This window comes from Gopherus flavomarginatus, chromosome 2 (genome assembly GCF_025201925.1).
Source record: "Gopherus flavomarginatus isolate rGopFla2 chromosome 2, rGopFla2.mat.asm, whole genome shotgun sequence".
NCBI classification, from domain to species: Eukaryota; Metazoa; Chordata; order Testudines; family Testudinidae; genus Gopherus; species Gopherus flavomarginatus.
In genome coordinates, this window is record NC_066618.1 from 128,832,363 (window position 1) to 128,904,451 (window position 72,089).

The following is a 72,089-nucleotide window of genomic DNA, read 5'->3' on the forward strand; positions in this document are numbered from 1 at the left end:
CCCAAAGTTTCGAAATATACTTTACCACATTCTTCGTCCTAGAAGATTGTTCCTCCCACATCTCTTGGACCAGGTCAAGAATTTCCTGGCATTGTCTCTCATGTAAGAGTTTAAATGGGGAGAATCCAGTAGATTACTGGGGAATTTCTCAAATAACAGAAGAGGGATCAGCTGATCCCAATGTCAGGGATCCTGAGCAATAATTTTTTTTTAACATTCTTTTCAGGGTCTGGTTGAATTGTCCAGCCAGACCATCCATTTGTGGGTGATAGACAGACAGACGTAAAGACTTTATTGTTAATAGATTGTATACTTTTTTCAGCCCCTAAGATGTAAGGATGGTGCTGTAGCCCATAAGGCCAGTTTACTAGCTTGCTATATTGCACAATGTTTTCTTTTGGTTTGATTCATATTATTTTGTTATCGTATCTTATTATTAGTGAATCGTAGTATTTTCTTGGGTTTTGTTTATGTTGATCTTATGTTGTTCATAAGATTTATCCATAATAGTTGGCTGTAATGCAAGTAGCCTACAGGCCTGTATCCTGTATGATTAGCTAGAGGAAGTTAGTCTAAGTCAGGGGTTGGCAACCTTTCAGAAGTGGTGTGCCAAGTCTTCATTTATTCACTCTAATTTAAGGTTTTGCGTGCTAGTAATACATTTTAACCTTTTTTGAAAGTCTCTTTCTTTAAGTCTATAATATATAACTAATCTATTGTTGTATGTAAAGTAAATAAGGTTTCAAAATGTTTAAGAAGCTTCATTTAAAATTAAAATAAAATGCAAAACCCCATGGACCTGTGGCCAGGACCTGTGCCGCCTTCGGCACCCATGCCATAGGTTGCCTACCCCTGGACTAAGTGTTTGCAAACTTTGGCATAGATAAATGGTCTACCAGACACCCCCCTTTACTTTGGGGAACTGAATGGGGAACTGAACAAAGAACTGAATCTGTTTACCTTAGGTCTGGAGCAGACTGGTAACCGCAGGGCACACCGCAGGACATGGAAGTCATGAGTTAGGCCACGGGTAATGGTTTTGGGAATGAGATGATCGATACTGATATGTATGAGTATATGTCATAATATTCTAACCTATAGAGTAAGTGTACCCAAAGATTTATGTGGGTGAGGAAATAAGATTTGAGTATGGTAGGTTGGGCCTCGATTCTGGCAGTGGGCAGCACTGGGACCCTATAAGAGGGCAAACAACTATGCAGAGTGGTCGCTTTTTCCTATCTTCTATCAAGCTATCAGCTCAGCTTCACAACACAGCCTAGCTACTCAACACTCGAACCTAATCCCTACCAATTTGGGAAGCCTGGACCATCAGTTCCTCAGGCATGCCAGAGATGACGCTAGTCCTCTGTATCCTACTACCAGGTCTTCAGGTATGCTAGATTAAATAAATAGATATTTACCACCAGAGGTCATAGAATTGTAATACTTCTTTGTGATTCTGTGTTTTGTAACATTTATTCTTATTTCATTCATTTTAAGAAAGACCTTAACAAGTTGGTATTGTCTTCAGTATAAGTGTCCTTGCCATACATCCCGAGAGACCTCTCACGATATTGAACTCTCTGTGTTCTCTATCCCTGTAGTCTGAATTGGGACAAGAACCTTAAATATCTTCTGATCAGATCAGTGGTGAGCCATAATAAATTAGTCCATAAATTCAGGTCAACAGTACCTTGATTAGTGAGGATCTTCTTAGGTACTCCTACTTTGAGAAAGCCTTTTAGCAGTTCCACTACAATAGTCTTTTAATGGGGTTTGCACAGTGGGATTGCCTCAGGATAGCGGTTAGTGAAAAATCAACTATAACAAATATGTGCTTTTACCTAGCTGCACTTTTTTCTAAATGCCCAATAATGTCCATCCTGACCCTTTCAAATGGAATGCTGACAAAGAGAGTGGGACAAGAGTGACTTTTCTCACTCCGTTAGGTCCTATTGGTTGGCATTGGGGTAGGATTTGCAGAAGTCTTTAATTTTTTGTGGAATCCTGGGCCAAAAGAAGTAATTCAGAATCCTGGCCAGGGTTCTATCTGTTTTCCCAGACCCACTTCCGACCCCCTCTGTGGGACCATTTAACACAAATATGGAAGGGGCAGGTCTACCATCACTCACCAGACCCAATGGGATACTGGATCCCCAGGAGCAGGTCATGCAACATCAAACTGAGAACTATCTGCTGCAGTCCCAAGTGGTGCAGCTCCTAGTGGAAAATCAGACACTCCATGAGCAACTACTATGGTCCCAGGAGGAACTTTCTGTATATCAGGACTGGGCTAAGCCACTTCCCTCTGAACTGAACCCTATGGTATTGAATATTTTGATGGGGACCTCCATGATTTCAGGGAGTTCCTGAACCAATGCTGTCTCCTTTGCCAGTTCTGCCCTCGAATGTATCCCAGGGTAGGATTAGTGATCAGTTTGCTTACTGGAGAAGCTCTGGATTGGGCCTCCTGTTGGAATAAGGCAGTCTAAATAGCTTATTTTGGCCTGAGTGCACCAGAAAGTTAAAAAGTTTTGCAGTTCCTGCCCTGAATGCCAACTAGTAGGACCAATGCAGGGGATTGGAAGGGAGGAGGGAAGAACCCCTCTCATCCCCTTCCCTATAGTCAACATCCCCTTTGAAAGGATTGGAATAGACATCATTGGCCCCTTGGAAAGAAGTGCAAAGGGGTACAAACACATATTTGTAATAGTCGATTATGCTGCCTTCTATCCTGAAGCAATCCCACTGTGCAACACCAATATAAAGACGATTTCTGAAGAATTGCTGAAAGTCTTTGCTTGAGTAGAGGTACCAAAGGAGATCCTCATGGATCAAGGCTGCTGAAACAGGTCTGTGATCTTCTAAAAATAAAGAATGTATGCACATTGGTCTATCACCCATAGACTGATGGTCTGGTTGAATCATTCAACTAGACCCTGAAGGAGATGTTAAAAACAGTTTACGTCTTTGGACCTCTGTCATTGAAATCAGCTAATCCCTTCCTCTCTGTTTGGGAAGTCCTCCAATTGTCTATTAGGTTCACCCCATTTGAACTCTTGTATGGGAGACAACCCCAGGGAATTCTTGATCTGGTCTGAGAGATACATGAAGGGCAGGCTCCTTGGACTGAGAATGTTCCACAGTATGTGCTGAAGTTCTGGGAAAGGCTTGAAACCCTCGGAGCCTTTGCCAAAGAAAAACTTCTCGATGCTCAGCAGACCCAGGAGTGAGCCCACAACAAAGGGGCATGTGTGCATGTATTTAAACCAAGTGATTTGGTACTCCTTATGCTCCCAAGTTTGGAGTGCAAGTTACTTGAGAAATGGCAACAACCCTATGAAGTGGTTTACCAAGTTGTGCCAGTTAACTATGAGATTAGGCAGCCCGACAAGAGGAAACTCCCACAGATATATCAGGCTCACCTTCTAAAAATCATTGAAAGAGCAAGAAGGCTTATTTCTTGCCCCTTTACCCACTAAGCCAGAACTGGGGTCTCACGAGCCCATCTCAATGGCCTCAGACTCTGTACAGATGGAGGAACACTTCTGCACAGAACAGAGGGCCCAGATGAGAAACTTCGTAAAAGCCTTCTCAACAGTGTTCTCCTCCCGGCTGTGGCAGACCCATCTAATTCACCATCACATTCAAATGGAACCCAGGCAGTTTGTCCATGAGAATCCCCCAGCCACTCTCCAAAAAAATGTGAGAGGCAATGAAGCAAGAAGTCCAGGCAATATTGGAGCTGGGCATCCCTGAAGAGTCTCACATTGATAAAGCCTGGTCGTATTATTCCCAAAGCTGGATGACACCATCTAGTTTTGCATAGACTTCACAAATATCAATGTGCTCTCCAAATTTGATGCCTACCCCATGCCCTGAGTAGACAAGCTATTAGATTGGTTGGGTGAGACCTGGTATATCACCACATTAGACCTAACAAAGGGGTACTGGCAGATCACACTCACACCAAAATCACATGAAAAAACTGCCTTTTCCACACCATTTGCCCTCTATCAGTTTCTGACTATGCCCTTTGGCCTCCACGGTGCCCCAGCAACATTTCACCAGCTCATAGATCGAGTTCTGCAACCACATGGCTTGACTCTCTTGATTTCCTGTGCTCTTTTACAATTTTTGTGAATTATATGCTTTTTGTTTGTTTGTTTTTGGAGTTTGGGTGTTTTTAGCGTTCAAGTGACATATACACACTGTTCAAATTTTGTTCTTATGACATAAGTATCCCAAGGCTACCTAAATTATGCCCAGGGCATAACTGAGTCCCTGCAACTGTCCATCATTGGCAGGGCACGAAGTTAGTACATCCCAACAAAGTTAGTGCATCCCAACCCTTGGACTGTACCTTCTGTGTTGTGCCATGTAGAAGCATAGCACAGGATCTTAGCCTCGAGGGTATGTCTACTCTACAAGGTAGGGTTGTGATTCCCCTACTTCTCATGTACATGTTCTTGCACCAGCTCTCATTGAGCTAGCACAAGTATAAAGAGCTGTGTAGCCATAGTAGCACTGGTCACGGCAGTGTAGGCACAGCTGAGCCATGCTGCATACATACCGGTTTCAGGCAGGTTTGTACTTGACATGGCTCAGCTGTGCCTACACTGCTGCTACCAGCGCTACCATGGCTGCACTGCTAATTGTATTCATGCTAATTTGAGCTAGTAGGAGTATGTATACATGAAAGCAGGGGAATCACACCCCTAGCTCATAGCCCTAGAGTATGTCTGCACTGTAATCTGAGGTATGAATGCAGCATGTCCTAGCTTTATCTGCTCTAGCACAGCTTAAAATAGCAGTGTAGATACCGTAGCATGGACTTCAGTGCAGGCTGTAGAAGCCCACTGAGGACTCTGAATAGTACATACAGGTCTGTTGCATCTTATGCGGATTTAACATGCAGTAAGATGAGACAGACCTGTACTCACATAAATAGCCTGTGCTGAAACTTGTGATGTTATGTCGATACTGCTGTTCTTAGTCATGCTAGCACAGATAAAGCTAGTGTGAATATATTTACCTGTCCTTTAATCACACCTCATATTTTAGTGTACACATACCCTTAGTGTATACTGTGCAGAAAAAGTAGTATGGGAGGAACAACCCTGGAGGGGCTTGAAGAAGCAGATAAGAATCAAATCAAGACCAGCTTGGATCTGTGAAACCAAGGGTCCAGATCTATTTCCTTCCAGAAAAGAGTGGATTTACGACCTGATCCTGTAAGGTGCTAATCAGCTCCTCAGAAGTAGTTAATGCCTTCCATTACTATTAACTTCAATGGGCACTTTTAGGGCACTCTGCACCTCCAGGATTTGATCACATCTTTTAAGATTGAGCCTTTAAAGTCAGCTTTATATGTCTCTAGACAGTTTGTGTATGATTGTGTGTGTGAGAGAGAGCGATAAGGTCCTTAAGCCTCTTATATGCTACTCTTGTTGATGGAGAGGTCATGTGAGTGCAGGTTGTGTAAGCTGAGTATCAAAGAAGGGCTAATTAAGTGCAGGCGATGGGCAGGTTGCATGGTGGTTTGTGACAAAGTGGGTTGATGAAAGGGAGGTTTGTGACTGTACATGTTAGTTTTAAAGTGTTTTGTAAAATAAAATACAATTTGCTGTACCCCAGTGGTATGCACTGGGAATTTCCACATATATGTGGCACAAACCAGTGTTTAAAATGAAATAATTAACATGCTGGCATGTTCTCCTTTCTCCTCAGGGCTCCAAACTGCCTGAAGATTTTCTAGCCACTTGCTCAGCTCTGAAGTCAGGATTGGTTATTTCCTCCCTTCCAGCTCTCCTTTTCTGCCTGAGATACCCAATACAGTGGAGGAACCTAAATGAGTTAAATAAAACTTTAAAAAATGTATTTATTATTTTTGCTTTTGAAATATATGTATTACTTTTGCTGCTCCACCCCATCTTTTTCCATTTCTTTCTTTCTTTTCCTCTTTCAGGAACTTGCAGAGGGGAAGTCATGCCCTGATTGGCCACAAGGGGGCACTACCTAAACAATTCATTTACAAATTTGCTGGTGAATGCAGGCATCAGCCTAGCCCCTGTGGAAGGGAGCAGGTCAGGACTTTAAAAAAGTATCGCCTCCCCAGCAGTATGGACATGGAGCAACTGTCGAAATGGATGATGCAGCAGAAGGTTCAACTCAGCAGCAGCAGCTACAGCAACTCCTCCAGCAGATGGTCACCCAGCACCAGCAGTTGATCCAAGATTTAGTTGTTCAGCAGCAACAGCAACAACAGCTGGTGCAGCAGGTGGTGACCATATTGCAGCCTCCCAGAATAGTCGGTCTTCCGGCACAGATCTGACAGAGGCCCCAGTACCAGTCAGACTAACAAAAATGTGACCTGAAGATGATCCAGAGGCCTTTCTCAGAAGGTCTGAATGAGTGGCAGTGGCAACATGGTGGCCACATGAGCAATGAGCAATCTTACTATCCCCATGCTTGACTGGAATTGCACAAAAGGCCTGTTGTGGGTTAGACTCAGTAATATCACAGGATTATGCATGAGTCAAACTAGCCATTTTAGATTAGTTGGTTATCTCAGAGGAAACATTCAGACAGTAATTTTGGGAGGAGCAATATCCTTTGAGTGCCCAGCCCCACATGATGGCATTGAAACTGGAAGACTGGTGTTGGCAGTGGCACAGACCCAAGACAATGGTAGGGGTTCAAGTAGTGGAAATGATTCTGCTCAAACAGTTTATACAGGTATTCCCTGCCAGGGAAGGAGGCTGGGTGTTACACCACTAGCTTGAGACAATAACTGAAGCAATCCAGCTAATGGAGATGTCTATGGTGGCTAGGACAGCAATACCCAGAAAGGGACCCTCTTGGGCCAAGGGATAAGCTCTGGTGAACAAGAATCCTGGCCAAGGGGATCTGTGTCCTGAAGGACTCTACCTACCCAAGGCCTCCCTAGCCAGGATTTAGGAAGCCAAGGAAGTTGCGCAAGTCATGAACAACTCAAACTAAGGAACTGGAATAGTCTAGCTGAGGGTCAGCTCAAGAATCCGCCAACTCTCCCCAGTCTCAAAAAAGGGAAATCCTGGGGTCAGGCACAGGGAAGGCCCATGCAAAAGAGATTACTGAGAAATGAGTGGGAGGCCTCCATACCAGCAACAAGGTCCAGGATGTTTATTTTATGTGTGGCCTCCCCTGGCACTGGTACCAAGGCTGCCTGTTTATGGAATGCAGTTTTGGCAAGTCTGGACTGCATAGGGCCAAACAGGTTGGCTAGGGCCAGCTAAACTAACCATCCTGGTTAAACAGATAGAAGTAATGGGCCTTGTGGTCTCAGGGACACAGAGGGGCCAGACCCTCATGAAGAAATCATCAGTACCAGCTCCAGGATTGCCCCACAGCACCATCTACTTACAGTGTTTCCATGAGAATGTAAAGCCATATCCCCACACTCAATTTCTGCTATCCACGGGGGAGCATACAAGACCCCTAATGGCCAGCCTCATGACATCACTCAGTTACCCAGTCATTATTGACAGAGACTGGGAAATTTGGGGGACCTCCTGATGGCATTCTTGGGATCACCCCAGAACACAGAAGCCTCACTGCTGGCATCCCCTCAGTTGACTTGGGGCCCAATAGGCCTCATTCATATAGCATATAGCTCAGGCCAGAGGGCAAGAGTTCCAAGCAGCTAGTTGCTTCCTTAGGATCCCTGTCATTCCTGCAGCTTATGGTTACCCTCTTATCCAAATCTGAGATCCCCTGATTAGGTTCTACAAAGTTATTGAAGAACAAAGAGGAGATGAGACTTTAAGCTGATCCTATGTACTAGTGGTCATTTTTAATGGGGAGATAGTGGACCCCCTGCTATCTGAAGTATTCTTCCATTTTGAAATTCAGGGTGAGTGGTTGTACCACCTAGAGAGAGATCACCCGAGGAAGTTCAAACCCAGTTCCTGGTGCCCCAGATGCCCCAGTTTTTCTGGCCCAGGATATATAAGAATGTTCCAGACTTCTGCACCTCTTGCCTAGAATGTCAACTAACTGCACCCCAGAGAATGACAAAGGCTATACTAGTCCATCTCCCCTTGGTTGACATACCATTTGTGAGGACTAGGATGGACATGATTGGGCCACTCAAGAAAAATGTGGGCTGGGTATTGCTAAATCTCGGTAATCATGGATTACACTACCCAATATCCTGAGGCCTTACCATTGTGCTCCACAAACACCAAAGCCACTGCAGCTGAATTGATGAAGATCTTTGCCCAAGTAGGGGTACCTCAGGAGATTCTCACACACTAGGGAACTAAATTTACATCTCATGTATGAAAAAAACAAAGCTGACTACTGAAGATCAAGTACCTCCTAACCTTCAACTACCATCCCCAAATGACAGATGGTAGAAAGTTTTAATTAGACACTAAAAAAAATAATTTGCCACAGATACTTGTCGCTGGGACCTGCTGCTTCCCCACCATCACAATCCTGTTTGTGGTACGCCAGGTACCACAATCATGCACAGTATTCTCCCCATTTGAACTGTTGTATGGGAGGCAACCGTGGGGGATTCTGGATTTAGTACAAGAAATGTGAGAGGAACTGAGTTCCCAAGGTGACAATGTTGTATAAAACATCCTTACCGTTTGCATAAGCCTAAGAGGCGTTAGGAACCACCACACAGGATAATCTCCTAAATTCATAGAGCACCCAAGAAACAACCTATAATAAAGGGGCCCACCTCTGAGTGTTCCAACAGGGAGGAGCTTGTTGCTTCCTAAATCTGATTCTCTAGTTCTGAGTCAAAACTACTGGCCTGCTGGCAGGGTCCTAACAAAATTATTTGCCAGGTAGGGCCAGTGAATTTTGAAATCAGGCAGTCAGTCAAGAGGAGGATCAAACAAATTTACCATGTCAATATCCTAAAGCTGGGAGAAGCCAGGGAGGGCATATGTATAGCTTGCTACCCTCTGGAATTAGAGTTAGGGCTGCAGACAGACAGCATCTCAGACTTCCGAAGAGTCCATACTGGGGACAATCTCACTAGAGCAGAAGGTTCAAGCCCAACAGCTGATTGCTGCCTTCTCAATGAACTCACCTCACCACCCATCACATAGCCTGGACACTGTATCAGGGAAAACTCGCAGCCTTTTCCCCAGAAGTTGAGAGAGATCATAGAACAAGAACTCCAATCTGTGTTGGACCTTGAGGTAACTGAGGAATCTTGTAGTGACTGGGGGAGTCCAATAATATTGGTCCCTAAGCTGGCTGTAACCAACCAATTTTGCATTGACTTTAGAAAAGCCAATGCCATATCAAAGATACCCCCTGCCATGTGTTGAAAAGCTATTACATCAGCTGGGTGAAGCCAAATATATCACCACCTTGGATCTTAACCCAAAAGATACTCACAAATTCCATTCATACCAGAATCTCAAAAAAAACCCACAACGTCCTTTGCCTCCTCCTTCAGCCTGTATCAGTTCTAGACCATGCTGTGGGCCTTACACAGCGCACCAGCAACATTCCAACAGCTAATGGACCACATCCTGCGGTTCATAACCATTATGCCACTGCTTACCTCAACAACGTTGTAATGCATAGCCAGAACTGGGAAGGCCACCTAAAGCAAGTAGCTTCTGTACTTTGGTCCATTGAAGAAGATGGACTGATGGCAAACCCTGCACAATACTGCATAGGCAAAGACAAGGTGGCTTACTCGTGTATACTTTGGGGAAAGGTCAGGTGCAATCTCTTGTGGACAAGGTCCAGGCCTTAAGGGCCTGCCCCACTCTGACTACAAAGAAGCAGATGTTCAGGTTTCTGGGTTTCGTAGGTTACCACCACCAGTTTGTACTGGGGTTCTCATCTATTGTGGCCCTCTCACAATTAAGCTTAAAGAGAGTAGCCCAAAAAAAGATCCACTGGACAGAAGTCTATGAGGCAGTCTTTCAGACCCTAAAAATCTCACCTTTGCAGAATCTTATACACCCTAGATTTCACCAAGAAATTTCTCCTACAAACTGATGCCTCTGAAATTTGAGGTATTGTTGTCTATGGTGGTTGATGGTGAGGAACACCCCATCCTGTACCTAAGATGAAAATTGTTCCCAAGAGAAAAGGCACACTCCATGACAGAAGAAGAGGGCTTATTTGTGAAATGGGCCATGGAGGCACTCAGATGTTACCTCCTTGACAATAAGTTCACTCTAGTCATGAATCATGCCCTGTTATAATGGCTTCATGCCATGGAAGACACCAGCCCCTGAAGCGTGTGGTAAGACCTATCCCTCTTAGTTCTGGATACAGCAGTGGCCTGCAAGTGCTCACCAAAATACAGACTTTTTTTCTCTCAGGATGGAGGGAAGCTGGTTGGGGAGAGCCATAACTTAAGCAATATCCTGAAGGAGAGGGAATGTGATGAGGTAGATAGGCCCCATACTAGCAATGAGGGGGTTAAAGATCCCTTATTCTGCTAAACCTGCAGCCAATATCAGATGTGGAGAGGGAAGTTAAAAGGAGAAGACATAGCCCAGTTCAGATCGACCAGGAAGGAGAGTAGAGCTCTGCTACTTCCTTGACCAGGGAAGCCTGGTTCCAGCCAATAGCCTAAGACAACTTGCTACTTAGATGAGGCATTTGGTATATTTGGGTGGGATGGTTAGGCCCAGGAAAAAGGAAAAGAAGGGACTAGTGCAAAGAGAAAAGCATGAAGCGGAATAGCGCAGTCCCTCCAACACATCCTTGGATGCCCTTGCTTTATTGTTTTTCTTTTTGTTTGGACTCTAACACCCCAGAAGGGATAGACTTCCTAGTGTGCCTTGGTTGGAGGGCTAAGACACTACAACACTGGATCTGTGAGGGGCAACACCCAACCATCAGGGACCCACAGTGGAGAAGTCAGGGCTTTGCAGGCCACAAGGGGGTGCCACCCAGACAACCCAGTTACGAGGAATATTTTGATCTGTCAGTAAACATATCATAAAAAATTGAAGCATATTGCATAAAAGATAAAGCAGTCACCTTTGTCCAGCTTGTCCTCCTCCATCTCTCCATGAACGGAAGTTGATGCCACATCATTCCATTTCGTTGTGAGCATGTTCTTTCCATTTCTGGCCAAAAAGTTTTGTCATGGGATCAGCCCAGCACATTTTTGGTCTGCCCAATAGTTGCTTGTGGTCTACGGGGCTCCAGTCACTGATGCAGGTGGTCCACCTATCGTCTTGCCTGTGGTCTACATGACCCGCCCATCTCCTCTTTGTGTTGTGAATTACCTGCTCTACATCGGTCACCTCTGTATGCCTTCTGATCTCATTCGGTATGTGATCATGGAGTGATATCTTACACATTTGCTTTTCCATTGCTCTCTGGGTGACCGTTAATTTTTCTTCCTCCATTTTTGTTGTTGACCAGCTTTCCACTCCGTATATCATTGCTGGCAGAATAGTGCAATTAAACAGTTCTTTCCTTTTCTTTATGGGCAGTTCACCATCCACTAGAGACGTCTTTATTTTGTTGAAACTTGCCTACCCTGCTTTTTTCCTCCTACTGCTTTCCCCTTTGAATGAGGTGTGTCTGTTCAGCTGCTGACCCGGATAAATATATTTGTCGACCTCCTCGATTAATTTCCTATTTATAGTGATGATTCCTGCTGCACAATGCTCATTCTGCATCCACTTCATCTTTGACACGTTCACTTCCAATCCGATATCATGCAAAAGTGTTTGTAGTTATTGCAATTTGTTCTCCAGTTCTGCTGTGCCCTTTGCCAATATTACACAGTCATCAGTGAAGAGAAGATATGTTAACTGTTCTCCATCAATTCTGATTCCTTTTCTCCATCCAATCTCTTGAACAGTGATTCCAGTATTGCTGCAAACAGATTCGGTGAGATTGTGTCGACTTGTCTTACTCCTCTATGTATAATAATAATGCAGAGGACATTGATAATGTTATCTCTGTCAAACAATTGCAGTTCATTTCTTTCAGCAGGTCAATTTACCTTGGGTCGATTCAGATTTCGTTGAGTGACTTGAGTACAGCATTAGTCTCCACTGAGTCAAATGCCTTTTGGTAGTCGACAAATGCAATATACAATGGTACTTTGTAATCCTTGCATTTTTCGAAGAGCTGCCGAACTGAGTGAATGTGATCAATTGTTGAATACCCTGAGCGGAAACCAGCTTGTTCTCTGCTTTCATGAATTTCAAGATCCTTCTTAATCTGATTGAGTATGACATGGGTGACCTTATACACTGGTGAGAGGAGTGTGATCAGATGGTAGTTGCTCAGTTCTTCTGAATTGCCTTTCTTCATCAACAGTATTGTTTTCAATTTCTTCCATGCATCTAGAACATGCTTGTTATTGATGGAGATGGTGAACCATTGCACCAACGCTTTGAAGAGAGTATCTTCCCCTGCTTTGAGATATTCTGGCCAAATATCATCCACACCCGGGTTCTTTCCTCTCTTTATGTTATAAACTGCATATTCAATTTCTTCCCACATAACGTCGGGAACTTCTTCTGTTGCCTGCTGCAGCGGTGTATGCTGGACATTGACATACAAGGAATAGAGATCATTGTAGAATTTCGTACATATTCCCTTCATTTTGCTCTTTTCTGATGTCCTTTCACCATTTTAATCTTTCAGCACTGTGGGATAACCTGTTTCAGCCTAACATCTCTTTTGACCTTCTTCAGACACTTGTTCTTTTCAGCCGCCTTTCTCAATTTCTTCTTTCTAAAGTCTTTGAGATCTTCTTTGATCTTCACGTGAATTTATTTGCACAGTGTTCTGTATTCTTCACCCATTTTTCCTTCTAATTTCATGCGCACCCTCCTTGCCATCAGATTCAGTTTTCTCACTGATCCTCTGCTTGCATCCCAGCATTTTCAATGCCTTTGCCTTCTTAGCTGGTGAGATTATCTGAGAGATAAACTCTTCATAGTCCTCATTAATGTGCTTGTTGACCTTATACTCAAGGTCCATTTCACTCACTTCCTGTGCAAATGCCTCTTTGTTGAAGTGCCACTTTTGTTTTGGTTTCTGGTTTCTCTTGACTCGGTTTTTGTAGGCATTGTTAATGCATAGTTCTGAGTGCAACATATGATGATCTGAGCCTGTGCAAATAATTCGTTCTCCTATTGTCGCTACATCATTGAAGATTCATCTGGTATCCGTCAATACATAATCAATCTGATTCAGTGTGACACCATCCAGGCTTTTCCATGTCCACTGCTGTTATTCTTTTTGAAATACTGTGTTCATTATGTGGAGATGATTTGCCTCTGTGAATGCAAGCAGATGTGTTCCGCAATCATTTCTTACTCCTTTACTGAATTTTTCCATATACTTTTCATTCTCACTCTCCTTTCCACCTATTATTGCATTTAAGTCCCCTTGAATGATTGTATAGGTGGACCATTTCTGCATTGCCTCCACTAGCTCTTTGTAGAAATGTTCCATTTCTTTGTCTTCCGCTTCCTGCGCAGGAGCTTACACCTGAATAATTTTAATTGTTCTCCTTCATTTTATGTGAACCATGGGAACTGCAGTACCACACAATAAATAGTCAATATTTATTCAAGAGACCAGAAATTACCAAGTGCCCAGATTCAGAGGGATATATAATACATGTATATTTTTCATACTATTTGGTTGTTTACCAATTTGTTAATGCACGCAAGCCGATTTTGCTGGCACACGGCTGCCAGCCGGGGTCACTGCCAGCTGAGTGAATGGAACCCCAGGCTGGCAGAGGCTGAGCGGGGCTGGTGGCCGGGACCCCAGACTGGCAGCAGGCACACCCCCCCAGCTCCCCCCTCACATGCTCTGGTTCTGCGGCTTTCGGGAGTGTGAGCCACCGGGGCACGGGGCCCTGAGCCTGCTGCGGGAGGGGCAGTGGTGGCGGCTCACACTCCCAGGAGCCGCAGAGCCTGAGCACGGCGAGGGGGGAGCCAGGAGGTGCACGGGGACCACCGCCTGCATGCATCCGCTGCAGGAGCCCCACCCCCCGGGGAGGGGCACCAGGCTGCAGCCTGGGCAGGCATGCCCCTCGGCTTCTTCCTCACCGCGCTCAGGTTCTGCGGCTCCTGGAAGTGTGCTCAGGTTCTGCTGCCCCTCCCGCAGCTCCCCCACTTCCAATGCCTCAGCACTGCACGTGGAGTTTTGCCTCCACGTGAAGCCAGCATCTGACTGGCATGGGCATGGTAAGAGAAGTCCTGGGGGGCAGTCAGGGAGCAGGGGGAGAGTTGGATGAGGCATGGGAGTCCCCGGGGGTCTGTCTGGGAGCGGGGGTGTGGATAAGGGTTGGGGCAGACAGGGGACAGGTAGGAGGTAGGGTCCTACGAGGGCAGTTAGGGTGGGGGGGGGTCTCAGGAGGGGGCAGTCAGGGGATAAGGAGCAGGGAGACTTAGGTAGGGGGTGGGGTTCTGGAGGGCAGTTAGGGACAGGGGTCCCAGGAAGGGGAAGTCAGGGGACAAGGAGCAGGGGGGAATTGGCAGTTCTGACGGCGGCAGTTGGGGTGGGAAGTGGGAGGGAGTGGATGCGAGCAGGGCTAGGGCAGGGCTCTCCCCTCTTTTTTGATTGTTGAAATATGGTAATCCTAGGTGAGGGGGGACCCAGAGGGCGCATGGGGCTGGCGCCCGCATACATCCACTGCAGCCTGCAGGAGCCCCGGGGGGGCACTGGGCCGCAGCTTGGGCAAGAGGGGTGGGGGGGCACAGCTGCTCCCCACTAGCAGCACCACTGCCTTTGCAGAGCTGCTGCCCCCCTGCACCATGCTGGCTCCTCCATGGCTGGGGCTCGCTGCTGCCGCAAGCAGGACACTCTGGCTCTCTGGTGCCTCGGGAAGGCGGCTCTTCCCTGCCAAGCTGCTACAGCGGCCCAAGCCTGGCAAAGCCAGTAAGTGGACTTGGGTGGGGGGGCACCTGGGCGGGGTGGGGAGGGCTTGCGGGGGGGCTGTGCTCCCTCCAGGGAGTTCAGGGGGCAGGGAGTGGGGAACCTGGTCTGGGGAGCAGCTCCTGGGCATGGCTCGTTGGGATTTGCCCTCAATGAACCAATGTGCGGGGGGGGCATAAGGTGGAAGTTTCATCTAGGGCACAAAATATGCTTGCACTGGCCCTGCCCCAGGTTAAGAACCACTGCACTAGACTGATAAGATCTGCATTTTAATTTAATTTTAAATGAAGCTTCTTAAACATTTTAAAAAACTTGTTTACTTTACATACAACAATAGTTTATAGAGAGACCTTCTAAAAATGTTAAAATGTAGTACCGACATGCGAAACCTTAAATTAGAGTGAATAAATGAATACTCAGCACACCGCTTCTGAAAGGTTGCCAACCCCAGGGTTACAATGAGGGGCAGCAGCTGGGGAGTAGGCACACACGTGATGGCAGCCCCACTCCACCCACCACAGGGGAGGCAAGGGGGCTTCCTGGACCTGAGAGGAGCACGTGCCGTGACAGTGGTGTGAGGTGAGTGTGCTGCCTGTGGGGAGAGGGCTGGGGGGAGTCCTCCTCTCTGGCCCCAGATGGGGGCAGCCTGCCTGCACCCCAAACTCATCCCTGGTCCTGACCCACTCCAGAGCCTGCACGCCCAGCCAGACCCCTCACGCCCCCTGCACCCCAACCCTCTGCCCAAGCCCCTCTCAAACCCCTCAGCCCCAGTCCAGAGCCCTCACATCTTCACATTATTTAAAAATATATATATTGGCTTTCAAGGCAGGTTGGGTGGGGGGCAGGACTTGGACCCGGTCTGGGCACCACCAAAAATTATACAAACCTGCTGCCCCTGTGCACTCCTACTTCCCGTGCCTATGGAGACCTGCTGGCACTCTGCATTGACTTCCCCTGGTTTGGAAAATTCTCTGATTCAGCACTGGTCAGGTCCCAAGGGTGCCAAACTAGAGGGGTTCAACCTGTATAATGCTATCTGTCAATTATTTTTAGGATCTTGATTTCTAAAAGCTCTTTTAAAATTATGGCAAATCAAACTAATGTCATTAATGTTTCTTCTGTTTGTTTTAATCTGCATTTTACATTATATAACTTCAAAAAATGGTTATTGCAACTGGTTGTAACATTCTAAATTGTCACATGCAGTACTGCCTGACAAAACGAGTAACCTGTTAAGTTAATAGCAAGGAGAAAAAAATAGGGATGAAAAGTAAAGGGCGACTCCAAAATTCCTTAGAGTTGTGTCAGGAAGCAGTTACTCAGATCAAAAAATATGGTTGCTGCCTATAACATACTATGATTTGCACATATTAAAGAAGTCTGCTAAGTTTCCTTCACAGTGTTTCCAAAATGGCTTAAAGGAGTTCACAAATCCCTTCCCATATACAGGCCGCTCTTCCAAACCACAGTGGAGGCCTCCCCAGGGCACACCAAAGGGCAGAGGACATCTCATTCTGTAACAGATTTATTCCTTCATCATATACTGACTTGACATCGATTTTATAGACTATACTAACAACAGGGACACACACACAAACACACTGGCCATTACTATGTGTTCACTGATGAACAGTTGTATTTATTCTTCAGCCTTTGCCTTCTTCCTCCCCAGCTGAAAATGTTTCTCTCTTCCCTTTTCAGTCTTTGAAGGGGAAAGCGGTTGTATGGATCCAGCACCCAGCGATCACATTTCTCATACTCTCTGTGCAGTCACAAGCTCATGTGGCCACATTAGCCTGGGCGTTTGGGGGGAGCAGGTGGGCTGAGAAATCTGTAATGGGCCGAAAAACCTGTTCGCGTTGAGGGGATGAAGAGGCGGCCGTCCCCAACCAACCCGTCACCATTATTAAAGAACATTTTAATTCTCCTCCAGCCAGTGGCTCCTGCCCCCGTGCGAGCAACAGCCTGGCCACTCCCCAGTGTCCCGCCTCCTTCTCCGCCTGCAGAGCAGCAGACTGAGCAGCCTCTGCAATTCAGCTCCGCAGAAGCGGGGAACCTGCAGAGACAAGGCAGGGCGGGCGTAGTGCGGTGCCAGGACAAGGTAAAGGGAGGGAAGGGGGAAGGACGCCTTGGGCTGCGATCGGGGATTCCCTCACCCGCCTTCTCGCTGTATGACTCTGTCAGCCCAAAACAGCCCAGACACACACGCAGCGCCCCGAGCCTGGCTGGAGCGGATTCCACAACAAAGAGCCGGGGCCAGGAGCTGCCCGGCTGCCGCAGCTGAGAGGGAAACGAGGAGGCCGAAGGGGGCTACTCGGGAGTCGAACAGATCTCACCGTTCGCAGGGGAAACCTGCCGCCGCCAGACTCGACAGCGACGTTCACGCACCAGCTGGAGGAGGAGGGAAATCTGGTACCTCAGCAGGTCCAAGGCTAGAGAGGGAAGGGAAGGGAGGGGGCGCGGGGAAGAGGCAGCGAAGGGTAAATCCCGCGGGCAGCGCTCGTGGCGTGGCTCGATATTAACTGCAGGTTCGTCGGGAAGCAGCCGGCCATCTGCAGGAGAAGCACCTCTCCGGGGTGTGTGGAGGGGGCGGCCCCCCTTTCGAGGGGGGTTATGGCCACAGCAGTGGAGCTCTGGTGACTCCAGGAGCAGCGCTAGTGCTGCAATGCTGCCAGCAGGAGCCCCGGTGAAAAGAGGCGTCTGAGCAGAAGCAGCATTGCCTGGCCCCATCGTCTTTCTGTCTCTCCCGCCCTCCCCGCTCCCGGCTCAGACGTTTCTGTCTCCTCGCTCACGCCGAGGAGCGCCCTGCTCTCTGCAGAGGGGCCACGCCGGGGCTCGCCAGGCAGCGGCTACAACCGGACCCGCCAAACACAACATGGCCACTCTGCTCCGGAAAATCGGGCTCATCCGGCTGCACAACAGGGACACGGAGGATCCCAAGCACCATCACCACCACCGCAGCAGCAGCAGCCAGCAGGGCTCCTCGCTCCGAGCCAAGGGCAGCCAGAAGAACAGCAGCAACAAGCAGCAGGGCAGCGCCGGCTGCAGCAGCAGCAGCAGCCCCAGCAAGGAGGGCAGCCCAGCGGGCAACAAGGCCAAGAAAGTGCTGGAGCTCTCCAAGCAGCCGCCGCAGCAGCCTGGCTCGGGGGGCCCCAAGGAGAAGCCCCCGTCCCACAGCTCCAGGGAGCCCGGCGCGGGTAAGGAGCCCAAGTCGCAGCTGCTGCCGGGGGGGAGCAGCAGCGGCCGGGCCGGCTCTGCCCAGATGGTGCCACCCCCGTCGGGCTCTGCCCCGCTGGCGCCCCTGGGCAGGCAGCAGCACTGCACGCAGGTGCGGAGCCGGCGGCTGATGAAGGAGCTGCAGGACATCGCCCGGCTGAGCGACCGCTTCATCTCGGTGGAGCTGGTGGACGAGAGCCTGTTCGACTGGAACGTGAAGCTGCACCAGGTGGACAAGGACTCGGTGCTGTGGCAGGACATGAAGGAGACCAACACAGAGTTCATCCTGCTCAACCTCACCTTCCCCGACAACTTCCCCTTCTCGCCGCCCTTCATGAGGGTGCTCAGCCCTCGCCTGGAGAACGGCTACGTGCTGGACGGCGGGGCTATCTGCATGGAGCTGCTCACCCCTCGCGGCTGGTCCAGCGCCTACACCGTGGAGGCGGTCATGAGGCAGTTCGCAGCCAGCCTGGTGAAGGGTCAGGTAAGGGCTGGGGCACCCTGGGTTCTGTGCGGTGTCAGCTGTTTCCTTACTTGCAGGGGTTTAAGCCCCCATTCCTGCACAGCCTCCTGGGCCAATGGCTCCCATATGACCTTGGCCAGGTCAAGATACCACGATGGAGGGTCACCTGCTCTCCCTGTTCCTCAGTGAAATGGGGATAATAACACTTCCCTACTGCACAAGGGCAAGAGCGTCAGTCATGTGGGTCAGGTGATTGGAGAGCTGCTCCTTTCAGTTCTATACAATGGTAACAGGGAGGTGGGGGGAGATCTGAAAGGAATGGCTTCATCCCCGCTTTTCTATACTTTGTCCTGTAGCTAACATTATAATTTGCTAAATATATAGTGAAAACTGCTGGAGGAGCCATCCCCAGTAGACAACCCCTTTGTGTTGAGCAAATTATCTTCCAGATTTCAGGTAACATTTGTTCTATCTAGAATTAAACCCTCCTTCCACTAGTCAGCCTAGACTGGCTGGCCTCCTGCTTTAGACAAGTATCACTGTATAAAGATACACTGCCTTGAACTGCAGCTTCCAGACTTTTGTCTGGCCTCTTCCTGCCCTCCCAAGAATTGCACAGATAAAATACTGGATGGGATAGTGGGCAATTATTGGGATTCCTTCAGCACCTGATTTTTTATAGCTCTAAACAGATTTGTCTCCTTGACATTAGTTACACTCAGGCTACAATTCTTGCGCAGTGCTGAGCTACCAACGTTGCTGTGCAGCTTTAAAATCTTGTTGTCTAAAAAACTAATCAAGTAATTGTTTACTATACATTAGGTTCATAATGGCTAACCCTGGAAAAGATCTTTTGGGTTCTCCAGCCAGTACAGAATATGTAATTCCTCAATAGAAGATGTATTAGATATCAAATGATGTTTTGCTCTTAGCCAAGAAGAAATACTTCTGTTGTACTCCCTTTTCTCTCTCTCCCTTAGAACACCATTTAAAATGAGATTTTCATGAAATATTTATAATGAATGAATATTTTTTTGTGAGATCTCTAGCCAATCCTTCTTTATGTTCATTACAATGTGCAAGTTGTCTGTGTCTATGTAAGGTGGTTTTCCTGTCATGTAGTGTGTCCTTGAAATGTTGTCTTTCCACTTAGCCCACACACACAGGTTCATGTCCTCTAGCAATAGTAGACAATGCAAAATGGTGTTCTTTCTTTGAACAAAGGTAAATACATTCACTGGATATCTTTTGAGTGGGTCATTTGTTTAATAAATAATTACATTATTGTTACAGATTTACTCACATTCATTAATGGGACTGCTTGTGTGAGTAACTGCTCATCAGTAGCTTCACAGACTGGCCCATAAAGGAGGTGTTTCATAGAATATCAGGATTGGAAGGGACCTCAGGAGATCATCTAGTCCAACCCCCTGTTCAAAGCAGGACCAATTCCCAGACAGATTTTTGCCCCATATCCTTAAATGGCCCCCTTAAGGATTGCATTTACAACCCTGGGTTTAGTAGGCCAATACTCAAATCACTGAGCTATCCTTCCCCCCTTGAACCTTGTCTGACCATTTTGAGAAAGACATTTCCACAGTCCTCACCTCCTCCTTCAGTCTGGCTCTAGGTCTGCTACACTTTTATTCAATTAGTTCATACTGTATGCCTTGTTTCACTTGAAGATGTCAATTTCGATAGGTCATCTTGGAATTCAAAGAAATGTCTACCCGTAAAAAAGAGGCTTACTTAATTTATAATAGATCCATGGTTTATTAAACCTCAGTAGTATTTGTTTTGTTATGTCCCATTACTTGTTGTTCATTCTTTTTATAGTGATCATGTTTCTCTTTGTGTTTGAATAAGGATTGAGAAGTATTATGTTAAAATCTTTTAAACCAGTTCTTAAACTGTTGTAATATTTTTCTGTGGTTTGTTTCTACCTCTAAACTGAAAAGGGTCAAAGGAAGTTTTAAGGGTATAATTTTGTTTTAAATGTTTTGTTTATTCATATCATGGCTCAATATGAAAAATGTTAAATAAAATACTTAGATTACTAATCAATTAAACATTAGTCTTGAACACACTGTAAAATTTCACAATCTTCTTTTAATCACCAAAAAGATTTCTGAAATAAAATTCTGTTTTCGGTTGCAAAGAAGGATGGTTTCTTCAAAGAAAAGCTTTTCTTTTTTGTTGAACTAAATCTGTTCAAGCCAAAATTTGTTAGAGGACTGCCAGCAGTTTGATCTTAGGTATTTAATATGAAAGTGTCATGTATGTATATTGATGTGTATTTGTGAGCTAAAGTAAAAATGCTCAGTTAAAATTACTGCCAATAATTTAATAGGCAAGTAGCCATAAAAGGGAAATTTGAAAGCCATGCACTGTGCAATGCAAGTTAATATATATATTAACAGTAACATAATATATACTTGTAAGTTATAGCCTGATAATCTGTGATAGATTACTATCCTGTAATAGAACCCATGCACTGTGTAATGAGAGCCATGTTTTTTTGTAATCAGACTCATGTTATATAATCTTGATTCTATTGCATAAGTGCAACAGCTGAAAGTGCAGACACTTTAGAATCCTAATACCATTTTCATATTTTAAACATTATCCTCTCTTGACTATTAGTTTAATGGGAACATATATCTTAAAGTCATAAGAATATAAATGTTGAAAATATGTAACCACTGATCCTGCAAAAATGTACTTGGTTAATTCTTATCATGCTGCAAGTAGTCACATTGACTTCAGTGAAACTAACTGCACAAATAAGGATGATTCATGTCAGATTAATTAACTAATATCTGTACAATGGTTTAGCATATAAAACATTGTGAAAATGCTAAATATCATTATTATTTAAATAAGGGTGTGAAAGAGTAGGCCCTTTCTATAGACTAGAAATGACAGTGCAAGAGTAAATGATAATTACTAGCATACAATTCCACTGAAGGATTATGAAGCTGTCATAAAACATGCCAGAATAATGCAGCATCAGAATTCCTTATTTGAATTCCAGCTTGGTAGTCACCACTAGCCCGTGCGTTAACCCTTATATTGGGCGTTATCTTCAAGGGAATGTCATGCATGGAGCTCTTGTGGGATCTGGCCCAATATGAGCTCAATTCTGCTCCCACAAAATTCAGTGGGAGTCTTCGACTTTAATGGGAGGCGGATCTGGCCCACAGAACAGTTACAGGATCAGGATCAAAAGTATCACTTCCATTGTTAAAAGAAGACTTAAGATAATATATATTAAACATTCTAACTATTAAGAATGTAGAGTATTTCACATGAAAGAATTCTAAATATATATGCCCTAGTCCTGTAAGCAGTTAGGAAAGAATGTATCTTTAATAAGACTTCTTATGTGAGCAAAATTACTCAAGTGTGTCAATGCACCATTTGAGATGTTTGCCTACTTTTTTCACTTTCACCAGTTTGAACAATATAACTAGGCTGGTTAGTTTCATTTTTTGTTTCTAGTCAAACCCACTTTTTGATATTTATGTACTATAATGCTGTTCTGTGTTAGTTTCCAACAGTGTAGAGGAAATGCTTACATTTTATGTTGAAAATAAAAATGCCTTTCAATATATTTCTCATATTAGGGTTTTGTCAAAAACAAAAACTAAGCAAGTGAACCCTAACCGTTAAGTCAGACCTATCATGCTTGATAGAGTCCAAATAACACTCATTCACCAATTCCAGGAGTTTATATCTTGCTCTAAAAATTTGCCATGGGTTAGAGTTTGCCATACAACATCTCACTGGGAAACATACTTTTGTTTATTTTTATTATCTTCGTGTAAGTTGTTCCAGCCATTTATATATTTTAGAAGTGCCAAAACCAAAAAGGTTGATTGTGTATATGCCCTGATCCTGCACAGTGAGAATTTTACTGTTAACTTCGGTGGGCACAAGATCAAGCCCTTGCTTTCAAAACTCTGGTCCTGCCTAAATGTAAGCACCTGAGTAGTCCCTTTGAAGGATTGGAGCCTTCAGTTCTAACACTACTTTGGGGTTTTGTTTTGTTTTTTCTTTTTATTTTGGAAAAAAAATAAAAGATTTTGTAGGCCACAAAACTAACTAACTAAATAAATAATTACTTGTCTGATTTAATTTTATTTTACTTGACTAGTTAGGAAAAAAAAATAGACAAACTTTGTATAGGAGGTATAATCCATATCTCAAAGAACACACATGTAAAAATAACTTACTGAGTCAACAAGATTACTACTGTTACCACATAAAAAAGGTCATGATATTGATATTTATAAATCTATCTTTGAAAGCCTTTTTAGTTTGCATATTTAAGGCATGCTCTAAGTTCCATTAGATTACTGCATATGTACTATAGAGTATTTAGATTATATAATGTTGATTTTTTAGTATGCAAACTAATATTAACACAAGAGAAGAGTTATTAAAATGAATCGTGTCATTGAGCTAAAATTGATCAGAGTAGGTCTTTGTTTATACAAAACATTTGTTGCAAATTAATATTAATAGCCTGATTGAATTTCTTTCATTGTGGAATTTACAGTTTTAGATTTATGGACTCCCAACTTTTTACATTGAGTGATAATAGCATATTTGATATGTAAAAGTAATAGGACCCAGTCTTTCCCCCATTGATGTCAATGGTAAAACTTCCATTAACTTCAGAAGGAGCAGAATTGAGCCCTTCCTTAACCACAGTGGTGTGAGTTAATGGCATGAGACCAGTTCCATTGGGAGTTAATGCTGCTTAGCACCTTGCAGGAAGTTCTCAATACCTCAAAGGGCTGGTCCCATATTTTCTGCCTTAACTCTGGATCTCTTTTTAAAAGATTGGGCCATGAGCTGTGTTATTATTATTATATATTTATTATTACTGTTATGTAACTGGTTCCTGATGTACTCATTGCTGACAGTTTGGTAAGCAAAACCTAATGACTTGTCTACACTTAAAACGCAGTGGCTCCACTGTAGTACTTCAGTGAAGATGTTACTTACGTTGACAGAAGGGGTTTTCCCATTTTTATAGGTAATCCACCTCGCTGATAAGCAGTAGATACGACAGGAGAATTCTCCCATCAACCTAGTGTTGTGTACACTGCGGGGCTTAAGTCAGTTTAACTGCATTGCTCTGGGTGTGGATCAACCTGATTTCCTAGTGTAAACTAGGCCTAACTGCCTGTACCAGAGTTCAAATCCTGACCCCACTGAAATAAATGACAAAACTCCCATTGACTTTAGTGGGGCTGGGATTTCACCTGAAGAGTTAAGATAGCTTTAGAAGAATACATTTGAATATCATCATCTGACACTGCATCAGGTCCTGGATAGAATATTTGTCGTCTTGGAGCACTCTTGACCCAGCAGAACCTTTTACATCTATGTGGCTAGCCTTAGAGAACTGCACATGTAACTTGTAGCAGATGAAGTGAAGAGCTTTTATTTTTCTTAACAATTTGGTCTTCAGAAATTTGTAAATCATTCTAGAATAGTAAGTATTGTCCTTACAATATTAAATGCTGTTATTCACTGAATAAAGGAAATGGGAATAGTGCCAGTCATATAACTGTAATAAAAAAGCAGAGAGTCTGCTGTAGCTCACATTTATTTAATAATATGATGCATGACTGAGATCAGTGCATATCCCTTCAAACCCTGATGCTATCTGGTTACTTGCAAACATGCATTCTTCAAAATGTATCCCAAAGCAGTTACTATTGCTATAAAAGTAATTGAACCATTTTATTTGCAGTTTTGCAAACTGTGTAAATACTGTAGATGATAATCGGATAAAATAAAGAACATCCCTAAGGCTCAACAAGAAAATTTTAAGTCCTTAAATCAACTGAACCAAAACACCCCCATTTTATATTTTGCAGGAAAAAATCATAACTTATTTTTTTTAGTGAACTAATATAGTTTCAAGAGAATTTTTTTCCTATTTGCTACATGTTAAAAAATGTTCTGTTTGAACTGTCAAATGAAACCATGCTGCTTCACTATATAATGCTTGAATCTGTTTTATTAAAATGATGAAAGAAGTATGGCTGTCAGTGTGGAAATAAGAAATCACAAACCACCCATTTTATTTAAAAATTGCTGAAGTAGCAGGAAAGCATTACCTAATTGTTTCAGGACCCTGGATTGGATTAGTAATACCGGGGGACTGTCCTGCCTTTAGTCACTGTGTTTCATGTGTTCTCTATCTGGGTGAGGGGACAAAATAGTTTCAGATAATTACTAGCTAAATGATAACTCTGCAGGTTGTGGCATTTGTAAAGCTTCCTTGTTGTAAAGAATATATGCTGCTTGTTTTTTGTATCAAATAGGACAAGTATGAGAATGCAGACAGGACCTATTGTCCTAAAAATAGGAAAAAACTAGCTGGGAGTGTTCTCATGTGTTTAAGTGTCTAGAGCTTGATTTAAGCTGATCAGTCCAGGTTTTTGTTTTCTTTTTTTAATATGTAACATTTTATAATTCAGGTTATAATGTAAAGTGTACATTCAGGCATTTTCAAAAATAATTTGTTTCAACCGTCTATGGAATGTATACAAGAGTGTAACTTTACAAATAGAGTGTATACTATATAAATTAATTTGTTGCTAATTTATTTTTCCATTTTTAAAAGTGCATCCGTCACAGTTGACGCTGTGTGTATGAAACTTAAAAACACCACAACATTAGTTAATATCATTTTATTAAAATGAGATTCAATCACAGAATCCATCTGTTAAACATAACCTAAATAGTTCCCACCTTTACCCCCTGAAGCAAAAGCCTGAGCAAACAGACAGACTTTTTGATAGACTCCACCTCTTTCCAATATGAACAGTGGAAATGAATTCCAAATCCATGAGCCTTCACTAACCTCCAGACATTCAATTTAAGGATTCTTAACTTGGACCCATCAGCTAATTTCCACTGCTGCAGTTATCCCTAGGAAACTTGGTAGTCAGAGGCTTGGCGTACACTACAGTTAGGTCAATGTAAGGCAGTTTACATTGAACTAACTCTGTAAGTGTCTACACTACAATGTTGCTCCTGCCAGTGTAAGTCGCCCACTACACAGACCTAATAAATGCTTAGGTTGTTGTAGTTAGGGTGACGCAGTGTCTCTGTAAACGCTGCATTACTTACATGGCGAGCTGGCTATCAGCCCTGAGTGGGGCTCACAGCTTGGGCTGTCGGTGTCCCACAGTGGTGAGGATGCACACCACTGCACAGGAGGCAAAGTGTAGACATGAATCACCACAGTAATTACTGTGGAGGATGTACGTCAACCTAATTTAGGTCGACTTAATTTTGTAGTGTAGACAAGGCCTAAGATAGCCATAACCCAAGCCACACAGAGCTTTATACATTACATTTAGTATGTGATTGTTTTCTGTTAATTGGTTATGCCTCCTGGGTTTACCCCAACAGAATGACTTCAGGCATGGGTGGTGAGGACAAGTGTTTAGAACCATGACTGAGAGCCATGTTTAGTAGTATGCAAGCCTATAAGAAATGACAAAGGTAACGGTCATTAAGTAGCAGGCATGTCACAGGAAAAGATGTGAACTTTAAGCAGAAAAAATAAGGAATAAGGGCTTGTCTTCACTACCAGGGTAAGTCGACCTAAGTTACGCTACTCCAGCTATGTGAATAACGTAGATGAAATCGATGTCACTTAGGTTGACTTACTGCAGTGTCTTTACTGTGCTGCATCGACAGGATACACTCTCCAGTCGACTTCCCTTATTCTTCTTGGAGAGCTAGAGTACTGGGGTCAACCAGAGAGCACTCTGATGTTGATTTAGAGCGTCTTCACTAGATCCACTAAATCAACCCTTGTTGCATTAATTGCAGCAGCGTTGATCTCCCCGTAGTGAAGACAAGCCCTTAGATGCATGAAGAAAATCAGGTATGTCGTTAGCAATCTGAGAGCTATTTTAGACTATAATTTATGAAGCTCGGATTTTAAACTTCAACTTTTATTTGCACCATTGAGATGCTGGACAGTGATGTATGACCTGACAAAACAACATTGTTCATGTGCATTGTGCTGCTGTCCTGACTATAGAGTGTATTATTATGCAAATTTATTCTGTGGAGTGGGAGTGGAGACACAGGGATTCCAACTCACTGAAATAGAAGATGTCTTAATTCTTTTAAACAGAAGGGAGAAAATAATCTTCATTTTATCCCTTCAAAGTATACACAGCGAAAGAATTCTAAAGATTTTTAAAATATTCTAAAGTAGTACCATATTGTTAAAAATAATGATCAAATTAGTGAAATAACTAAAAATGAGAAAAATTACTGTTTTTAAAACATACTTTCTTGGCACATAGAACTAATTCTCCCTTGCAGTACTTGGCTGATACCCAGGATAGATGATTTCTTAAGAAACACCTGCTTTTATCACAACTAATTAGATGCAATTTTGTATGAAGAGCCTGAATCACACAAGTAGTCCCCATTTACTTTAGCGGGGCTGCTCACTTGAGTGAGTTGTGTAGGATTTGCCTTTTTTTGTCAAATATTGTAAGGAATCACACTTCTGAAATAAGAATCAAATCCTGAAGGCTTTACTCAGGGCCCAATTGTCCTATCTCACAGGAAAATACGTGGGAGGAGCCACAAGGTGCTATTCTGTAGGACAGGGACAGTTTGGTATGCCTGAACCAGGTATGGGGCTACCCTCAAACCCTGGAAATCTCCTAGGACTGGAACAAATCCCAAGGGATCTACACAGGGACAGGGACTTCCATGTGGAAGCTCTGTTTCCGCAGTAGTTTTGGCCTTTGCAACATTGGAATCTTATTGCCAGGATCTTGTTTGGCCATGGCTGTCCGAGGGGCACCACTCAATTGTATTAGTTTTCCAATATGAGCTCCGCCAGGCTGAGTGAGAGGATGCATACCCCCGCCCCGCTCCAACCTACCCACTCTCCCATACAGATCCCAATCAGCAGGATCTGGCAAAGGGGGAACACAGCCATTAGGCAGCCGAGTCCCCTTTACATGTGGAAAGGGGAGATCCAAGCAGAGGGGATCACAAAGGTACAATTCTGACTCTGTTTTTACTTAGGCAAAACATTCATTAATTTTGGTGAATATTTTGCCTGAGTAAGAACCTAGTAAAGATTGAATGAAGATGTATAGTTTGGTCCAAAATGTATAATACATGTAATGTACAAAGGATTGAACTGTCATGATTGTTTAATTGAATGCCAGGTTTTTGGTGATCATTATGATACTGCACAGCCTGTGTCCTCTTGGGTCTGGCCTGACACAGGTTTAAGTGGTACTTAAGTATGTGAGTAAAATAATTGCACTCCATGGGCTCATTACTACAAGGCGTCAAACACTTCTGTGCTGTTTTGAGCATCCTCAGCTCTCACTGAAGTTTGTGGGAGCTGTGGGCACTCCGCATCTTTCAGGATTGAGCCCCACAGTAGTATAAAAGTAAACAGGCCTGGCTCAGAAAGCAGAGAAATCTGTACCCTTGTTCAGGCTTGCTTACCAGGTATCCACCCTTCTGTCATTACTACCATGACAACAGCATGAAAAAAGGGCACATTCTGAGAGGAGAGGGTGCGTCTTGGTGGAAATCAGTTTGCACTACACCCCAGCATGCACAAAAAGCACCCATATTTTAGATAGCAAAATTACTACTGTTCTAGGGTAGGATTGAGCTCTCTACACAGTTTATACCACTCCAAATAACAGCCAAGCAGTGGGGAAGAGCACACACAAACAAATTGCGCACACATACATGCATATATGCCTGCCCTCAGAAACCTTTGCACTATCATCCCATCTTTTCTCTCTGCTTTGAGGATTTTGTGGTGTTTATTAAGAGTCAGGCTACTTTGATCAAGAAGTCCTGTTCTGTACATGTTCTCAAATATCCATGGAACCTGTACAACCAGTTGCTGATGGAATAGTAGACCTGTGACCCTCTGCAAATCTAAAGTCTAGCAGTGGGTGTGAGGGAGAGAGAGTGAGCATCTCTCCTATTTTACAAAACCACTTAAAGCCTGGACCTTTTTCAAAGTCAGTTTTCCTTAGCCTAGTATGTGGAGCAGAGATGTTACTAAGCGCACGTCCAGACTAACCCGCGGCATCGGCGGGTTAAAATCGATTGCTCGGGGATCGATATATCGCGTCTAGTCTGGACGCGATGTATCGATCCCCGAGCGCGCTTACATCGATTCCGGAACTCCATCAACCCGAACGGAGTTCCGGAATCGACACGGAGAGCCGCGGACATCGATGCCGCGCCGTCCAGACGGGTGAGTACCTCGATTTTAGAAATTCGACTTCAGCTACGTTATTCCCGTAGCTGAAGTTGCGTATCTAAAATCGATTTTAATACCTAGTCTGGACGTGGCCTAAGGCAAAACCTGTAAATAATAGTACTAAATCCCAGATATATTAAAGAGTGCAATGTGATCAACCTAGTTTGTGGCCATTAAAATCAAAAGTTTGAATAGCCACAGAGAAGAAAATGATATTCTTCTAATCAAACAACTGCTTTATGACATTTGTAGAACCATTATATTTAAGATGTATGCATTTTGTAAGTAGATAGGAGAGAAGGATATTTTTGTGGTTAAGAAACTAGCCTGGGATCAGATGAACTAGTTTCAGTTCCGAGCTTTGACACAGTTTTTCTGTGTGACCTTTGCCAAGTCGGTTATACTCTGTGTTTCAGTTTGCCTTCTGTAAACTGAGGATTGTATTTCCTTCCTCTGAATGGATTTGTGAAGATAAGTCCATTAATGTTTGTTAGGTGCTTAGATACTATGGAAGTGAGGACTGTCTACATAACTGCATAGATAGATATGTATTTTTTTATTTTCAAAGTCAATTTTTGAGCAGCTGAATATACTCTTATGCATACAGCAAAGAAAAGGCAAGGAGAAAGAGGAAGCACATTCGTCTGTGGTCCTGATCCTGCCATCCATACATAAGAAAGTATTTTACTGTCATCGGTGGGAGATTTTCCTGTACAAGTACTGCAAGATCAAGTCCAAAATCTTAATCCCACGGGCTGTAAATCCCTGACAAGAAATAAATGTAATATACAAAAATAAACTGATGACAAGAATAATCTATTTTAACCTTTGTGCAATGTGACATCCCGAGTCTACTGGTGGAACATGTTTTCTATTTCACTTTGCTGATATCACCATTGCAGCCAGTGAGGAACAAAATACTTTTGAGGACACCTATTGGTGGTTACATTTTTTAAGTTATATTATTCTGGAGCCATTTAATTTGTAATTGCTGTATTTAATACAATTATATAAACTGTGTTTAATTTAGTGCTTGTGAAAGTGAAGGACTAGTAGCACTGGCCTTGAGCAAAACATAGTGCAGGAAGGTGATATGCAAACTTCCCAACAATCAGCTCTGCCAAGGTATCTCCAATGCCAACCTGCAAATGGAACAGTACTACTGTTTCTGTCAGAGGACTCTTTCTTTGTTTACAAAGATTGTTTATTAAAGTTTTAAAGTGATTATATATGGAACAAAGTTTTTCCATAATAGGAAATGTGAGTGGGTGCCCGGGATGGGCCACACTGAGAATGCCACACACTGAGCATACTGCAAGAAACAGGACAGATGTTCCCCCCAAACTGGTGATTTATTCTATAATTAGATTCACTAAACCAGTAACAAAGGAGCAGCACCACCACACTGGTTAACCAGAAGCCAAACACAGTCCCTTTTAGGCATTCCAGCCCTTGGCTCCCATCGAAACAAACAGGTCTAATATAGTGAGAGGTTATTGAAACTCAATTCCCCATATATGAGGATCTACCAATCTGACACCCCCAGGTCAATACGTATCTCAGATCTTACCCAACTATCAGGCTGTCAGCCAGTCCTTAGTAAACTAAAGATTTTGTTAAGAAAAGAAGACAGTTACTGAATGGTTAAGGAATCAGATACATGCAAGTGATTTTCAGTGTTCATAGATCAGGATCATAGCAGTGATGGAATAGACTGCTGGCAGTAAAAGTCTCTCTGGTAGCTTCCAAAAGACTGGAAGATCCTCAGTCCATTGTTCAAAATACTCCTTTTAGTTGTAACTCCACAGTCCAAAGAATTGAAGCAGCAATGAGGCATAATGATGTCTCAAGTGTCTTTTATATCCTCTGCCATGTGCATGGAAATTTACTATCCAAACAAAGCCCAAAGCCCCTGTGTATGGAAAGTTACAGACAAAGATGAAATCTGAGGTTACATGTCCATATCACATTCCTTTACATGTTTTGCTAAATGACGGGGGGTGGCCATTGGTTCCTTGCTCTCTGAGGCATTCTCACAAGGAGCTATCTGGAGAGCTGATTCTTCTTACTGACCTATCAAGCTTGAATAGTTCATTCACAATGGGCTGGTGAGACTAGATGTAAACTACTTTGTGGGTCTCCCCAAGATCAATCACATCTAAGATACAAATACATAACCAGTATTCATAATTTCAGATACAGTTATGATAAATGGATTTAACAAGGATAATCCTACTTGACAGACAGTATCTTTTCCATTGACACCTTAGATGGTAAGATTTGTGTAACAGTTGTGGCAACAATGACAGAAATGGTCATCTTCAATCATATAGTGTCAAAGCAAGAAAAATACTTTATGTCAAATATTGATATTAGAAATAATGTATTTTTAGAAAACTGAACAAATGTGATATATGCTATAGGTTATATGACCAGTGATTACTATAATATCCTGGGAATAATTTTAGAGTAATTTTTCTACTGGCAGTTATACATGAGAATATAGAGACCCTATTTTCCATAAACATCTGTGGCATTTAGCATTTCAACAATCCTGCAATTATTGCTTTCCCGAAATCTGCCATTGAAATTGATGAGGAATGCAGGATCAAGCCCATAGGTTCTGCACCCTGCTCATGCAAATATCAGTTCTGCAATATCTTAGTATCGTAGAGGTCAATAGGATAGTCACCCTGATGACCTTCAACTATACTGAAACCCAGGCTGATAATGCCATTAGCCTAGTACTAGTGGAGGGGGTGGCATAGTTCAGCACTCTGTAGCTATGAGAAAGGGATTAGGGGAAATTAGGAGCTCCTGAACCACACTCAACTTTTATTGTTCTGAAATTAAGCAGATCTTCACAGCTATTTATATTAAGAGCTACTGCATATATACTACTGACCGTTAACAAATGTCCTATTGGAACACTGTGTTTAAAGGGGGGGTAGGCAAAGAACACTCACCTCCCCAAAAGGAATAATTCAAGGGAAATGCCACAATCTGAAATTTACTGAGTTTGTATTTGCTTCCATGGGCTATTCCCATATAGGGAGAATGGGGCCAAAGATGCATAGAAAAATTACTGCTGAAATTATAGAGCTGCAAATAACTATTCTTAATAATATTGCTCAGAATTTGCTTGTGCTGCAGCTATTCACTTACAATATTTATACATCAGGTTTGTGATACTATTAACCATATCTCATAAGCAGATACTTTAAAGTAGATTTAAAAGCCTGCAATTGGGAGGAGGTAAACATTTATGTACTAAAATGTGACATGAAAAATTGTGCAATTAGTTACTGCAATGATGCCATGGTCCGAAACCCAGCAGAGCACTTAAGCAAACTTTTAACTTCAGATATATAACTATTTCTTTGAAGTTAATGAGAATATTTTACCTGCTATAAGGTAAGCGCATGTTTAAATGTTCTGCTGAATCAAAGTCATGGTGAACATTTCCTACAAAGACATATGAATTTTATACTTTCATTTAATTTACCATTATTATTTAGGAAAGCCTGGGCTTCCAAAGACATTGGTCAATGCTTTCTAGCTGTACATTTGTCAGTGTGACTATATATGAGCTAGATCATCATTTTGTTGTCTTTCCCAGTGTAAGGGGCCACACGTTATTGTGGTGTCCAAGGAATAGACCAGAAGGGAGATTGTGGCTACGTCTTCACTACCCGCCGTATCGGCAGGTAGCAATCGATTTCTCGGGGATCGATATATTGCATCTCATCTAGATGCGATATATCTGTCCCCGAACGTGCTTCTGTCGACTCCGGAAATCCACCGGAGCGAGCGGCGGTAGCGGAGTCGACGGGGAAGCCGCGGACGTCAATCCCGCGCCGTGAGGACGGTAGGTAATTTGATCTAAGATACTTCGACTTCAGCTACATTATTCACGTAGCTGAAGTTGCGTATCTTAGATCGATCCCCTCCCTTAGTGTAGACCAGCCTTGTGACTCTGGGAGTTACAATGGCCTGAATGCACAAAAGGAGTCACTGGCATACCACCTAACTTTTAGGTCCCTAGAGAAATCACTGTGATTCACAAAGTGTGATTTAGATGCTTAGACTCCTATATATATTGAATGGAGAGAGAGAGACACCTCAGAATGCGATTCCTGAAAGCCGGAACACTAGGCAGGTAGCCATCTAAGGGTATGTCTATACTACCCGCCGGATTGGCGGGCAGCGATCAATCCAGCGGGAGTCGATTTATCACGTCTGATAAATTGATCCCCGAGTGCTCTCCCACTGACTCCAGTACTCCACTGAAACGAGAGGCACAGGCGGAGTCAACGGGGAAGTGTCAGCAGTCAACTCATTGCAGTGAAGACTCCGTGGTGAGTAGATCTAAGTACATCAACTTCAGCTACGTTATTCATGTCATTGAAGTTGCATAACTTAGATTGATTTCCCCCCCACATCCACACAGTGTAGACCAGGCCTAAGATAGACAATAGGAGATGCTGATTAGTGTGGTGTGTGTTAAGCCCTGTTACTGTCTCAGAGATAGGTGCTCAAGTCTGGGCTCTGCAGGGAGGCATCTATCACTGCCTGGGATTCCACATTCAAAACTCTGATTCATTTCAATACAAGGAAATCAGGATTGAGATGTTGGTATCAAATCCTGTTACAGGCTGCAATAACCTAACATTAAAATGGAAACGAGCAATCCTTATAAGATAAAATTTCATGCCTTTTTTCTTAAAAGTTTATTCCAGTTGTTTGACAGAGAAACTGAGTAAGTTATCATGTTTACTTGGGTTGTTGCTGCTACTATTACAGTTTGTAATGAGAGGATTTGGTTACGCAATTGTAGAATTCTGGAAGATGATCTGAGGCTCCTTTATTACTCTAACTGAATTTTGCAACAGCATAACTACTGGACAACACAATAAGTCTGTTGCGGGGAAATCAACATAATATTGTATAGTGGCCTAGATGCTGAAAATGTTTTCCCTATGCATAATTTCACAGAGTTTAAAGCCTGAAGGGACCATTAGATCATCTAGTCTGACTTCTGGTTTATTACAGGCCACTACATTTCACCCATACTCCTATAGTGAGCTCAATACCTTGAGTTAGACTAAAGCATTTCAGTCCTCAAGAGATTAAATTGTTGGGTGCCACAGGCAGAGAATAGGAGAGATGAAAGACCCACCAATGCCCAAGATATGTTCAGATGATCTTAATCCATGCCTCAGGCTCCAGTGGAACCCCTAAGATCCCTGCCATTCTGACCTGGGAGTAAATGCCTTCCAAATCCTAAATCCTGATTATGACTCTGAGCACATGAACAAGACACACCAGCCAAGCACGTACGAAAGAAGATTCTATGCACCATCCCAGAGCACTAGTGTAATGGCTAGGGCATAGGCAGCCAGCCTAGTAGCATCTACCAGGCAAGAGTCAAAGGCAGGAATCAGGACTAGTTAGTAAGCCAAATAAAGAGAGGGGACCAAGGTCAAGCCAGGTCAAGATCAAAGTCAGGAGCAAGCCTGGGCAAAAGACAAGGTCAATAACAATCTGCATTTTTGCTCAGATTGCTCTGTAGACCAACTTCCTGGTGTGGACCAATCAGACAGCTCTGTTGCTCTGGCCTCTTCAGGCAATACTTTTTGCAGTGCCTAACTCTCCAGTAATTGTTGGATGCTATTCTGCGTGACTTTCCAGTGGCAGTAGAGAGGTGTCAGTTCCCTAAGTAGCCTAGCATGCTAGGTTCTAGATGTATAGATCCATACAGTTAGGCCATCTTGTCCTGCTTTTAGCTGTGGCCAGTCTCTGATGCTTCAGAGAATGGTGCAAAGCAAAACCCAGACTACAGCTGTCCAGTTGTGCACTGAGGGGAAAAATGCCTTCCTGAAGCATGAGATTCTATTTCAGTCATAATGCAGAGCTGCAAGTGTTCTGAGTAAGCTGAGGACAAAATGCAGAGATTCCTGTTCTCCCCTTGGCCCAAGAAGGAAGAGGATGAACAGGGGGATTCATAGATTCACAAATCCAAGACCAGACAGGACCCCTACTGTAACAGAGTTCTGGCTCCACTACCGCACTGTGCCCGGCCCCACATTGCTATATGCCTCTCCCCATGCAGTGTGGGGGAAAAGTTAGAAAGCAGTGTGGGGGCTGGGCTAGAGGGCCAGGCTGAAAAGGGAGACTCTGCAGTTTAGGATTACACCATTGAGTATGTCCATCCAATCCACCCCATTCCCTGCCCCTTCACACATAACCCATAGGTATACAATTTCTCTCAGAAGGTGGATATCAGCATATCTTTTAGAAATAGACCTAATATCATTTTAAAGACTCCAAGTGATGGCGAGTTCCCAGGTGAGCTGTTCCAATATTTAATCACCCTCACTTCTAGGAATTACATCTTATTTCAAGGTTGGATTGGTCTAACTTCAATGTCTAGCCATTGGTCTTGTTATGCCTTTGTCTGCAAAGTTGAAAAACACACTTGCACCACTACCCTGTGCCCTCCTTCCCATATCAGATATCTTTTCCATGTGTAGAAACCTAGACACAGAGCTCAAGTTACCCGTCAGCCGCCTCTTTGCTAAGCTGAATAAGTTGAGCTCCTTAAGCCTCAAAAAGTAAAGCCTGTTTTCCAGCCAATGGATCATTTTTTGTGGCCCTCCTTAGAATTCTCTACAATATTTCCACATCCTTCTTGAAATGTAGACTCCAGAACTGGACACAGGGTTTTAGTCACAGTCTTACCACTGCTGTATACAGAGGCAAGGTTTCTTCCTTGCTTCTACTTGATATTCCCCTTTTTATACACCTAAAGAGTGCATTAACCCTTTTTGCCACAGCATTGCTCTGAGAGCTTGTGATGTAGTGTTTATCTACAATTCTGCTCTGAGTCAGTGCTTTCCAAGGCAGTCCCCCATCCTGTAGATTTAACTTACATTCTTTATTCCCAGATGCATTGCTTTGCATTTGCCTGTATTAAAACTCACTTTGTTGGATTGTAACCAGGTGATTCAGATCACTCTGTAACAATAATGGGCTGGATTCACAAAGTGATTTGGTTACCTAACTGCCACTGTAGGTACCTAAATCTGGAATTTACAGAATCCCTCTGTTCAGCTGCTGCCAAACCTTGTAGACTCCTAAACTCACTCCGAATTTAAGATTTTGCAGTAAAAGATTTCTAGTCACTTCGCCTATAGGCATGCACACTGCTCCCTCATTCTAGGTGTCCAGGTGCCTAGAGCACCACTGTGATTCATGAAATGGAGGAAAATAGCCATTCCCCAACCTAACTTGCCTGTGAGGCCCAACCTAACTTGCCTGTGAGGCATGCTCAGAGCATTCCTAATTCCACACTAGACAGCAGTGAGGAAGGGGGACCTCCCTCATAACTTTTAAACTTAATGTACATTGGAGCAGGGGGACTGGATCCTAGGTCTCCCACATATTTCATGTGTGCTATAACCACCAGGTAATAGACTCATTCTTATAAGTCCTTTCTCTCTTGTTCTCACTTAATGATTCTTTAAATATTTATCTAAATTGGAAAGATTGAGGCAGTGTCACAAGTTCAACAGAATATCCCGTAGTCCAGTGGTTATAGCACTCACCTGTAATGTGGCCTTCTCACCTGTTTGAATGCCTTCTCTTTTTGAAGCTGTGGGGAGGCAGGGTGGGGGGAGAGAAGAGGAGGGCTTGAACCAGATGGTCTCCCACATCCCAGGTGAATACCCTAATCACTGGGCTAAAAGTTGCAAGGAGATCCTCCTCCAGTGCCTAACTCTTAAGAGAGTATTCACACCTGTGAATTCCAAGCAGACAAAGGCCTCCAGCCTGAATTTAGCTGATAAACTTCCTGAGAGGACTGGGATTGAGGATACATCTCTCCCATTGGCCAGTTTAGACAGGGAGCCACCAAGCATGCTGGCTTTCATGAATCCCATTCTTGGACTCTTCTCTCCCTCCATTCATTGTATAGGGAGCTTGAACACTTGACTCAGGCCTCGTGAATCCCAATGATTTTCTAGGCACTTAAAATTAGGCATTCTGACGTTGAGCGCTGCAATGCCCAAGTCCCTTTGTGAATCTTGCCCAACTTGTCCTCCTCATTATTTACTACCCTACCAATCTTTGTGACATCTGAAAACTTCACCAGCAATGATTTTATAACATCATCTAGATCGTTGATAAAAAATATTGAATAGTGTTGAACCAAGAACTGATCACTGATGGACCCTGCTAGAAATGGCCCTGCTCATCGATATCCCCCCCTTTGACAAATATGTTTTGAAATCTGATAGTGAGCCAGTTTTTAATCCATCTAATCTGTGCCCTATTAGTTCCATTTAATGCAATGTTTTAATCAAAATGTCATGGAGAAGTCTACGTATATTATATCAACACAATTGCCTTTATCAACCAAACCTATAACCCTGTCAAAAAAACCCAACAGGTTTGTTTGACAAGACCTACCTTTCATGAAACCATGCTGGCTGCATTAATTATATTTTTAGCCTCTAAATCTTTGTGGATAACCTCAAATTAATTGTTCCATTATTTTACCTGTAATCAATATCAGGCTTATTGGTCTATAGTTTCCTGGATTGTCCCCTTTAACCTTTATAAATATTGGAATTACATTGGCAGTCCTCTAATCCTTTGGAATTTCCAATTTTCCAATATTTGTTAAAAATTAACATTAATGGTTCATAGAGCTCCTCGGGTAGCTCCTTTAAGAATCTTGAGTATAAGCTATCGAGGCCTGTTGATTTGAAAATCTTTAATTGTGTCAGATGCTTCCTCTCATTTTCTATTGTTACAGATGGTAAAGTTTCTCTTGCATCCACAACATTATATGGGATGGATACAGACTCCTGCTTCATTCCAAATATAGAACATTAATGTCTATTAAGCTTTTCTGCATTTTCTACATCACTATTTACAGATTTACCATCTGCGTCTAGCAGTGGACCTATACCTGACCTAGGTTTTTTATTGTTTGTTTGTTTTTGTTCCTAACATGTTTTTAAAATGTTTCTTATTGTCTTTAATCCTATTGGCCATTGTTATATCATTGGTTCCTTTAGATTCCATTATCAGTCACCTATATATTTAACTTATTTTATTCTTGAACAATTCCCAATTGACATTAACACTTCCTTCTTTAAACGTATATTCTCAGTCAGTTATGCAGACAATTGCTTTACGTTTTGGAAATGCGGTCCTTTTACAGTTCCAAATATATATATTATTAGTTGGTGCCATATTCTGTTTGTTCAATGTAAAGGTAGTCAGATCATGATCACTGGTATGCAGACAGTGGCTAATTTTTAGGTTAACAATCCATTTCTTTGTCCATTAGAATGAGACTAATATTGAGTCACCCCATGTTGGGTGCAGGATATTTTGTGTTCAATTTGTGTTCTAAATTATTTTTAGAAATTCTGACAAAGTTTTCGTACTGGCTGCATGAGATGTCCAGCAAATGTCTCCCTAGTTGAAGTCACTCATAACAACCCAGTTTTTCTTTCTGCACGTTACAAACAGATGCTTAAGGAGCAGTTTGTCCAGTTCTCTAGTGAGATTTGGAAGTCTGTAACATATGCCCACCAGTACCCTATCTTTAGTTTTACTAGTTACAACTTTAATCCATAAAGCATTTGGGGTCCTGTGATTCTGAATTGTCTATGACTCTGTTACCAGTGATAGTGTCTTTGACTAAATGTACAATCCCTATCCTTATGAAACAAGTTGCAACCATCAATTTTAATGTTTCTGTCATATGACCTGTCCCACCAAATTTCAGTAATATCAGCTGTATCATATTTCTTCTCATTCACAAGTATCTCCAACTATTCTTTATTATCTAGGCTGCTATCATTAGTATATAGACAATTACATTTTTTTATTCCTTACATGCCTCCTAGTGCTTGGATTTGTCATGTGCATGACATCTTGAGGTTGGTCTACATATTTGGGTGTTTGTGCCATGGTTGTCCCATTATTACCCTCACTCTTCATGATTATGCACTCCTGATACTCTAGATAATCTACAGGGGATCCCCGGTATATGTCTCCCCCTTGCCTGTCATTTTGCATATCCATCGCTCATCAATAGGGGTACATGTTACAACTCATGTTGGTCCTGATCCACATATCCGTCACTTGCAACTTACTCACTTCACCTTTTGCATCGCTTTTTTGGGGGTGCTTAGCATCTATGAGTGGCACAGCAGGCCACCGATCAACTCCTTCCCCTCCCTCCCAGCGGCTCCTGCATGCGGCAAAACAGCTGTTCAGTGGCATGCAGGAGGCACTGGGAGGGAGAGGAAGGAGCGTGGGGACAGGGCACGCTCGGAGGAAGGGATGGAACTGGGTGGGAACTGGGCCATTATTTCCTGTGGGGAAAAATTCCCTGGTATCCATTGTTTTGGTATCCATAGCCCTTTTTCAAGAATGCAACCCTGACGTATACCAGGGACCCCCTGTATCACTCGAGATTAGTAACCCTGCTACTGAGCTAGAGGATATCAGAACCATACAGCCACCTCTGTCCATAATAGGAGCTTCAGTGTTCCACAAAACCAAATCCTTTGCCCTCACACCATTTACTTAACTACAGATCCTGTGAACAAATTAGATATTTTCAAAACATGAGATAAAAGTGAAAGGCTTCAATACAAAACAAATCATTTGCTAAAGTTTTCTGTTTAACATGACAGTCTTCCATAGCCAAAGTACCAGTCAGTACTAATTTTCTCAAAGTACCCATAGCATGACATAGAAGTGAAAAATTATTCCATAAAGCTGGTAATGTGGGCTAACTTAGTAATGGTTTATGTGAAATGCTGCTAATATTTAAATATTTTTATGTAACTGTTGAATATCTTTTTTAAAGGCTTGGTCCTGCTCCCTGAAGTCAGTGGGTGTTTTGCTTTTGGCTTCAGTGGGAGCAGCACCTACATCTGATTTCTGAGTGGTGGACGGGCAGTTCCTGCTTGCCTTTTTCCTGTGTAGCCACAGAGACGTCAATTGGGCTGTTCATCTGAGTAAGGCAAATAGAATTTGACTTGTGTTTAAATATACTAATTTTTTTAAAGAAGCAGTTAGTTGTTCAAAGTTCTGCTTAGATAAATAAATGGTGATAAAAAACTGAAGTGTTGTTGTCCTCTATAGTTCTTTATTTTAACCTCAATTAGCTCATTATGAAAAGGACTTCACCAGTCCTTAAAAAAGATTCATTCATACTTTAGTAGTGCATGGAAATAGCTGATGGCACTTTTTGGAGTTACATTTGTTTTAAATGCCTTTATGAAAAGCTTCCTTTTTTCTGTTGCTTTTAAGTTTTATAGAACATTTTGATCAAGTCAACTCAGAACTGGTCTTTTATGAATTAGGGCCTGATACTTCAGATCTTCAGTCATGCACTTAGTCCTTGCCCATGGGAGCAATAACTATTCATGTGCTTTAGAGTTTACAGGATGGCACCCTTGTTTAGTTTAGTTTTACCAACCCTGAACAGGGAAGTGGCAAGAAAAAAGATGACCCTGGTTTAGATAAAACATTGATATGTGCAATCAAGATACAGCCAGTGCTGTCCATTTACGATGTTCAATTGCCAAAAGGCTCCTGCAAAGGTTAGGACTGCTACATTTTCAAATAACAGCTTTAAAATATATTATAGGTGGGGCTGGTAGCATCACCTATTAAGAAGTTGCCTGATACTTTCCATTATAAACATGTGTGAGTCATAGGCAATGCCAGCACCCCTTGGCTTGAAGTGGTTTCCATCATACACAGGGTTTACAATTTTATTCAATGGCTTTTAGCACCCCCACTATAAAATATGTTCCAACACCCTTGGTATGAATTGCCATTTTCAAAGGCTTATAACTTGGCAAATGTGGGTGGATTTTCACAGATATAGCAAAAGGAACTCCCTGACACCAAGGCCATGCCCCCCACCAAACAAATGTCATGTTTCTGCTCCAATGCATGGAGATGCTAGAGCATTTCAAAGAAAAGATCTCAAGAATTTTTTAACATGAGGGAAAAAAACATTTTTCCCTAGCCTCGTTCTTGGAAACAGCTCTACAGTTAGCTGAAATTTAAAATTAAAAAAAAAAAATAGAGCCAGAGGCAGATATCTGACATAGAAAATGGAAAATTTCAGTCAGAATGCTGAAAGTTTTTCAACGTTATAAGCGAGTGGGAAATTTGGGGCAACTGTAATAATAGTTGGTGCTACTAACCCCTCAGATAGATAGAGCAGGGCCGGAAAGCAGCAGGAAAGTGATCTTACTGGGTGCTGGAAAGTCTCCCCCTCAGCCTGGGGAGCAGCTATTGAGCCTAGAACTCAACTAAAGTCGGGGGACAACACAGGAAAAAAACAGGAACAGGCATGAGGGTCAAAGGGCCGAAACTAGGGAATCTGAAGGGGACACCAAGCGGAGAATCCTGGACAGTGCTCAGTGCTCCTCAAAGGTATCCAGGGAGCCAGTGGATGCCACTCAGAAGAACTCTGCCTGGATGCGTGAGGGAACACAGGAATGAAAACAGGCCTCACAGTTGCAGAGCCCTCCTTCAGCCAATCTTCTCTCCCTGGTGTTATAAATGGCCATCTTGGCCATAGCTAGGAGGAGGCTGATGAGGAGGTCCCTCAGCCTCAAGGGGCCATGGATGGAGTGAGCATAAATGAACAGGTCCGGGGAAAAGTGCAGCCAGAATCTCAATAAGAGGTTCTGGAGGAGCCGGAAGAGGGACTGCAACCCTGTACAGGAGAGTGATCCTGTTGGTATCCAGGAAGGGGGCAAAGAGAGCCCGCCCACTGCTAAAGGACCTCCCCCCAGCCTAGAAGGAGGATCCACAGGTCCGTGATACCAAATAATTGTGGAGGACAACTAATGAGATAACAGGAATGGGAGTGAGGTCACAGGATGATCAGAGCCTTATTACCTGTGGACTAAGGAGAGGTTACTACAGTGTAATTAGGGCACCTGAAGCCATTTAAGGCCCTGCCTGAGACCTAATAAAACCAGCTGCTTCAGTCAGACATGGGAGGGGAAGGATAGTTGACTAGAGTTGGAGGCGGACTGGTGTTAACCAAAATACCAGAATACTAGGGGAAGGGAAAACCTGCCCAAGCAAAAAGAGGGTAAGCAGCCCACAAAGCTGGCACCTGGAGTAGGGGGCGGACCTTCCCTGCTCGTCTCCCTCCCCCACTGGGACACGAGCAGAGCCCACAACACCCAAGAATAGGGGCAAGGGGCAGCATCATGACCAATCACACTAAGGAAAAGCGTGGGACCCACTACAGTAGTGTTGGCCATTTGCCACAACATATACATATATATTCCTTTGAGACATTTATATCAAATCAATTTGAAATAATTTCATTTAGTATCAGAAGGGATTTCAGAATTTATATCTTTATATATATATATTTGTATTGCATACTGTATAGCTTGTTTGCTGTAGAGAAAAGATGACATATGTTCTCCCCAAAAATTCTATTTCTAGGCATCTCTAGAATGGTAATAGCTGCATCTCTGGAAATTAAAGAGTGGACAAAATGTGTCAGGTTCCAAAAACTTTCAATTGATGAGACTTTTAAAACATGCCTAACTAGATCAGTTCCTGTGGGAGTTTAAGTGGATGCTGTTGGACTCATTTTCTGATATTATTTTTCCTTTTTCTCATGTGTCTATGCATGTTTAGTTTAGGATAAAAAGAAAATATTTAATATAAAAAAAAACAAATCCAGAATGTTACCTCAGCTGAATTAACCATTCAGAATGTGTTATTGTTTCCATTAAATCAATCTGATTAGTGTTTCTTGAAAAAAGAGGACAGTAGATTTTGCACCCCTGAGCATTTGAAAAGATGCTGAGAGTTACTAAATGCATTTATATATTACTTTTCTCAAACTGAAAATGAATATTTTCTGGGAAAATGTATTTACACAAATGTATGTGTTCGTACAATTTTAAAAGGTAAACTTTAAAATTCTCAGTTATACCATAACAATTGTAACAAAAGCCCTATCACTTGAGATATTTTAAAGTAAACACTGGAAAATATACTGTATTGGGGAAAATTCCACATTGGTAGAGGAGTGAGAAAGATGACTTAATAGAGCTTTTCCATCTCTAATTTCTAAGGTTTTATTACATGAATTTAATGTCATTTTAATAGTAACTAGTTTACTAACTTCTAATAGTGATTAGTAATAGGAAACATTTCTGCACTATATTGTGATATCTTTCTAGAAAAAGAAAACCTGTCCTGACCCTTTTCAAATAACCCTCTATTTTATCCTCATTCTTTTCAGTTTACAGTCCTGACTAGTTTGTTTGTTTTCTGCCCTGGTCAGTTTATTTAATATTGTGGACATTGTGATAAAATTGAATTAAGTGAAACATCATGCATAGGCATCTGCATTTTTTTCAGCTATAGGCCCAATTTGCATATGTGAAATTAGAAGTTAAATGCTAGTATTATTCTCAAGTAATGTCAGAGGTTCCAGACAAAACCACACAATTCAGAAAAAGATATTTTGTCCCACACTTTTTTTTTAAAAGGGTGATTTGCACATGAAAAACATATTCACGCATGCAAACATTCACAACTGAGTACAACTATAGCCTCCAGTTCTGGGGAATAGTGGGGCCCTGGTCTACAATTAGGATCTCTAAGTGATGCCACAGTAGAAATAATCAATAATCCTAATATAATAAGCCAAGCCCTCTCATGAAAATAAATGGCAGAACTCACAATGATTTCAACTGAAGTAGGTTCAGCAGCACTATTTATTGCCTGATTTATGTCTCTTTGTCTATGATGGAGGGCGCCAATTTTTTTCATAGCATAGATCACATTCTAATAGATTGTCCACATGAGCATGAATTAGAGGGGAGGTGGCTCATAAGACAACCTCCCTATTTGCTATCCTATACTATCCCTGTGGAAATGACAGAAATTGTTTAAATTGAAAATTAATAGTAGGAACAGTGTTTAATGTATTTTTAGTTGCCTTTTAGTGCATTTTAGCAGCTGGAAATAAGGAAAAGGAACATGATCAACCAGTTTTTTGGTATCCACATGCAAGTGCCCTGTGGACCACAAGTTGTCAACCAGTCTCAAACCAGTCAATTTGAGAACATCTAGTCTGTGACTATTAAAACACCTTTAACAGTTTCTGGAGTGTAGGTCTCAGGAGGGAAGGGGTATTTGTTCCATTTTGACTTTTATACTCTTGTTTTTAACTCCAAACTCAATTGCTTATTCAGAGTAATCAGTTGCATGTAATTAGAGATGGCAATTTTCAGTTCAAATTACTTAGCTATTGTTAAAAGTCAACAAGAAATGCAGACTTACCAATAAAAGAACATTAATTCCCTGCTACCAATCTCCATTTTCCTGTCTATCAACTGAGTGTCACAGGGTTAACAGATCAGGAGCAAAATATGGGAATCAAAAATTGTGACCTGTATCTGATTTTCAGCAAAGTGTAGAAGAATAGGATATATTATTTGGTTACTTCTAAGTGTAACACTGTTGCACAAGAGCAACCACTTACCAGATCATTTTTGTTCTGTCTAACAAAGGCTTTCAAATCAGACTGTCAGATAATTATGATAAACTGGTAGTTTAATAATCTAAATAAATTTTTACTTATTGGATATATGCTGGGGTGGGCAAACTTTTTGGCCCCAGGACCACATCTGAGTGGGGAAATTGAATGCAGGGCCATGAATGTAGGGCTGGGGCAGGGGGTTGGGGTGCAAGAGGGAGTGCAGGGTATGGGAGGGGGTGTGGTGTGCAGGAAGGAGCTCAGGGCAAGGGGTTGGAGTGCAGGAGGGGTGTGGGGTACAGGGAAGGGGGTTGGGGTGTGGGATGCGGCAGGGGGCTCAGGGAAGAGGAGGTGTCAGGGTAGGGAGTTGGGGTGTGGGAGGGGGTGCGAAGTGTGGGAGGGGGCTCAGGGCAGGAGGCTCAAGGCAGGGGGTTAGGGTGCGGGCTCCAGCCCGACAGTGCTCCTGAAAGTGGCCAGCACATCCAGCAGTGGCTCCCGGGGGTGAGGTGGGGTAGATGGCTCTGCCGTGCTCTGCCCTCGCCTGGGTACCACCCCCGAAGCGCCCATTGGTCCCGGTTCCCCATACCCGGCCAATGGGAGCTGCGGCGAGCGGTGCCTGAAGGTGAGGACAGCGCACGGAGCCCTCTGCCTACTCCCCTGCCAGGGGCTGCAGGTATGTGGCGCCAACTGCTTCTGGGAGGGGTGCCAGGCCACGGCAGGCAGAGAGCCTGCCTTAGCCCTGCTGCACCACAGGGCTGGCAATCCCGCAGGCCAGATTGAAAGCCCTGACAGGCCAGATCTGGCCTGCGGGCTGTAGTTTGCCCTCTCCTGATATATGCAATACAAATTAGCATTTTTAAGAGCAGTATTAGTATATAGTGGAATAAATTTGCAGCTATATTATTGTCTAGTGTCTGTGTAGTCTGCTGATTTCACAAATAATTTAATTCATACTCTCACCAAATGTGCAAAATTATTCTACAACTATTATATGTGATAAACTGTTAACAACCTATTACTTGGGTGTCATGTCAAACATGCATTTGATATAGTGTCCTGTCATACATTTCATACCCATATTTAATTCTGACCTAATGAAGATGCAAGGAGTTTGAATTTTTAGATTTTCATTTATCATAAAATTCATGGTATGCATGAGTCATAAAAATAGAAATGGGCAGGTTGGTCTTTTTAATCCAATTTGAAATATTACTCTGTCTGTTCTTATATTGAAGAAAGAATATGGTTGGGTGTTGGTCCATTTATTTTTTGCAGTTCAGATTATCAGAGGAAAACTATGCTGAATCAGCAGGAAAAGTGTCCTGTTGTTTAGTGATGTTACCATGCTATCACTGGGACAATTTACCATGTTGGCAGTTTCCTCTGGAAAATATCTTTGAGTATTTTAGTTATGAATTATTCATGGCGGACAGGATCATTCAGAGCATTATTAATGGACAACACAAGACTTTTTTCAGGATGCACAGAAGGCATGGATTTCATGATATTCATGTTTTTTATTAGGACTGGCACTTACTACCCTACATAAATTCCTTACTACACATGGTAATAAATCACAGTATTCCCGAGAAGTGTAGGATTGGGCTGTTTATTGGTAAATTGCACACTTATATTAAAACTGAATTTATATGAGAAGGTCTGATTAAATAAAAATTAACAGTAGATAACTGGGAATCGTGTGCTTTGTAGCATTTGGGTATAATATAGGATACACTTAGAAGCACATTCATATTGCAAGCTAGTTTTTACATTGGAAACAGCATTTAATCAACTATGAAAAATAAAATTTTTCTATTCAGAGAGGAAAAGAAGAGCATTAGTAACCTCAATAAGAATATCATTAATACTCCTTGATTTGTCTGTAAATTGTAATTAGTGACAATCATGTATGGCACTATTTGAGCTTTTACACAATCTTGGGTCATTAAGAAAGCATTTTCTGACCCCTGGGGTTGACATACCTTAGAGAGGCACCAGGCTAAGTTGGTGGGAGGGAATTGGGAAGGGCAAAGGAGAAGGTTAATATCAGTGGTGATGGGGAAAGCTGCAGAACTTGAGCCTCTCACTATGCAAATGTGCTTTTACATCTATATAGTGGTAGGAGATTCCCTGAAAGCCATCCACCTTCTTCCCCGATCCCATTATTCAATAATTAGATATTATATAATAAAGGGCTACTTTTGTGTGTCTGCCTGTCTTCTAACAATGTTGAGTGTCATTGTTCTCTGCAGGGTGGACCTTCAGACCTGCTCAAGCCTTTGTGATGAGACAGAGGGCATAAGGGTCTAATACTAATACAACTGGGGTGTTTTATGGCATACCATTTGTGAATGCTTATTGTTTTTACTTGTTCAGTGCTTAAATTTGAATGGACCTATGTGTTCACATGTTTAATGAATGTTTTCTCTTTCTTTGATGCAGGGCCGTATCTGCAGAAAAGCTGGCAAATCAAAAAAGTCCTTCAGTCGTAAGGAAGCTGAAGCAACGTTTAAGAGTTTAGTGAAGACCCATGAAAAATATGGGTGGGTCACTCCTCCTGTCTCTGATGGCTGATATTTGCAACCTGCACATCAATGCTAAACAAAACAACAAAACCAAGTACTATGCCATCTCCTCAGTGCTGTACACCACCCATCCTTTTCTACTTCAGCTTCTGTTAGATACCATGAATGTCAAGGAGACATTTAAATAATTTGATCTGTTTACATAGGGAGAGAAAACAAATGCTGTTTAGGATTATGTTTTAAGACTGGCGACTTTAAGTCACTTTAGAGCGGATGTTATGATTGTGTCATTTGCCCCATGCAGGTCATATTGTCTTCATCTTCTTTCCATGACAGCAGCACCAGACATTAGTACTGGAAATTGCATCCATTACTGCTCAGTTCATTTAAATGTAAATGAAGCAGTTAATATTTAATAGGGAAGCAGTGCATTGCAGGTACATGTTTGCTGTGCTGTTTGTCTTTGTTTCCTAGCAGGTCAACATAACTTGAAGATGTGTCTTTATGTGGAGCTGTGGTCTGCTGTGACTACATTTAGACCTCATGTGTGCTCTATATATGACCTTTAATTCATAAAAGCAGAATTATAACAATGAAAGATTCTGGTGTTGAAAAACTGTTAAATGAAATCACCCAATTGATCAAATTGTACTATCTATGCTGGTATTGTGGTATGCTGTTGTTCAGAGATAAACCAGTGTGATTAGATCAGGTGATATGGTGATATTTCAGATACCAGATGCACCCACTATAGGGCTCAAAGTAGTTGATTGTAGAATAGTTTTTATCTTGCCGTACAATGCAGTACTCCAACAACAGCATGGTTGCCTGTCAGCTTTTCAACGGCAATACGAAAACCAAAAAGCATAAATGAACCTTTAAAACTTATGAGTCATTTTAAAATGATGTGCCAGTAACAAAGTAAAAGACAGATTTTTCAAAGAAAGTGGAACAGTTGGTTTGTAAGATGATTTGCATGGTTGAATTTTTTATTTTTACTCAATAGGCATTGTATGTACTTTGAGCCCAGTATCTGAGAAAACCCACTGATGTATATAAATGTCCTGTTATTTAATCATTAAGATTTAATTTTTCTCTTTTGTTCAATAATTTAAAAACTTTCTAAGACTCCATGAAATTTGGAGATAATGTTTATAATAATATAATGAAAAAGCTTAAAAATGTGGAATCCAAATGGAAAATCGTATTGGACACATTCTAAATAAAATCACCAGTACCGTTTCATTGCCTCAAGAATTCAATCATTTTAGGCTACTTTTGTTTTCAAATTATTAGATGTATTACTGTGAAACACTAGAAATCTTATTGATATATTATGCCTGCTCTGGCAGCATTTTCAGTTAAAAGCAGGACATTATTGATTGTAAAATGCAGTCCAGAAAAAAATATATTATGTGTTTTTAGAGAACTCTCCATTACATGCTTAACACAAGATTAGGCCACTGCTTTTTATCAAAATGACTGAACAGTCTCCGGCTACATTTTAACAGCACTGAAGAAATCTTTTATTCTAACTATTTATGGTGCTTTGTGGGGTTTCGGCTTGATTTAAAACTAAACAGAATAGAAAAGACCAAATGGATTAACTACAAATCAGAGTGTTGTAGGGCCAGTATAGAACAGTACTTCTGCAAGAGCATGTTTGCCTGTCATCTCTTAATTGGAGAAGCAAAAATTCATTAATCAACTTTAAAAGTATCTGCCTCATTTTACAAATGAATTTCATTGTGTTTCCTTCACCACCTCCACTGCTTCACCAATGCTGCCAGCCTCCATTGCCCCCTTGTCCAGTTCTCCCAGAAGCATCTATGTGCTTTCTTCTGCCCCACGTCTTCTTCCTCCAATTATTCCATAACGCCATTACCCTCTCCTCCAAATCTCTCTTCTGCAAGACCCACTTCTTCCAGCATCCTATGGGAAACTGACAGTTGGTAGTTCCTAAGTAGATGGTATGAAGGGACTTCTGATTGTTTTGTTTTGTTTTTGGTAGTTTATTTATCTATATTTTGGCAAAATGACAGCCTCAGAGCCATTTAGTTGTTTACATAGCTGGCCTATGAAAACATGTTCTTATTATGGTTTCCCTCACCCTTCCTCCTTCATTTGTTACAAGCATTTGGTATGTCTTGCCTTAAGTAAACACTAATTACAGACAGGACTGTCTCTTACTCTATTTTGTATACAGACTGGCAAAACTTTATCTGATCCTGATTTCTGACTTAGGGTGCTACCATGATACAAATATGTAAATAAGAATTTCTCCCTCAGGCCTATATATCATCTCCGTTCAGTGATGAGTCACACACAGCATTCAAGGGCAGAATGTAGAGCTTAACAAAATTTATAGTCATCTATTGGTTTGATTTATTTATTTTTGTAACCTTGATCTATTTTTTTTTATTTGTTTGTTTCCGTTGAGGAAAAAGAAGCTAGTATATTTTTTTAGGCGTCAGTGGTTACTAAGTGCTAGAAACATAGAACACTAAGAGGAGTGAGAGAGATTTTCTTGCTAATGGGTTATTTCTTAAGAGCGCTTACTTCACACAGCATATCAGAATTCTGTTAAAAGCAATGTATTATGCTGACATAACTCCACTGGGGAATGTTACTATCTCTGTGATTTATTCTCTGTCTTTTTTTCCCTATCAACTCATTCTTTTAAACATGATAAATGGTGACCTTCTTCCTGAGAGTCATGTATTTCATGTTTAATTAAAGGGTTCTGTGAAATAAAACAGTGTAGAGGATAGGTGCCTCACACCTATTTATAAAAGAAGCAAAGAATCCTTTGGCACCTTATAGACTAACAGACGTTTTGAAGCATGAGCTTTCGTGAGTGAATACCCACTTCGTCAGATGCATGTAGTGGAAATTTCCAGGGGCAGGTATATATATGCAAGCAAGCTAGAGATAGTGAGGTTAGTTCAATCAGGGAGGATGAGGCCCTGTTCTAGCAGTTGAGGTGTGAAAACCAAGGGAGGAGAAACTGGTTCTGTAGTTGGCAAGCCATTCACAGTCTTTGTTTAATCCTGAGCTGATGGTGTCAAATTTGCAGATGAACTGAAGCTCAGCAGTTTCTCTTTGAAATCTGGTCCTGAAGTTTTTTTTGCTGCAGGATGGCCACCTTTAGATTTGCTATTGTGTGTTCAGGGAGATTGAAGTGTTCTCCTACAGGTTTTTGTATATTGCCATTCCTAATATCTGATTTGTGTCCATTTATCCTTTCCCATAGAGACTGTCCAGTTTGGCTGATGTACATAGCAGAGGGGCATTGCTGGCATATGATGGCGTATATTATGTTGGTGGACGTGCAGGTGAATGAACCGGTGATGGTGTGGCTGATCTGGTTAGGTCCTGTGATGGTGTCGCTGATGTAGATATGTGGCCAGAGTTGGCATCGAAGTTTGTTGCATGGATTGGTTCCTGAGCTAGAGTTACTATGGTGCGGTGTGCAGTTACTGGTGAGAATATGTTTCAGGCTAGCAGGTTGTCTGTGGGCGAGGACTGGCCTGCTACCCAAGGCCTGTGAAAGTGTGGGATCATTGTCCAGGATGGGTTGTAGATCCCTGATGATGCGTTAGAGGAGTTTTAGCTGGGTATGTGATGGCCAGTGGAGTCCTGTTGGTTTCTTTCTTGAGTTTGTCTTGCAGTAGGAGGCTTCTGGGAACACGTCTGGTTCTGTTGATCTGTTTCCTTATTTCCTTGTGCTAGTATTGTAGTTTTGAGAATGCTTGGTGGAGATTTTGTAGGTGTTGGTCTCTGTCTGAGGGGTTAGAGCAGATGCGTTGTACCTCAGTCTTTGACTGTAGACAATGGATCATGTGATGTGCCCGGGATGGAAGCTGGAGGCATGAAGGTAGGCATAGTGGTTGGTAGGTTTTCAGTATATAGGTGGTGTTAATGTGACCATCACTTATTTGCACTGTGGTGTCTAGGAAATGGACCTCCCGTGTATATTGGTCCAGGCTGAGGTTGATGGTGGGGTGGAAGCTGTTGAAATGGTGGTGGAATTTTTCCAGAGTCTCCTTCCCATGGGTCCAGATGATGAAGATGTCATCAATGTAGCATAGGTAGAGAAGGGGTGTGGGTGGACGAGAGCTGAGGAAGCGTTGTTCCAGGTCGGCCATAAAAATATTGGCGTATTGTGGGGCCATGCGGGTACCCATAGCGGTGCCACTGATCTGGAGATATATATTGTCATCAGATTTGAAATAGTTGTGTGTGAGGATAAAGGCACAGAGCTCAGCAGCCAGTTGTGCTGTGGCATCATCAAGGATACTGTTCCTGACAGCTTGTATTCCATCTGTGTGTGGGATGTTTGTGTAGAGAGCCTCTACATCCATGGTGGCTAGGATGGTGTTTTCTGGAAGGTCACCAGTGTATTGTAGTTTCCTCAGGAAATCAGTGGTGTCACGGAGATAGCTGGGAGTGCTGGTGGCATAGGGTCTGAGTAGAGAGTCCACATATCCAGACAGTCCTTCAGTGAGAGCGCCAATGCCTGAGATGATGGGGCGTCCAGGATTTCCGGGTTTGTGGATCTTGGGTAGTAGATAGAATAACCCTCCGGGCTCTGAGGGTATGTTGATTTGTTCTGGTGTTAGTGTAGGGAGTGTCCTGAGTAGATGGTGCAGTTTCTTAGTGTATTCCTCAGTGGGTTCTGAGGGAAGTGGCCTGTAGAATTTGGTATTGGAGAGTTGTCTGGCGGCCTCCCTTTGGTAGTCAGACCTGTTCATGATGACAACAGCACCTCCTTTATCAGCCTCTTTGATGTTGATGTCAGGGTGGTTTCTGAGGCTGTGGATGGCATTGCATTCTGCACGACTTAGATTATGAGGCAAGTGATGTTGTTTTTCCACAATTTCTGCCTGTGCACATCAGCGAAAGCATTCAATGTATAGGTCCAGACTGTCATTTCGACCCTCGGGAGGAGTCCATGTGGAGTTCTTCTTCTTGTGCTGTTGGTGGGAGGGTATCTGTGTATCAGTGCGCTGTTCTGTGTTGTCCTGAAAGTATTCTTTGAGTCGGAGAGGGCAAAAGTAGGCTTCCAGAGCGCTGCAGAACTGTATCATGTTGATGGGGGTGGCAGGGCAGAAAGAGAGTCCCTGAGCTAGGACAGACTTTACTTCTGGGCTGAATGTGTGGTTGGATAGATTGACAATATTGCTGGGTGAGTTGGGGGTACCACGGTTGTGGCCCCATGTGGCAGGTAGGAGTTTAGACAGCTTACAGTCCTTTTTCCTTTGTAGAGAGGTGAAGTGAGTAATGTAGATCTCCTGTCTTATTTTCGTGAAGTCCGTTTGTATGGAAGTTAGGTTATTAATGAGAGTCTCCAGGTTGGAGAGTCATGAACATATGTACATCGGCCAAACTGGACAGTCTCTACGGAAAAGGATAAATGAACACAAATCAGATATTAGGAATGGCAATATACAAAAACCTGTAGGAGAACACTTCAATCTCCCTGAACACACAATAGCAAATCTAAAGGTGGCCATCCTGCAGCAAAAAAACTTCAGGACCAGATTTCAAAGAGAAACTGCTGAGCTTCAGTTCATCTGCAAATTTGACACCATCAGCTCAGGAATAAACAAAGACTGTGAATGGCTTGCCAACTACAGAACCAGTTTCTCCTCCCTTGGTTTTCACACCTCAACTGCTAGAACAGGGCCTCATCCTCCCTGATTGAACTAACGTTATTATCTCTAGCTTGCTTGCATATATATACCTGCCCCTGGAAATTTTCACTACATGCATCTGACGAAGTGGGTATTCACTCACGAAAGCTCATGCTTCAAAACGTCTGTTAGTCTATAAGGTGCCACAGGATTCTTTGCTGCTTTTATAAATAGGTGTGAGGCACCTATCCTCTACACTGTTTTATTTCACAGAACCCTTTAATTAAGCATGAAATACATGACTCTCAGGAAGAATAGTCACCATTTATCATGTTTAAAAGGATGAGTTGATAAGGAAAAAAGACAGAGAATAAATCACAGGATTCTTTGCTGCTTTTATAGATCCAGACTAACATGGCTACCCCTCTGATACTTGACACCTATTTATGTATTTTTTTAAAAAATATATATACTTCAAAATGTAAATTGTAAATAGTTGGCAAAACAAGGGGCATTGCTGCTTAAAATCATACTCCCGTAACTAGAAGGCAGCTATCTCCACATCAGTCAGATCTGTAGAGCAGAAGAAGCAGTGGACCAGGGCTCTGGAGTGCTTCATACAACGCTAAGCCCTTGAAACAATTGGAGAGAGCAGTGCTGCTTGGCTGCAGCAGTGGGGAAGTGGGGAAGGGTTGGATGACAACATACAGAAGCAGAGACTGTGGGATGGGGAAAAAGGAAAGATGCAGTGTCCAAACAAGGCAGGGTGAACTGGCTCCCAAACTGCAAAGAGAGGAACAGTATTGATAGAGGAAAAGCCGAAAGAGAGAGGACACAGCAAAGGGAATAATGGGGAACTTTAGGGACAGCACTTAAGACTGAAGGGAAAGGGAGAGGGCTAGGGAACTAGGAAGGTTAATAAGATATACAGAAAGAGGGGATGTCTACAGTAGGAATGATGTTGTGATGCCTTAGGGGTTCACCCAGACCAGTAAAGAGTTCTGTCACTGCCTGACCTGTAACTTTGTGTTTTTTAGTCTGTGCAGCTTTGGCTCAGAGCCCTGACACCAGCAGCCTGCTCACAGCACAAAGGTTAAAAGCTATTCCATCCGCCCAGTTACTCCATGTAGGGTGATCCCAACAATCCTTCTTGTCTCAAATCTCCCTAAACCATCTCTACTGCAGTGTCCAGTCCCTCTTAGGGCATGTCTGCACATACAGTGGTGAAGATGCTGTATGCCAGTGGGAGCACTCCCACCTCCATGAGCAGTATTTGCTATTTTGGGGGGAGAAGCTCTCCTGCCAACATAGCGCAGTTCACACCAGCACTTATGTCAATGTAACTTGCATCGCTCAGAGGAGGGGGGGTTATTCATGCTCCTGAGCAACGTAAGTTATGCCGACATAAGCTGTAGTGTAGACATAGTATAAGTGGACATTCACAGAGGTAACACTAAGTTCACTGCCTCCAAAGAGCCTGTACACACAACGGCTTGTTAGCTCAGATGGGGTGGTACACTCTACCTTAATGCTGAGATGGTTTGTAATAAAACAAGAATAAGTGATTTTAAGCACCAGTGAAAGAGATATGAAAGGGTTACAAATAAAAATAAACTAAACAAAAATAACACATTTTCTACTGTTTAAAACTTAATTCTAGCAAGATGCAGCTTTGCCTAAACTAGTATCTTACTCACACAAAGTTTAGCATTCACCAGCATGGCTGGCTGTTCCAGACAGGATCCTACCCTCACAGAATAATGCTGGTTTCTTTGTTCCCTCAAGAGATGGATGCCCCCAATGTCTTTCAGCAGTTCCTTATAGGGTGACCAGACAGCAAATGTGAAATATTGGGACAGGGTGGGGGGTCATAGGAGCCTGTATAAGAAAAAGGCCCCAAAATTGGGACTGTCCCTATAAAATTAGAGCATCTTGTCATCCTAGTTCTTTATATCCCCAAAATATATCTTTAATTTCAAAGTCAAGAAGCCCTCCTGGGGTTTCAGCTTTGCTCAGCTCTCTGTGTCCAACAAGAGACAACACCATGTTAATTTTGCAGTCTCCTGGATTTTACAGCGCAAATGATCTTCCTGCAATCTCTGATGCAAGTGAGTAGCCCATAATCCTTGTTTATGATCACACCTTGCTTGGTTTGCAACTGAACCAAAGAGGTTTTTGCCTTCCCCTTTGTCTGGAAAAAACTTGTTTCTTCCTTTGCCTGTTTCCAAATCATAATATCAGAGAGTATCAATAATATTACATACAGTGTTTACATAAATTTCACAGTGATATTAATGAGCAGTGTATTAGTTTTCAAACGATATATTACAAGACACCTTTTAAATAAATATCATAACAATGGTGTGTGAGGTGTATTGAACTGATCAGGCCAGCTGAGATTTACTGTTACATATCAGGGAGCCCTTTACCATATCATACTAGGGTGCTCTTAGTGACACAGGTATATCTTGATAGAAAATCATATGAGCTCTGATTACAATAACACTTATGCTATTTATAGCAATATTATGTGTACACTGTTGCTGAAGAACAGATATAAATTTTCCTACTCTAGACAAGGCCAGAAGGAGAATAAAGGGGAAGAGAAAACTGGGAGAAGGGGTAGGCAAACAGAGATGGAAGAGGAACAGGAGAACTGAGAGAGAGGTAATATGAAGTGGAACCCAGAATAAAAATGGACAGCAAATGCAGAAAAAAAAGTTTATAGGGAAAAAAATGAACAAGATGGAAAAAAAAGAGAGAAAATGACAAAACAGTGAGAAAATGAACAAAAAGGAGGTTAAGAAAACTTGTCTATGCCAGACTCTGGCATGGGAGACTATCATGGGGGTTGCCTAAGTGCTAATATATTACACAGAAGGGATTCCAATAAAAACTCACAGTCCTAAAAAGTCAGTTTTCTTTGTGTCCTTCTCTTGGGAAATGAAAAGAGACACTCCTTTGCTTTGTCCCTTTTGTGACAGCTGTGACAGCCAAAGATCTTGGTATACGAAGGGTGTTCAAAAAGTTAAAGCCATTCCATTGAAAGTGATGCAGTCTATCAGCCCCCTTTTATTTTGTCCCTGCAGGCATGTATCTGTCACAGATGTTGAGGTGGTCCAAGGAGACCTCACTACTAGGATTGGCCATTTCTGCCCCTTTCTGTCTAAGTTTCAGGATATCAAAGGGATTTCTTCTGCACAACGGAGAGCTCGACACCTAGTTCCTGCATATTCTAACGTAAGAGCTCCTGGAAGCACTTCTAAATAGGCTTGGAAGGATTAGATTTTTAATCTGTAAATGTCTACTTCGGCCTACACACACAAACCAAGAAAAAATATTTCTATTGACAATAATTGAAATGTACAGATAGGAAAAGTAAGAAAAATGCTGCTTTAGAACTTCTAAGAGTTTGATTTACGACTATTTACTTTGTATACTTTGACATATGAAATTGACAATTTGTGGTTTAATGGTTATAAAGCTTTAACTTTTTTTAAAATTTCTGTCATTAAATATTTATTGTCTGACCCTCCGTTGTCTGACCCCCACACATAATTTCTCCACGTGTGAAAATTTAAATTGAGAAAACTAAACAAGCCAAAAAATAAACATTGATATTATTCATCAAAATTATAAAAAAATAAAAATTGATTTCTGCAAAGCCTTCTTGTAAATCACCAGATAATTGAACTTCCTGTAGCACCATTTGGTGAAGAGGAAGATGGAGCAGCCTGCTCAGGAATATTCTTTTCCATCTATCCTTCCAAAACCAGATGGGCATTCAGAAACCATATCTCCTAAGGAAGATGGAAGTTTGAAGATGGGACTTAGCTCTAAGCAGATTGACTCAAGGATTGAGAAGGCCACAAAACTGCATATGGACATTGGATAAAGAGACAATAAGGTTAATGGAGAAGACTCTCAATGAAATCCTACACAACTGGAGGAATGGCAGAAGTAATAGTGGAGAGACATTTCTAGAAGCCATCTTGTCCTTGTTCTCTGGGCATCTATAAATAGATCTCAGCTACTCAGAAGCCTCATGAATTAAAGGATTCTCAGAATTTACCTCAAGCACCACTCTAGAGGGAATGAGTCTATTCAGGGAGCACCCAGATCCAAAATTTCAGTTTCCACAGAGATGATCTCCTGGTGTATCTTTCTTGTAATCCAGTTTAACTACAAATACTATCACACTTAATGCTTACTCCCCTAGGTAATCCCATTGAAGCCAATTGTTGTGTTTAGAACAGTGGGGGGTTCCAAAGAGGATGGAACTAGGCTGTTCTCAGTGGTGGCATAACAGAACAAGAAGCAATGGTCTCAAGTTGCAGTGGGGGAGCTCTAGGTTGGATATTAGGAAAAACTATTTCACTAGGAGGGTGGCGAAGCACTGGAATGGGTTACCTAGGGAGGTGGTGGAATTGACAAAACCCTGGCTGAGATGATTTAGTTGGGGTTGGATTAGATGACCTCCTGAGGTCTCCTCCAACCTTAATCTTCTATGATTCCTGACCAGGGTTCCATTTTGCAGCATAGATGGGATATTAAATGTGTCCCTGCATTGTAGGTTTTAACACAGTTTAGGGACACAACTTTGTATTCACTACAAACTGGAATGGTTTTCAAACTAGGTCAAAGGATAAATAGGTTGAAAGTAAGTCACCCGCTACTATCAACACAGCTGTAGTGGAGAAGGGCTGTAGACTGGTGTAATTTATTCATCAAAGGGTGCAGAAGGGAGGTGTTGCAGCAGGAACAGTGGCCTGAAGGACATTGCAAGAAATTATAAAATAAAGAAGATATAGAATATTTAATTATCTTACATTTTCCTATTAGCATCTTCTGTATTCTATACATGACACCATGTGTAACTTGTATCTCCATATGTCACCTCTGAATTTGACCATATGAGTAATACACTAATATTCTAAAAACCCATTGTAATGTCATTTAAATTCATTTTAAAAATCCTGAATTTTCTTCTACAGCACTCAAATAATATACTGTCATGTGTCATATTCTGTAGAAGCATAAATGCTTTCTTATACCGCCAAGCCTCAGGCCAATCAATGATGACACAATTCACAAAGCAAAATTAGAAACAATATAGTTCAGCTATCTGGTTTGTTCTTTTTCCTGCTTGATTTATCTTCTGATCTCCAAAATGTAACACCATAATGACAGCAGCACAGTGATGACATTACCAGCAGATGGTATCTTGATTTATTTTTAATGATATCTTTAGTCTATGTTATTCAGAGGTGAAAGTAAGCCAGTCTGGTTTGGTACGGTGTACCGGCGGAGATTGAAAGGGCTCTGGGCTGCCCGGGGCTGCAGGCAGCCCAGAGCCCTTTAAATCCTGGCTGCGGCTCCGGTGGCCAGGCTGGGGCTGGGATTTAAAGGTCTCAGAGCTCCCCGTGGCTGGGGGCAGCCCAGAGCCCTTTAAATCCCGGCCGCGGCTGAGATTTAAAGGGCTCAGAGCTCCCCGAGGCTGCGGGCAGCCCAAAGCCCTTTGAATCTCAGCCACGATTCTGGTGGCCGGACAGGGGCCAGGATTTAAAGGGCTCGAAGCTCCTTGCGGCTGCGGGAAGCCCAGAGCCCTTTGAATCCCGGCCGTGGCTCCAACGGCTGGGCTGAGCCCAGGATTTAAAGTGCTGAGAGCTCCCCGCAGCTGCGGGCAGCCCAGAGCCCTTTGAATCCCTGCCACAGCTCTGGCGGCCTGGCTGGGACCAGGATTTAAAGAGCTCAGGGCTCCCCTCAGTGGCAGGAGCTCTGGGCCCTTTAAATCCCTGCCCCAGCCCCTCAAAGCTTGGTGTTCCTCCTGGCAGCCAGAGCCCTGGGCCATTTTTGCTCCTGAGCCCTGGGGGGCTCCCAGCCACTTCTTCAGCTGGTGCCCCAAGGCCTTTAAATCTTGAGAGGCCACGCCTCTTCTGGTTGAGGCCACGCCTCTTCCGGATGAGGCCACACCCCCTCAGGACTCCGGCAGTACCGGTAAGTCCTGTAAATTACTTTCACCCTGATGTTATTACAAAAATACCATCTAAGGAATCCTATTCCTATCAGCTGAGGTGGCAAGTAAATTTTAATGTAGGAAGAAGCATATACATTGTGAATGTGTTCCACAAAGTGAGAATTCAGAATTATCTCTTCACCCTATAAAAAACTTACTGGTCTAATCTCAGCGGTTGCCATTCTATTAACATTAAAATCTTATATTATCAACTATTCTGTGTTTTTTTATTCTATGATCTTTTGTGCTTTAAATTATTTGTGGTTCGCTAAATGAAGTCTTTGAGGCATGTCACGAGTATTCTCCATAAAAATCAATGAAATGTAACTGAACCAAATCTAATTAAGTATCTGTGTGATTTAAAAGACTTCTCCTTGAGCTGTCATTTGCATTAAAAAGATTTGTAGACTTGTTTACTACAGTTCACCCTCAAAGTTTCTCAACATAGCTACAACTGTGAATTGAGCTCAAGACCCATAATATAATGTATTAGTACATTGAAAGTGAGCAACGCCTAAAGAAGTAACAATTTTTCATATATGTTGGAATCTCGTAATTCTGATAACATGGTAACATAACAAGCTCATATTATTCCTTAATTTGGATGTAATTTCCATTGTTGTTATAAAATTACTTCTTCTATAAGAGTGTGTTGGAATAACTATTGTACTTTCATTATGAAAATAGTTTGTAGTAATATGTTCAGGTGTAATGAACTGGCTCATATGCAGATAGTTACACAAATTGTTTCCTTTGGAAGAATCTTTCTGCATTATTTTAAAACTTATTTTGATATATTATAATGAAATCGTTAAAATAGATGAAAACTGCTTTTTCCATAACACAGTAGACATTATTCTTGGGAAATAATTAAGATAATGTCACCCTTAATCAAAAACATAGCTGAGTCTAGGAGTGAACTATACTCACAAACTTTACATGCACAGAAATTAAAAAGTAGTGGAAGGATATTTTCCTCCCTTTGTGCTGAGGGAGGGGAGATAAAGCTATGGGGATTGGGAGAGGATACAGGAGGTGCGGAGTGCTGATCAGTGTTTATTTACACTCTTCCGCCAAGTTGCAAAAGCCCCTCCTATGTATATGGTGGGGCTAGAATTATAGAGGGTGAAAAGGAGTAGAACTGGGCAGCTGCTGATGTGTGTGGTATCCTCTGCTCTATGCCCAGCGCATTACCAAGTGACAATCTCTGGTGCAAGCCCCACTCTGTGTTGTTGCAGCATGTCTTCATTAGGATTTACACCAATGCACTAGCTACAGCAATACAGTTACAAATCCAAGTGCAAATCTCCTTAATGTACAGTGGGCTTGAGAAAAGTAGGATTTAATTCTAATTTCTCTTCAGAAGGTAGAGCACAATGGGATTTCCAGACTCTACCCCTCCTCCCAATATGAGATTGAGAAGTCTTCCCCCCTCCTAGAGAGAATAGACAGAGACTGCTTCATGAACCACCTGGAGATCACATGCGGTGTTCTTCTCCAGGAGTGGGCAATTAGCTCTCTAAATGCTGAATTACAAGCACTTTACAGATGTCACCACATATTGTGAGTGACACAAACATCATGGTCATCCCTTACAGTCAGATGCTCTCCATCTATTTAGTTACCTATGCGTTTATATGGCCTTCATCTGAGCATCTCCCAAAATTAAAACAACAAACAAAATTCCGAAATTCACAATATCCCATTTCAATTATTAAAAATTCCAGTGGTGTAACTACAATGGTGCAAGTATGCAGTCACACCAGGGCCCAGAAGAATATTGGGGCCCAATAAGAGGGGCCACCAGGGGAGAGTGGGGCTTGCTGGCCACACCCAGGGTAGGGGTGGTTGAGATGTGGGACCCCTCTAGCTGGGGCAACTCTGGACTCTGAGTGTGAGCAGCCAGCAACAATGCATGGAGGTAGTCAGGGGAATCACAGCACTGGAGAATGTGCGAGGATGTGCGGGTGGGGAAGAGAGACCAGACGTGCCCCTCATCTAGAGACTGAGACTAAAGTAAAAGCAGCTGCTTTGTATGGTGCACCAGGACCCTTTGTGGACTTTTTACAGCACTAAAATACTCTATTGGAGGCACCAAGTAAAGAGTTTTCATTTGAAAGAATGTAATTAACATTAACATGTCCTCTGTGCTTTAAGAGGTGTGTAAATAGACATAAATCCTCAATGTTGGCTAGAGAAATGCTTCTCTGCACAAGAGCTGTGTGAATGATTTACAAATATTTATCAAATATCTATTCAACACATTTGACAAAATTTCTAATCAAATATATGACAAATGGTATTTTTCATTATTCACCCCAATTCTGCTTGCAAATATGGTCACAGTGACACTATACCCCATATTCTTCATAGAAATATTGTTATAATATGATTATAGCATAACTATGATATGTTTTGTGCAAGATAAAGCATGTGAGATATCACTGGAAAGGTTATGATTATCCTATTTCTCTGCATGAATCATTTCTGTATCTAAAGTTAGGAATACTATGTATCAATTACAAGTGGGTTTACATCTGGGGAATTCCCAGCACACAGAAGGAAATCAGTCCAGTAGGCAACAATAAGTCTTTGAAGATGCTAATCTCCCACCTTCCTGAGAAGTTTCCAGGGATGCTGCTTTTGATTCATAGCTACTTTGATATTGCAGGGCCATGTGATCATGACACCTGGTACTGAACTCTATGATAGAATACCAGTATTTTTCCACTGGTGGCGGGGTGGCGGTGGGGGACCACACTGAAAAACAAAAGGTTCCTGCCATATGTAAAACCTATAAGGCCACAGAGAGAGCCATGGAGGGAGAAGTAGCCAGGTAAACAGCTGCCCTGGAACTGAGAAACAAAGAAATGAAGGCCCAGAAGCTAGCCATGGAGGAGAAGGAAAAAGAGAGACAGGAGGAACTGGCCTTGATTCACAGGCAGAACCAGAACCCCACACCAGGGGCCCCACCTCTCCAAAAATCCACAAATGGGAGTGGTTGTGTCCTGCATACAGCGAGACAGAAGACATTGCTGAATATCTCACAAAACTGAGTGACGAGGCAACAAAATGGCAGATAAAATTTAATGATGATAAATGCAAAGTAATACACTTTGGGAAACGTAATCCTAACTATATATATATATATATACACAATGATGGGATCTAAATTGGCTGTTACCACTCAAGAAAGAGATATTGGAGTCATTGTGGATAGTTCTCTGAAATGATCCACTCAATGTGCAGCTGCAGTCAAAAAAGTGAACAGAATGTTGGGAATCATCAAGAAAGGGATAGATAATAAGACAGAAAATATCATATTGCCTCTATATAAATACATCGTGCGCCCACACCTTGAATACTGCTTGCCGATGTGGTCGCCCCATCTCAAAAAAGATATATTGGAATTGGAAAAGGTTCAGAAAAGGGCAACAAAAATGATTAGGGGTATAGAATGGCTTCCAAATGAGGAGAGATTAACAAGACTGGGACTTTTCAGCTTGGAAAAGAGGCAACTAAGGGGGCATATGATCAAGGTCTATAAAATCATGAGTGGCATAGAGAAAGTAAATAAGGAAGTGTTATTTACTCCTTCATAATACAAGAACAAGGGGCCACCAAATGAAATTAATAGGTAGCAGGTTTAAAATAAACACAAGAAAGTATTTTTTCTCGCAACACACTGTCAACCTCTGGAACTCCTTGCCAGAGGATGTTGTGAATGCCAATGCTATAACAGGATTCAAAAGGGAGCTAGATAGATTCATGGAAGATAGGTCCATCAATGGCTATTAGCCAGGATAGGCAGGAATAATGTCCCGAGCCTCTGTTTGCCAGAATCTGGGATTGGGTGACAGGGCATGGATCACTTCATGATAACCTGTCTGTTCATTCTCTTTGGGGCACCTGTCATTGGCCACTGTCAGAGGATAGGATACTGGGCTTTATGGACCTTTGGTCTGACCCAGTATGACCATTCTTATGTTCTTATTTCATCACCTTTAAGAGGCTGTGTGTGCACCATGCGATTCCTGAGGATCAAAAGATGACCACTTTGGTTACAAAGTTGTCTTAGAGAACTTTGGGTATATTCAATAAGATGCTAATGGGTGATGCTTCAGATTATTGTAAATTGAAGGAAATAGTTTTAAAACAGTTTCAAGTTACACCAGAAACTTATAGAGTGAAAAATAGATGCCTTAAGAGAGGGGCTGGAATGAGTAATGTAACATATGTAAACCTAATGAGAGATGTACTGGATAAGTGGGTAGAGGGAAAAAGTATTACGAACTTTGAAGAAATGTTTTGCTCAGGAACATTTATTGAATATGTGTAGTGCTGATGTGAAACAGCGTCTATGGAACAAAAAAGTGAAAACTATTGAGCAGCTTGGTACTTTTGCAGATGAATTTGAGCAGTCTCAAGCATCCACTAGAAATAAATCACAGGCAGAGGGGTTTAAGTTTGGTAGGATGCAGAATTCCTGGTTTACCCCTGGGAAAAAAGATGGTGTATGGGAGGCTGGACACTCACCTCCTCAAGTTCATTCCTCCAGCCCTCCGAAATCTCCTGTAAAAACAGAAGAGCTCAGAAGGTGCTATCATTGTCATTCCATTGAGCACCTGAGGAATAAATGCCCTGTGCTGAGTGGGAACAGGCAACAAGCAACTCATGGAAATGCTGCTATCCAGGGCACAGAGACACTTCAGGCAATTGCCACTTATCATACAGGGTTTGTAAAGGTAGCCACTGCACAGCCAGGGAGAAAGCACATAAAGGCTGTCAGAGTTAATGACAAAGAACTCCCTGGGTGGAGAGATACAGGGGCAGACATTTCTGTGCTCAAAGGACAGATGGCAGAGCTTTTGTTAGTAAGAGGTCACAAAATTCTTGTGCTTTGGCTAAAGTGCACATGGACACTGAGGATTTGTAAGCTGACTTAACAGTTGCTGCTGTTCCTCATAACACAACCCAAATATTATTGGGAAACAAATTTTTCAGTGCAGCTCAGGCTGTCCAGGGGTCTGTCAGCAGCAAAGAGGAATCTTGTGCTGAAGCCCCAGAGGGAAAGAGTGAAGTCTCAGGAACTGCTAGGGGAATGGGAGAGTGTGTCTTTAATTCCTCTGCAGCAGTGGAAAACTCTCTGTTACCAGGGTGAGTGTGGTTGAGACTACCTCCTACTGCCTGGTGGCTAAATGCAGCTTTTCCTCAGGGGAGGGGAATGTTTTGCCTGTCTGTGGGAAGACTGTCCAGGTTGCAGGCTGCCAGCAGATTGCAGCCAAGAAAGGGATGGACCTCACTCTAGAATACATAAGCAGATGTGTCCTAGAGGGAATCCCAGAGGAGGGGGATGAAATCCCAGAGACCACTGTGATGGGTGAGGGTTGCTGCACTCTATACCTAGAGGCAAACCCAATTAAAAGAGGGAGGAGGGTGCAGTGCTTACCAGTGAAAGGATCGTTCTGGCTGTTAGCTATGAGCCCACAGCTGAACAGGGGATAGATCCCACTCTAAAGAGCACAGAGGTGTGTGCCTTAGTGGGGGGCCCAGAGAAGGAAGTTAAGAAGGGATGTGAGGGAGTAAAGGAATGTTTCCTCACTGATTACATGGGAGGGCTTGTCCAGGAGAAATTAGCTGGATTTGCTGGGCTCCCAGGCACCCCACCTGTGGCTCCGGTTTTAAGGAGGAACTCTGTAACTGACCACCTGGAGAGGAGCAGTCATACAACTGATCTCTTAAGAACAGAGAGAGGCATGACAGAGGGTACCCCAATACAGGTCCCATTTTTGCTAAATGTTGTTCCTAATGTACTTTTGAAAACAACTTTGTCTCTTTAAGGCAGGAGGAGCATCTTTCTAACAACTTGGGTGTCAATGAAAATGTTAATGACCCACTTGGGAAAGGGGAGGAGGATGCATTCTCCCAAGCAGGAAACTCCTCCCAGCAGCTAGGCAACAACAGCTGAGAAAAGGAGTGGGGAAGATTCCAACTCTAAGAGTAAGAATTACAAAAAATCCCAGGGGGGAGGGACAGAGGGATTTTTTGTATGGACATAACACTGGAGATGGGATGCAGCTCCACCGGAGGCTGGCCAGTAACATGCAAGGTCTCCTCACACCATTTCCTTGCCAAAGCCCCAAAGACAGACATGAATTGAGAACCTTTCCTAAAGGGGAAGAAAGACCAGTATCAAAACACTTACTGTGGTTCAGAAAGGGGTTAAGAAAAACAATGACTATTGAACAAACCAGACTATCTAAACAGAAGGCATGGTATACTTGGAAATGCCTCCCTGGCATGAAGTTGCTGGTACTGTTGAACCTTATACTATACAACTTATTGGTCATGACAAAGAATTTGGTACTGATAGTAAATCCTTTAAAAATGTGTAACCTGCACCCAGGGAGGTGGTGGAATCTCCATCCTTAGAGTTTTTTAAGGCCCAGCTTGACAAAGCTCTGGCTGAGATGATTTAGTTGGTGTTGGTCCTGCTTTGGACAGGGGGTTGGACTAAATGACCTCCTGAGATTTCTTCCAACTCTGATATTCTATGATTCCATGGTGTTTGGAAGAAACTTTTGAACATGCCAAGAGTAGTAACAAAGAAGTCCTATAAGAATACTAATTCTCAGCTAGCACCGGTAACAAGGCTCACAGCTTGGCACAGCAGAGAAAACATAACAAACCTAGGCTGCTGTGTGGAAGGGGAAACTGAGGCACACTGCCTTATGGCATTGGTGGCTAAATGCCAAGACACCTCCACATTAAAAGATATTGATATCTACATTGTGTTAATAATGCCGCACACTAGAATGCTTTCAGGCAACCTGGAAAAAGAAACCCATTTTAAAAAAAAACACCTAGGAATAATACTCCAGTTTTTGGTAACACTCGCCAGTTGGATACCCAAGACTTAAAGAGAATTTTAGGAACACTACCTTTGCATTAGTTAGTGACTAACCCTATGGCAGTAATCTCAGGGGGAAGGTGTGACACTATGCCTCATATTCTTCACAGAAATATTGATATTATATAATTATCGCATACCTATGATATATTTTGTGCAAGAGAAGGCATGCAAGATATCACTGGAAAGGTTATGATTTACTGAATATTATTATCCTTTTTGTACATATGTATCATTTTTTTAATCTAAAGTTAGGAATATTGACTATGTATCAATTACAAGTGGGTTTATACCTGGGGAATGCCCACCAGACAGAATGCAATCAGTCTGGATGGGCCATTAGGGAGAACAATAGGTCTTTGAAGACGCTAATCTCTCACTTTCCTAAAAAGTTTCCTGAGATGCTACAAACAACCTTTGACTCATGGCTGCTTTGACACTGCAGGGTCATGTGATCATGTTACCTGGTACTGGACTCCATGATAAAATGCCAGTATTTTTCTCCTGGGGGTCAGGAACCACACTGGAAAACAAAGGGTTTCCACCATATGTAAGACCTATTTACATATGTGACTTAATCAGGGTTCATTTTGCACTGAATCCTGGCCCAGGATGACTGCTGGAAACATATAAGAAATGAAGACAAAAGTGGGGGAAGGGAGAGCTGAGCTCAGGCTGGAAAAGGCATCCGGCCTGTGAAAGAAATGCCTAAAACAATATTTAGGGTGAGAAATTACTACTTGTAACCAGATTCTTTAGTGTATTAACTTAGTTTGCATATTTGTTTTATTTGTTTGGTAATCTGCTTTGATCTGTTTGCTATCCCTTATAATCACTTAACAGCTATTTGTGTAATAAACTTGTTTTTGTTTTCTCTAAAACCAGTTTGTAGAGTTCATAACAGGGGGAGGGGAAAAGCTGTGCATATCTTCCTCCACATTGAGGGAGGGGGTGAATTTCATGGGCTTTCACTCTGCAGTTCTCTGTGCAGCGCAAGACAATACAATTTTGGGTTAGCACTCCAGAGGGTTTGTGCACTTGAGGGCTGGGCAATTCCCTAGCCGAGTCTTTCCATGCAGAGCTGACCTCAGTGTCTGTGTCTTTCTGCAGTTGAGTGTGTCCCTACCTGTGTGTGTGTACAGGACAGTGTAAGGGAGCCCGGGCTGGCAGAACAGGTAGGTTCAGTGGTACCCCAGTACATCAGGTGGCACCCTAGAGTGAGAGAGAACCCATCCCATTGACATTCATTTTTTAATGCAAAAGAATATTTGTGAATTAGATTTTGTACTGTTGGCTCATCTTCTCCATTACTGCTAGGTTACTGTTTGTCATGGTATAATTCCCCAATCTGAACTTTAGAGTCCAAAAGATGGGGTACCAGCATGCATTTCTCTAAGCTTAATTACCAGCTTAGATTTGATAGGCTGCCACCACCCAAAAATATAGTGTTTTGGGGCACTCTGGTCCCCCCAAAAACCTTCCCTGGGGACCCCAAGACACAAATTCCTTGAGTCTCACAACAAAGGGGAATAAACCATTTCCCCTCCCCCTCCTTTCTTCCTCCCAGATCTTTCCCGCCCTGGGTACACTAGGAGATCACCGTGATTCAGACTCCTTGAATCACAACACAGAGAAATCAGTTTTTTTCTCCCTGCTTCTCTCCCCCTCCCAGGCTTTCCCTCCCTGGGTTATCCTGGAGAGATAGACAGATTCAAGCTCCATGAATCTAAAGCATAGAGGAAATTCACCTTTCCTCCCCCACTCCTCTTTCCCTTCTCCCACTAATTCCCTGGTGAGTACAGACTCAGTTCCTTTGAGCCTTAACAAGAAAAAATTAATCAGGTCTTTTAAAAAGAAAAGCTTTTAATAAAAGAAAGAAAAAAGTAAGAAATCTCTGTAAAATCAAGATGGAATATTACAGGGTCTTTCAGCTTATAGACACTAGAAAGAAGTCTCCCCCAAGCACAAATACCAATCAAAATCCATCCAGCAAAATACACATTTGCAAATACAGAAAACAATCAAAAGACTATAACCGCCTTTTCTACTTAAGACTCACTATTCTGAATATATAAGAGACTGTAGCAGGAAGATTGGCAAGAAACCTGGTTGCACGTCTGGTCCCTTTCAGGACCCAGAGAGAACAAAGCAAAACCCAAAAAACACAAACAAAGGCTTCCCTCCACCGAGATTTGAAAGTATCTTGTCTCCTGATTGGTCCCCTGGTCAGGTGTTTCAGGTTCACTGTTTGTTAACCCTTTACAGGTAAAAGAGACATTAACCCTTAACTATCTGTTTATGACACTATTCACAGATTGAGGAGGACAGAGTTCGTTCCTCAGCAAAGACATAATTCCATTCCAAGGGCCATTCTATTGTAGAGTTTATAGTCACTGTTTAAAAATGCTTGAATTACGAGGAATCATTTTAGTTTCATTTAAACTTGCTTAGAAAAAAGCCTTTCACCAGCAACTTCCTTTGTCCCCTGTCATGCAACAGCAATAATCCATACACACAAAGGACTGTATTGCTGGCTCAAGTTAGTACACTTGAGATGCTCCCCTCCAGCTAGCCTAGCCACACTGCAAAGGTTAACTCAAGGCATCTTCTAGTTATTTTTTGCATGTGGTAACAGTATTGACTCAAGTGAAGGCACTTACCTCCAGGGGACATATGCCTTGTTTCTTAGCAACAGCACTATTCCAAGGTGCTCCTTCCAAACTTCCACGGTGTATTTCAGGAAAACTTTTCTGTCTGTTCTAGTCATGTGGGCAGAAGTGCTGTTTGCCCAGCAGCTTATTACAGTGCACCAGTTCTGCTTGTTTAATGGCTGTAGTCCAGTGGAAAGTCACAGCTACCCTGAACAAGAGTGGGACCCTTTGCTTTTCCCTGGCTTGCAGAGGCAGCTGGTGTAAAGCCAGAGGCTCCAGCTCTGGGGAGCTTGATCCATTTTTCCCCCATCCAACTCCTAGTTCCTCTACCTGGATTGGGCACGTGATATGCTCTATGTCAGTGCTTATACTTTCTCTGAATGTGCATTGATTGTGATAGTGAAGATAAAATAAAATTGTGTTGCTAAGTACTCCTCCCTCTCAATTGCAGACAAAGCACTCACAGAAACAAAGGTTCTGTGTGCAATAGTGAATAGTACTAACAGTCATACTGCTGCAAGCAGTTAAAATCATCACAGTGAACAATACTAGCGGTCCATCTGCCCTATGCAGTTGTGATGTTCACGAGAGTGCAGCACCAGGTCACATGTATGGGAAGAGCCCACGGTCAGGGTACCCATCATCTCTTGGCCATCTCTGCCTGGGGAGGTCTAATGATGGGTAGACCTGACCATAGGTACTTCCTTCCAGGGACTGGCTAACCACTCCCATCCAGTTCAGAATATCACGGAGAAGAATTTTATGGCTACAGGATGAAGTTGGACGTTAGCCTAGACTGGGGAAGGGGCTGGGTTGCTATGTTTCCTGCTAGCCATAATCTCCAGAAGCCATTCAAACATAGCCATTGGCTGCTGGCTGTACTCATACTGCTGCATGTTCTCTTGCTTTCACATGGCAGCGTCATGTATCATATACTTGGCCACTGTGCACTCCACCTTCTCCAGCACTCTCCCAGCTGCAGCCTGGGCTTGCTGTTCCTGCTCCTGCATCTCCCTTTGGATCTTCTGTCAAAGTTCTGATGCATCTCCATCAGCAGATCCTCCTGTGTCTTCTTCCTTCTTCTTCTTTGGTTCTGGACCCAGGTCTTGGCAGTCAATGGCCTTCAGTGACTGGGATGTACTTGTGCTGATGGGCCAGTAAAGCAAAGAAATGGTACATAACTTTTCTGTCCAGGGCAAAAAAAGGAAAAGTATCTCCCCTTTAACTTTCTGCATTAGAACAAGTTTTGAATTTTAAGATTCATCTCAAGACATTCATTCCCCTTCATAACCCAAATGCGTTGCTTATTATTGTCTGGATTATTGCTTGTTATTGTCTGTAACAAAGGTATAAATGCTTGCTGTAATTGTTTACCTTTTGAGAGACCTGTCCAGGACTGGGGCGACTCTGTGTCCTAGGGCACTCCCTCCCTCTATTGCAATTGCTGGAGAAATAATAAAGTATTTGATTTTGCTGCACCCAAACAAAAAGCGAGAACTGAGTTTTTCTCTGACAGAATGTTCATGGAGAAAGGAATGGCGGACCGTCCTTTCTTTGTGGTTATCTCATACATGATAGGGCCAATTCCCCCCTTTGCCCAATGGGGAACAGAAAGCGTTTTTCAACCACTACAAAACAGAATTAATTCCCAGTGAGTTCAATGGTTAGCATAGGGGAGAATGGAGGTCACAAGGGTTGCTGGATATGGGTGGACCTTAATAGATAAGCATACACTTGAATACTGCCTTGACTCCTATCTCAAGACAAGATCAAGCAACAAGTCGAGAGGGGAAGGAGAGTTGGGAGAGGGAGGCATAAGAAACACTAAAAAGCCAGAGAAAAGATGACTCTGGCCAGTACATAACCTCACGCCCTACGCCTCCCATGGGGTACAAAAGAGGTGGTACTGAAGCCCTCAGACTCATGACACCCCAAAATGGAACATGACCATAAATTGTAAGGGATGGGACCAAGAGCATGCACTAAAGGTATAATTAAGCCTGCTAAAAAAAGAGGAGGTAAGGAAAAAAAGGGACAGGGAAAGTTCTGTGGTGTCAGGGCTATGGATATGCTTGCTTGATTAACCCCAATAAACTTTGCATTGCCTGCACTTTGCACTATGGTCTTCTGCTTTCTGTCTGCATGACAAGAACCAAGTGTGAGGTGAGGGAAAAACCCTAAAGGTGTAGTTTTTCATATAGGGTTCAGCAGTCAATGAGAAAAGAAGTCCCAGTCCCAGACAGTGCCAACCTCTCTGCGGTACTTTTCTGCTTCCTTCTCTGCAACATGGCCGCCTCAGGAGATGAGCTGCCAATGGCTTTTCTATGGATGCTTGTGCAGTGTCCTACCTCTCTCAAAGGTAATGAGTGTAGAAAGGAAGTTAATGCTGAAAGATCAGTGCTAATTTGTATATGGCTATGAGCTTGGATATCCATCCAGTTTCAAGGGGAACATGCCAGGTACTATAGCAGCATAGGCTACTAGACTCCTCCTTGTCTGGAGATTTTTCCTGATACTCAACCAACATTTTCACTTTCCTCATTTCAACACCTGTTCCTTGTTGTACCCCTTGTATCATGCTAGAGAATTCCACTCCTTTCTTTGTGTTTACATATAATTTATAAAAGAAGCAGAGTCCTGTGGCACCTTATAGACTAACAGATGTATTGGAACATGAGCTTTCGTGGGTGAATATCCACTTCATCGGATGCATGTAGTCATATAATTTATGATTCTCTGCGAATGAAGCCAGTGTTTCATGTACAGTTTCATGGTATATAACATATTTTATTAATCTCAGATGATAAAATGAAAGTAAAAAGGGTGATGTAAAGATAGCTGTGCCCTAGATATTTCTTGTTTTAATTATTTTACTTACAGCAGGATTCCAACATTTTTACACTTTTTTCATAATGTGAACCACATATTAATAGAATGATTGTTTTTTAAACACATCCCCTATCATTTGGGATTGCAAGGAACACTTCCCTTCCAATTCAGCATTATATACCATCACTCTAGCAACCACAGCAAAAGCCTCTGCATGCTTCCAAGGAAAAGCAATATTAAGAAAGTATGAAATCTGTTTTTAGGCATCAGTATAGCAACTGGAAATAAAGAGAGGACCCTGCATCATAGCCCCAGTCCAGCAAAGCACTTCAGCGGGTGCTTAGCTATATGTATTTGAGCAATGTCGTTGACTTCCTTGTGTTCATAGCTAAAAACATCCTTAAACTCTGCTGAATCAGGGCCACTGTGACCAGCAGTTCACTGGGAACCACCAGGAAATGCCCCTATGGACCATTTCTGGGCCACAAACCACGGTGTGGGACACTCTGACTTACAACTTGAACATGTCATGCTATCTATTAATAGAATAGACTTCAAGACACTTTCTTCAAGTGATTTAAGATAATTTTGTCATTTTAAACATCTTAATAACTCAAATGTATAGAAATCAACTTAATATTACCCCTTTGTCCTTTAATGTGCAGCAGTAAATTCAGTGATAAAAGTTTAAAATGTGTCTACTAAGGAAAGAGGTCAACAACTGACTTACATGGTCACAAGTGAAAACCATGTAAAGAATCAAAGGTTTTCTAAGCTTTGGGCTAAATTCTCCCCTATTTAGGAAAAACCCATCAGAAGGTAGGAAACTTCATGAGTTCCAATTAAATGAATTTCTTCCAAGTTATTCTTTCAGTGGGGTGGTTTTTGCCTCCTGCAGTGCAAAAAGGACTGAGGGTTCAGCCCCTAACGGTTTGTCTACACTTAAAACACTGCAGTAGCACAGCTGTTCTCCCATTGGCAAAGATAATCCACCTCCTTCAGAGACAGTTTTAACAATGGATTTTTCACACCCCCAACCAACATAGTTAAACGGACCTAATTTTTTAGTGGAGACCT

At 42.5% G+C, this 72,089-nt stretch overlaps 1 protein-coding gene across 1 annotated transcript; it reads left to right on the forward strand.

Moving 5' to 3' along the window:
- The first annotated feature begins 16,987 nt into the window (after nt 1-16,987).
- UBE2QL1 (ubiquitin conjugating enzyme E2 Q family like 1) lies at nt 16,988-48,269 on the forward strand. The gene is made up of 2 exons (XM_050938247.1): nt 16,988-18,595; nt 46,888-48,269. Exons 1-2 carry the CDS (start codon nt 17,771-17,773, stop codon nt 47,017-47,019), a joined length of 957 nt encoding a protein of 318 aa, XP_050794204.1. The 5' UTR covers nt 16,988-17,770; the 3' UTR covers nt 47,020-48,269.
- The last annotated feature ends 23,820 nt before the right edge of the window (nt 48,270-72,089 follow it).

What these genes read in the sequence shown, in the direction of transcription:
- UBE2QL1 (XM_050938247.1), top strand. Translation starts at nt 17,771, where the DNA reads ATGGCCACTCTGCTCCGGAAAATCGGGCTCATCCGGCTGCACAACAGG. An exon ending in CCAGCCTGGTGAAGGGTCAG is followed by an intron (nt 18,596 to 46,887) that starts GTAAGGGCTGGG and finishes TCTTTGATGCAG; the next exon opens with GGCCGTATCTGCAGAAAAGC.